The sequence below is a fragment of the Dermacentor andersoni genome, chromosome 8 (assembly GCF_023375885.2).
Source record: "Dermacentor andersoni chromosome 8, qqDerAnde1_hic_scaffold, whole genome shotgun sequence".
NCBI classification, from domain to species: Eukaryota; Metazoa; Arthropoda; class Arachnida; order Ixodida; family Ixodidae; genus Dermacentor; species Dermacentor andersoni.
Window position 1 is genome coordinate 83,569,427 of NC_092821.1, and position 72,089 is coordinate 83,641,515.

The window sequence follows — 72,089 nt, forward strand, 5'->3', positions numbered from 1 at the left end:
GTGACCCTGTATCACGCAGTAGCAGAGCTAGTGCCGCGTCTTAACTGCGTTAGGAAAGGCAAGCGTGTATGCAGCAGGCACGGCGGCATTGGCTCTTGTTTGGAAACTTCAAGAGACGCTCTTCCGCGCAGCGATGTCATTTGTATTATTAAAAGAATGCAGGTGATGATTAAATGAGCCGCAGCAAAGCTGTAAAAAAGCAGTAGTAATGCTGTTCTAAGATCCTCTCGCTCGAGCGAGATGGTCTTAGAAAAAAAGCGCGATGTAACGCGATCTGACGGAACAGCTCGTCATGCCAGTGTTTTCTTACGTCCTCGTTCTTTCGCGCATCCTCCCCTGAACCAGACTACTGAATGGTTCGGTGCACGCACTGACGATCCTGACGGAGGCAATACCACTCACATGAGCAGCTCCATATAAGATGCCACGGCCCATTCCACATGCCGGCTGCAATTTGACGCGGCCAGGAGGCAAAATATGCGCACAAGGTACCTAATGGTAACGCATCAAACTGCTCACAGCCCCAATCCTTTATTACACGCATATAGCGTGGAAAGATGAATTACTCACGCTCTAAGTGGGCATGGAATACGGACCGTTTCGCAGCGCAGCCGGCTCCGTAAGACGGCCGCCATGGAAATGAGCGGATGTGACATCATGGGTTATAGCGGACGTGACGTCATGGGTGAACGTAGACATTTCGGGCACCTTTCGTCTGCTGTGCCCCGGGCACAGCAGACACGGCCGTTCTTAAATGAACGTACGAGACCTGCAGGCTTGGAACATGAGAAGACGACAGTTCGGCGAGGCTCAAATAAATCACGTGCTTCTTGCAAGGCGAGTAACGAGAGCAGCCGCAGATACAGCGATTAGCGTTGATACTGTTGCGGCTGTTGCTGAATCTGAAGCTCTTTGAAGTCAATGGTTATAGCGGCTGCGCGCTGCGATCTCAAAGCGCGTTCATTCTTTGATATCTCTTACCACGGACATTGGACAAAAGACTATATTTGCTTTACGGACAGAGGGTACGTCGCAGAAAATTCGAAGACCTCACCGTGTATGTTTGTAGCGTGTGCGCGCTTGCATCCTACGGTTCCCACAGTGCGTCCGATGCTCGAAGGTAGCATCGTCGCCTGTCGGCACCTGTCTTATCGATGGCCGCGCTGCCGCCGTGTCTACTTTTGGGGAACTCCACATACGCGTAGTCACCGTGTTTGCAAGTGAATTTCGCATTCTTCTGCTCTCTGAAACGTGCTCATTTCGGATCGTACCAATGGTTATGTCATCTAGTGTAGTTAAAACGACGATGGCATTTGTACACCGGCGAAGAAATAAATCGTTATGAAATTGGGCGGTCATGAATCTAGTCTAACGTTGCAGTTTTTACGTAGCGAAAATGGCTACGAAAGTGGGGCGGTGCCGGAGATAGGCGCTTCAAAGCGCCAGCTGTAGCGACAGCACCAGGAAGTGGCACCTGGCGCACACGCCAAGCATTTCAGAGCTTACTAGCTTTCGAATGAGAGGATTATGCGCGCGCTCGTGGCTTATTGGTTAGAGTACCGGGCTCGACGGCCGACGTTCGATTCCACCCCATCAGTCACACATAATTTTCTATTAATGCGAGGCGAAAGAAGAACCTAGCTGCCGCACAGTGACAGGAATTAGGTTGGAACGCATCGAAAAACATGTTTGGAATGTCTTCATATGCGATTTCTAATTATTGTATACTGGACTCAACTGCTACACAACAAAAGAACAACTAGAAAAATCAACACGAATTACCTAATAAATTGTTTATTGAGAACACTCAATGGTAATATTGTTGTGCAAAGATTGAGTGAACTCAATTGCTCGTGAAAATTTGTTGGAAGTCCGTTGTTTCAACAATTCCCCAACAATATATCAATGTTTATCAACACTCATTTTTGTACGGGTTGGGACAACGCGAATCTGCACCAGCAGCTGCCTAGTGATTAACAGCACGTATACTGCATACCGCCGAAGCATCGAAAGGTGCTTAACGCTTTTCAAATAGCGCGAAAGATAACTTCTGCTGCTTAACTGTTTATTAAAGAGACAAAAAAAGAAAATCTTCTAACTACCGTCAAACGAAATGCCTTCAGTTTGAAACTTGTAAAGGTGTTTCCCGGAGCTACTAACTTATTGTTCTCTAATTTTATTGGCTAAGTTGCGAAGCAGTGAGTGAGTGAGCTTATCGCATGTTTTGTGCTCCAAAAGCGTTTCTGGTTGCATATATTTTGAACGGGTGAATGTAAACATTTCTTAAAACCTCGTGTTTTGTTTGCTGTAACTTCCCAAAATTATTTACATTTGTTGCCAGGAACCTTAAAAATACTGCTAGTTTTAAACTATACGTATACGGCAACGCACACTGCTGATGAGTGCCCCGCAAGCACGGCCTTTTATCTGAGTGCGCTAGCATTTATTCAACTATACATCTCTGTTTGAAAATTCTTCACGCTAACACAATTTCGAGATATATACGTAAAGCGTGTCACGAGAATTTTACTGCACATGCGGCACAGCATTCATCGCAGCCGGATCGAGCGCCAGGACATGAGATCTACCACACTGGCTGCTCGACACACAAAGTCCGCTTAGTGGCACCTCAGTATCAAGTTAAAACATGGTGTACCTCCTTTTTTACGCACATCAACTATGACGCTAAAATCAACAAGCGTGAGCGATCGCTTGCCGTAAAACATTCCGTATAGCAGAAGCGAGAACAAGAGCGCATTATGAAATCATGAAAACGACAAACCGATACTATGCCCGAGTCGCGTGCGCTACATGCAGCCGGTTCGCGCTACGAAATGCGTCCACCTAATAATAAGCTATTGACGCAAAGCATCTTTGCTAAAGCTTACCGTTCAGTGTATTTGACGTGTGATGCCACAAAAAAGACACGCATACGCAGACAACAATGTTCAGGCATTCACCGCACATCGCTACAGGCGTTTACATACCTGTGCACTCGTTGAGAATTCAAATTGACGCGACAGATGGCGCTCCGCCACTGCGCAGGCGCAGGAGCTGCGCGCGCCAGGGCGCGCGCGTTCCGAGAAGTCTGAGCGCACCGAGGAAGGAAACTCAGGAGAGGCCCTGACGTCACTCTTTGTGAAGCTAAAGTGAAGCTGGAAGTTGGCGTTGCTCATGGCGTTGCTCCGCCTATCGGGCCAGCTCTCCTCTCTTGTTTACATTTCTCACGAAACCACGCCGCGCTGCGCGCAACCGTGCTGCTCGGACGCGCGCACTCCGCAGCAATACTAAATAATCGTAAAGCACGTTAGCATGATTCCGCCAAAGAGGGCCAAATTTCCCGCAGATATTCCTTCGTCCGTTGCCATTGCCGTGGCGGGGTTCACTGCGTTCAGCGTTGCAGGCGCCGTTCATTTCACGAACTTTAGTTCCTCCTGTCCGACCTGGCTACAGCAACATCCGGTAGAGCACGGGCCAGATAACGCAGCGCAACAAAACACGAAGACCAACGCAAACCTGCTCACACGGTGCCTTTACCACGGTACGAAACCTACGGAGCAACACGTGTGAGCGCACTGAATAACAAAGCTGCCATTGTGGCCCGAAAGGCGTGGCCTCTACAGCAAGAACATAAAAAAACAGCAGAAAAGAGGACAAGCTACCACGTCACTTCCTCCACACTTTTCTCCTAGCGCGCGAAGGGGGTAGGGCACGGAGGAAGGAAACTAAGGAGAGGCCCTGACGTCACTCTTTGTGAAGCAAAAGTGAAGCCGGAATTTGGCGTTGCTCATGGCGATGCTCCGTCTTTTGGGCCAACCTCCTCTCTTGTTTACATCTTTCGCGAAACCACGCCGCGCTGCGCGTGGTGTCGAGCGCGGAGCGCGCGCGCTCGCGCAACATCTGGCAGAGCACGGTGCAGGTAACACAGCGCAACAAGACACGGTGACTAACGCAAACCCGCCCACTCAGCGCCTTTGCCACGGCCCGAAACCTACCAGAGCAACACGTGTGAGCGCTCAAAACCATAACAACGCCGCCATTGTGGCCCAAAAGGCGTGGCCATACAACAAAAAAAAAATTAAGAAGCCGCAAAAAAATGAGAACCTACTACGTCATTTCCGCCACACTTTCTCCTAGCGCGCGGAGGGGGTAGGGCCTCTCCTTAGTTTCCTTCCTTCGTGGGGTAGGGCCTCTCTTCAGTTTCCTTCCTCCATGTGTGAGCGTCTTTTGTTCCTCTCTTTCTCTCTCTCTCTTTCTGCGCGCCATGCGCACCGGAACGGGTTGCTTTTCTTTTCCATTCATCTTTGTTTCAGGAACGAAGGAAATGCGCTGGCAGGTTGTATTACAAATTCTGTGGCCTATCGTATGAGACTGGAACGCATACATGGGTGAATGCGCTGTTAGTAAAAGCCGTAACAGGGCCCTTCAGGCGCTTGCATTATCGCCAGTGACGATGAGTAATACAGCGCATTTGTAGCATATCTTTAAGCTACCGCCAAATATGATGCCCGCACGTATTTTAGTGCAAACTTTCCATTCCGATGATACGTCAAAGCAATCAGCACAGCAATGAGGTGCTCATATACGTGGCCGCGCAGGCATGCCGCCTGCGAAGTACTGGTGGGCTCAGAGTATTTGGTACACATTTGAAGTGAATGAGACACTGTGATGAGTTTATAATGCAGGATATCAGTCAATGAAAAACCGCCCGATGTTAGTGATGCAGCCGAAATATGAAGAGAATGTGAAAAGTATCTGAGAATCGGACGACACAACGCGCACACCACATGCGCGACGTCGGTTCATTGCACTCACAAAGACCGCGTTGTCAGCTACAAACAATGAAGAATCTCTGTGCTGTTAGCTCGATGCCTGTTTGGAATCCACTTGTAGCTAAAGTTCGCGTTCATAACATCTATTGTGCCAAGTGGATTGGCGATTTGCTTTTTTTGTTCTACTGCCGCAAAAGTCATGCTATGACAACTCTGAAGACTGTCTTGGGATTGCCGAGAGCGACTGCGTAGATCATATCATGTGGTCAACAAACGCGGAGGTATACACTATGTGTATACTAAAGTCTACAAATGGGCTCTTCAGCAATCTGAGCAGTATACAACTTCAGTGGCTTATATCAAACGCAGCTCCGTATTATCCACCGGTACCTGCTCTTAGTTACAGCGTACAGCCCAGACTAGCGATTTTCGTCTATTGCCAATCTATAGACGGCATGTAAACCTGAAGCAGTAAGAGGTTTGCAGTATCAACTGTTTCTATTTCATCTCACGCCTTACCGGAATCGGTATACGGGCTGTTCGCACAAATTACCATGACCGTTGGTGAGGACCCGCACTACGGCCTTCACCGGCAGTGATATAGGAAACCATGGAAAATAATTGGAAATCCAAAGAAATATACGGGATGTTTCACTTAATTTGAGCCAGACTTTAACATATGCAAGTGCTACGCAGCTGGAGAGAACCAAGGTCATGTTGTTTGTCATCGTTGGGAGATTCTCAGATTATGTTTTTGCATTCCCCTGATTAGATATTTCTATAGTGTTCATTTATTTCTCAATTATATTAATTAGACGATAAGTCTCAATGATAAAAATGTAGAAAAATAGTAGAAACTCCCGACAAAGCTGTCTGCTGCTCAACACGTGCTCCATAGAAGTGTTTTTCCGAGTGGGAATAGATAAGAAGAGATATACACCTTATCGACTCTCGTCTATACACAGTATAAAGACGAAGAATTAACAACAATAGAGACTATATCGACTTTTGTCTATAGGCAGTCTATAGATGGGAAGTAGACAAAAAGAAACAAACACCTTATTGACTTGTTCTATAGACCGTCTATAGACTGCAAATAGACAAAAAGAAATAGAAATCTCATCGACTTTTGTCTAATGAAAGTCTATAGACAAACAATAGACAAAAATAAATAGACTATCGACTTTCGTATATAGAAAGTTTATAGACAAATAATAGACAAAAATAAAGACTGTATCGACTTTAGTCTATACATAGTCTAAAGAGGGAAAGTAGACAAAAAGGAAAACACTTTATGGACTTTTTTCTGCAGACCGTCTTTGACTGCGAATGGACAAAAATAAATAGGAATTTTATCAACTTTCGTCTATAGAAAGTCTATAGGCACATATTAGAGAAAAATAAATAGAGCCTGTATCCACTTTCTCTTATTGGTAGTCCATAGAGAGGAAGTAGACAAAAAAGAAACAAACACTTTATCAACTTTTTTTCTATGGATTGTTTACACTGCGAATAGACAAAAAGAAATACAAGCCTTATTGAGTTTCGTATATAGAAAGTCTATAGATCTATATTAGACGAAATTAAATAGAGGCTGCATCGACTTTCCTTTATAGGTAGTCTATAGAGGGGAAGTAGACAAAAAGAAACGAACACCTTATCGACATTTTTTCTATAGGCAGCGAATAGACACAAAGAAATAGAAACTTTATCGACTTTCGTCTATAGACAGTATATAAACATTGTATCAACAAAAGTCAAAATCTATAGAAAGGCAAGGTCGTCTATAAAAATGCTATAGACTTTTTATAGACACCCTTAAGTCATTCTTGTAAGGCTTGATAGCAGAGACAAAGACAAAGCTTTTTTTATCTGCGGTTTGACTAGCCGCAATAGTCACCAGGGTGTGAAAACTAATCTGTCGTTTCAGTGTTTGGTGTGTCGTACGGTTGGGGAGGGGGGGGGGGGGAGTGTTTCTGGGCAATCCGCCTTTTGCGATGCATTGTGGCGTCGTCATGCGGTGGCCACGAGAAACAGTTTGGGAGGCGCCGCTGCGGGCCGCTATAGCCGCCCCACGCGAGACTCGCGACCAAACAAGCACCGTGGGAGACAAGACCGAAACAACGTGTACCCGCCGTCATATTTTCTCATCGTCAACTAGGCATCGAGCCCACTGGTGAATGCTTTGTACCCGGAGGTTCCTTCAGCGTGACGTATGGCTGGAAGAAGAGCTTCGGCAACGCTTTAAAAGCTCCTCCTTGGCTTTAAAACGCTGCACCTGTGGTGTAAAGTGAATAAGTAATAAAACCGTTTGAGTACGCACAAACACACATGATTCGAATAGGGCATGAGGTGTAGTTGTTAGGGCGAATATCAGGTTTCACTACTGCATGTCTTGCTTTATGGTGTGCCATAGTGTTAGGTGTACATACATACACGGGCAGCGGGAAGGCCAACGGAATGCCCAGTTGCATACAGTATTTACCGACATAAAAGGGGCGTGCATCTACAAAAGTGTCAAAAATAGTCAGAATGACCAAAATCGGTGATACCTTTTGTTTGTGGGGTGCCTGTCTTCCTCTTAGGACGCGCCGCGGTGCGAACATAGCGGTCGACCGCATCCTTTATTTTTTTGAACTGGTGCCTGTACACAAACAGCGTTGCTATTGTCACGTAGTAGTGACGGAAAAGAACAGAGTAGCAGTAATGTGAATGACGAAACTAGCATTTAGGCCCGGATACTGAAACACTCCTTTCATTACTAAGGATGTCTTACGCGCTGTAAGGCGACCTGGCGTCAATTCTGAAACGTACCTTACTAAGGGGCCCTAAGTTAGGGCCTCCTTGGTGCTTCCCCGCGCTTAGGGAGCCGGAATGCTACCTTCACGCTTCCTAACCGTGCTCCTCTAACTGAACGCATGCGTCTCCGCACGACTTTGTACGTGGTACGCTCGTCTAGAATAGGTGCCGTGCGCAGCCAAGGCCGCGGTAGCCGGCCGGGATGTACTGACGTCCAGTTTGGTTCCGCGGACCGCGTTTTGTGCCATATCTTTTTACATTGATTTTGTGAAAAGCGAGCGACGAGAATGACGGCCTTGCGATATTTATCCGAAGACGATTGCTTTGAAAGCTATGCACGGTTTCTTCGATGAGCAAATGAACTTCTTTACGGGACTGTGTACAAGCCTCCGCCTTTGACTCCAGCCCGGCGTCTGATTGACAGGCAGAATTCACTGGAATACGACGACGAAGTGGACTTTCGAGCCCGGTAACGTTTTTCCAAGCGAGCTGTTACAGGCATACTGGCAGAGCTGCAGCTGCATTGTAACACTGACAACAGAGGTGAGTCGCTGCTTGCTATCTTGAAGGTCCTCATCGCACTAAGTTTTTACGGAATGGGTGTCATGCAAACTGTTCTAGGAGACCTTGTGTGTGTATCCCAACCCTCTGTGTGCCGATGTATTTGGGAGGGGACACAGCTGATATGCCTACGTCTCTATCCCAAGTACGTTCTGCTGCCAAACGCCAGTGAAGCGAGGGTGGTCATGACCAGGTTCTATTCGATCGGAGGATTCCCTGGGGTTACTTGGTGCATCGATTCTACTCATATACCCAACAAACGTCCAGGTGGAGACGACGCTGAAGTCTTCCGAAACAGGAAAGGCGTATTCTCGGCAAATACACGCACACACAAAACAAAACGCACGCAAAAAAAAAAAAAAAAGAAAGCGACGCTTGACTAACCGAATTCATATGCTGCCATAGTTTCTAGACTGAGTTTTCTTTGCTGCCATATGCATCATTTTCAAAATTTTTTTCGTTATTAACCAAAGAAATGAAATTTATGCCCCGGTATAGAAGTAGAAATGCAATTTTAACATTCCCGGCACTTTACCTTGGCAATTCATCGCGAATATTTTGAATTTTTTGTAAGTAGTCTCGAAACCAGAAGCCGCCAACGTTACACTTCCTTTGGTGAGGCGCTCCTTCCGTAGGGAAGGCGAAAGGAAGCATTTATAATTCGCGGTGGCCTTCCGAGGGCCGCTAACGTTTAAGTAGCATGGAGTACTCCTTGCGAAAGGTAGGGAAACGGTCTAAGGTTAGGAGCATTTAAGAATCCGGCCCTTATTGGCCAAACATGTTGCCACAAGAGCAGGCTACGCTTAAACCACAATGAAAGCAGCAAACACAGTCGGCGATAGTCGAAACCTCATCTGCGGGTCAAGCCAACACCACCTACAGAACGAAAGGCGTTTTCACTCCTACCCATGAAGTCCTTACCTGGTCGGACCGCCTTAAGATCTAATGAGGATGCTCCAGATTAGGGAACAGTGATTTTGACATCACCGCTTTCCTCACGCCAACCTTGTCAATATAATTTTCAGTCCAGGTAGCGTGACGTCATAGATAGGGGTAAATGGGCCTTGTGCTATCTAGGTGGTGCTGGTCAAGCGCGTCAGCTTTTATGCATGAGCCATGGAACCTTCGAGAGTAATCGCTGGTGCCCGCGTGTCTTCCAGAAAGTTCTACACCATTCGCAGCGCGCATACATGCAATGAGATTACACAAGGTTCGGCGACAACAGACATCGGATAGGGCGAACGTCAACATTCGAGAAACTTCCAATACATGCAGGCGCGTCCCGCACTGAGCGATAACATTTGTTTGACGGTGAAAAGTGGTCACTCGAAAAATATAAACCAGTACACGTGTCAGCATGAAGTCGAGATGTCTGGGTGACAGCGAAATCACCCTCTCGGCTCCAGAACACGGCGCACAGGAAAATAAGCCTTAGTACATACCGTACTACATCCCGATTCGCTAAACGAGCATAAAAGACTTCTGCAAGTAAATATCACTTGGTGCTGACAAGAATGACGAAACGACAACGATTGCTAAGTAGTATTATCAGGTACTTCCACAGCGCACGCTGTTGCCCACGTCAGCCCGGCAGTGCAGGTGAGCTTGGCTCCGACAGATAACTACGCCAACATCACGAGCATTCGCTGAGCGTTTATAAAGCTGCAAGTGTGCACACTGTGAGGTTGCCAAAAAACGGCGCTCAAGCGAAGGACGCACACAGACGATAGAAAAAAAAAAGAAAACACTTCGCCTTTCGCTCAACCAGGTCGCAGGAGCTCAGAGACCGTTTGTTTCGCTAGCTCAAAGATATAAAAATATACATTTGTGTTTTCGTCGAGATTATTCGCATGAGTCAGTAATCACAAAAACAGAGAGGTGAACTGCATATGCCGGTACTTATCTGTCACAAAGTGAAGCCCTAATCCAGGCTTCACGGCGCAGTCGATCGCGTTTTACGGATGGAAATCGGAAAATCCGCATTGCCCTGCTGGGATGCTCACAGGAAGTGCAGGTGTTAACGAGACACGACATTGGCATCGCGCCAAATTTCGAATGCAATAATGTTGGAAAGGGGTACCATGGCGAGAATGAGAAGGCTGACAAGTGAATGAAATAACTTTATCGGAATTCCGGCGAGCACGCGAACTCATGGGGTACCCAGCAAGTCCTGCGTCGGGACTGGCAGGTCTAGCCCACAGACCAGGTTACGGACACGGCGGACCGCCAGGATTTGCTTGTCGAGAGCGGGACCATGCAAACGCGAGTCCCACTCCTCCTTGCTGAACTTGGAGTATCGCGACCAGCTTTGCCGCAGCATGTGCTATAAAGTCGAGGTCTGCCCGCTGGACGGGCAGGCGTCGTTGCGCTATACGTCGGTGTAAACCCTGTAGAACGGCAAGGCACGTATATGTGCCGGTCTGTAAGAGTCTAAGAGAAACGGCTGGCGTCCTATTCCACTCAAGTGCAGCCCTTGCCACGGCCGTACTACACTCGCACGGAGGAGGGAGTCGAGTGCGGCCATGCGCCTGCCATATTGCTTCGGTCATCAGCTGCTAGGGCGCTGCGCATGCGCCGTTTGGCGCCGCAGAAGGCGAATTGGCCGTTGCGGTTTCGTTGCCTAGTTTTCACCGCAACAGATTCTCTGATGGTGCGCGCTGAACGTGTGGATAATTGTCGCTGCAAGAGTACCAGGTGGTTGCGATGCGCTGATGGTTATTTCGGAAATTGTGCGACAGTAAGCTATACCGAGGAGCTACCTCGGTGCAAAAGTGAGCAAATAAGGGCTTCGCTTTGAATTGTTCCTTCGGCATGCGGATCCTCTTCACGAAGTGGTTTATACGAATAAGCTTGCGCGAGCACTAGTTAGAATGTGATACGATTCGATGTCGAATGTAGCTCGAATAGTTCTTACACATGCCCCTGTAAAGTATTTTCCACGCACGAGTCACGGCAGCCGCCTACCCGCAGCGCCTGAACAGAGGCGCAGCAGCTTAATGGGATCTGTCGTCGTACCACCTGTTGTTCTTTGAAAGAATGCATGAAGAGCAGTGAACAAGAAGTTCAGGCACACGCTTTTTCGGCACAGTGTCAACACCTCAATGATTTGTTTTTGCGCCCTGAAAAATTTCACACGGATAGGCTGACACGATGCGCTTTTCTGAGGATTTTGTAAACCCATTGCGCATTTTCTTTCTGGTAAGTTTCACAGAATTGTTTGAGCAATGTATTCACCTTGATTAGCTGTGAAGCGGCTTGACCATCAGACCATGCAGCTTTCATCAAAGAGTCTAAAAGTATGCGTGGCTTCGGCACCGCCTCATTATTTTGTATCCTAGTTCTGCGATTTGGCCAAGAAAGGCTACACCAGGGCACCGTACTACTTGAATTGCGACAAAGCCATGATTGCTTGGATAACAACACCGGAGAGGTACACAGTTGTCATCTTTGTCACTAAAGACACGCTTCGAGTAAAGGTGAGTCGTGCTGCGGAAATGAATTCGGCATAAGCCAAAGGCTTTCTGGCCGCATGCAGTTGCAGCTAAAGTATAGGTGTAGTATGTAGAGGTCATACATCCTTGTATTCTCTCATAAACTTCAACTTGATGCTGTATTTGAAATGACTCAGTTTCGTCATTCCATGAAGCTCAACTTACTTCCTTGGCGACTTTCCCGCGCAAGCTTCACACATCGGAAGCATATTTGCGCGTCTTTGGCTTATTGAAGCATAATAATGATCCCTCGGATGTAGCTATCTACAACTTTCAGATTTCGAAGTTCTGCAGATTATACAAGGCCTGCTGCTATGTAATATTACCCAAGATTTTTCGATAAAATGGAATAATCTTTACTATATTCGCCATACTACATTCCGTGACAGCATATGCAAGGTCAACCATCACGACATACCGTTGAATCTAAGCTCAAACCCTTGCATCAAACGACAGTCTTCTTTCCAAGTGCAAAAATATTTCAGCCCCTTTATCCTGCACAAGAAGTCACGTTGAAGGAATAAAAGCGGTGTACGACAAACTAAACACAACAAACGGCCTGTCTAGTGAAGATAATCTTCAAATAATAAGGAGTGTAAGGCGTTCCTGTAATGCCATCTGTAATATCGCTCACCTCACTTCACATGGATTAACGTTCAAGAGCCCAAGGAGGTCAACCATTGCACCGTACTCGTCAGTCATAAAGAACCAGTCAATGCATGTTTGTCGTTTTTCGTACATTCCATAAAGCAGGAAGTATTTGTTCCACACTTGAAAACACGAACTGAAAGCAGCAGCTATGTCCTTCAATTCTTCCAATTCGATGCACAGGCGCGAAGTGCTGTGTCTTAAAACTTGTCGATTACCTTTTTATTCCATTTTTGCCGAAGATGCGTGTGTCCTAGACTTATTAATTTTACTAAATTAGTATGGTGATGTTCTGATAAAAAAACAGCTTATTTAAATTTTGTATATTTGATATAGGAACAATTCGCACTCACTGCTGCACTGTTTCTCTTCAGGTGTGTCAAGCAAAGTACCAGGCACAGGATATCACCGTGAGCCTAGCTCCAGACGACGTGAATTACGATTTCGATACATTATTTTGCAACGGCGTCAGCAACTTTTCAAGGACTGTATACATAACGACGACTGTTTTAGACATTAATAAGAACGATTTCACTGACGTGACAAAAAAACGCCAGTGCAATGATCATGTAAAACTTATTATTGGCAGATAAATTCAACCATGCTTTGGTGTTGTGTGTAGCATGTCTTTTATTGCTGTTGTCTGGTACAGCATTGCAAATTCCAAGTGTAAGTGATGTGTCTTCATGATTGTTACCAAAATCCTGTTGTCGTCTTTGACTGTACGCATTATTACACCGGCACCGTACATCTCCACCAAAATCGTCCTCGCGCTAAAGACTGAGGGTGGAAAGATAGCACATATTATCTTTATGTTATAAAACTGAGATACGTCAGCATGACAAGGTAGCCATCCTTGTTTTCTGTCACTTCTTCCTCTTCTCCTCTCCCAGCCTCTCATATTCTTCTCCTTTACACTCCCCTAGTTCAAGTCTCACCCCTCCTGGCATGACACGGAAAGACGTTGCTCACAGCTGGAACCTCTAATTGTTCACTGTTCATATACCCTGCAGTCTTGGCAACGCCTTGGTGCACACATGTTTTAACGACCTGGAACAGACCAATAATTTTTACGTCGGTTCCTGGTAGTTCCTTTCGGACAAGAACAAAGTCGTTCAACTTGATATCAGGTATATGTCCAGCATGACTTTTGTGGAACTGGCGTTTCATCGCTTCACGATACCTGCTGTGCTCCTCGGTTGTTTTTGTTCTTCCAGTTAGCGGAAGTCTCTCAGAAATTCCAACCTCCTGTTTTCGGCACTTCTACCATGCGCGGCGAAACGGAACCTACATCCAAGGCTTGCGGTGTGTGTCCTGTTATGGTGTGCAACAGCTGCTTCTAGGCATCACTTCATCCTCGTCGGAAATTTGGATACATTGACATAAACTGTTTTATATCACTCGTAACTCCGTACACGAATCCATTTGATTGGGGTGATACGGACAGCAGCGCCGCAGCCCAACACCGCGAATGTCTGCCAATGGCTAAAACTTCTTGTTCATGAATCTGCGTCCATTGTCAGAGACTATGACCTTCAAAATTCGAAAACATCAATCGGTCAAGAAGCGCAAAAACAATATTTGTATCTTCTTTTCCAGGGCGTGCAGCTACCATTCTTGTGCATTGGTCGATGGGCACTAGAATATTCGGCGCATACCTTCGCGCTTCTTTTTCATCTCCGCAGAGTACACATGCACTACTTCGAATGGTGCGTCTCAGTGAAGCGGTGATACGAGACCATCCAGCCGTGGCTCGCACTTTGCCTTATTGACCTGGCACATTTGACATGACCACACGTAGTTGTCTACACCTCCCTTCATATTCTTCCACGTGAACCTGCCCAGAGCTAACTGGTGCTCTGGGCCTCTCGCTGTTATGCATTTTTTTACGTTCTTGCCATTTTCGTGAGAGTCATTTCATCAAGGATGAGCAAGAAGATGTTCCCACAACCACCTGAACAAGGTCAGTCATCTACTTCATAACTGATTTTTGCACGACGTGCCTTTCGTAGCTCGGACCAACTTGATTCCTGGGAGAGCTCAACGCCAGAAGCCATGGACTCTAACAGCGAGTACACCGTAGTCATGGCCGCCGTATGAAGAAGATGCGCCGTATGTCGACTGAAGCGACATCATCGCATGAGAGTGAGCAAGAATGCTTCATGGTTTCTTACGTGCCGCTCTCGACGTCACACAGCATGAACTCCCTCAGCAGGCAGTTTCTAATAAAATATTTTGAAAGTGTGGCCCTGGGCAAATTAACGAGATCAGGATTAACGCTCGCAAGAACATCCTGACAATAGATGTGAAAAATTCCGCAATACTCGAGAAGTTAAAGACCATTCCACAGTTAAGTGCAATCCCCGTCCGCTCCTTTATTACTTACGGGAAGGAGACAACTGGAATTATTTCCGACGTGGAGCTTCAAATTAAGCATGCGGACCTCAAGAGTCTTTTGAGGTCATTGGTGCGCTTTCTTGAGATTCACCGCTTGGGGCACTCACTACCAACGTCTGTCAAAGTGGCCTACGTTATACACCGAGTACGACCATTCATTCCGAGGCCTATTCATTGCCGGAAATGTCACAAGATGGGACACATCAGCACTGTTTGAAGAAGGAAAGCCACCTGCTCGCGTTACGGCGGAGAGCATGATACCACCGACTGTGAGGCGTCCTCATTTAAATGTCCCAACTGTACTGGCACTCATGAAACGACTTCGAAGGAACGTACGAAGATGAAACAAGAGGTTCGTATTCTTCCAAAAAGGGCAGGAGACCAATCTTCACATAAAGAGGCTGCTCAATCTGTTCCCCAAAGTGACCAACGGTCGCGACAGAAGCATCACAAAACCATTTCAGAACTACCTAGCGTGGCACAGGTACCACGACCACCTCTGCATGTGCATGCATCGAGGATGGTAACGGCGTCTACTGATAATTCAAGGTCGTTGAGAGCACGTGGAAAATATTCACCTCCACCAGCTGATACAGACACGCAATGGCCTTTGCTGCCCTCTAGGCCCACGGCCATGCCAGCGGGCACTAGTGATCCTCTGCGCCATGAAGCAAACAATTATAGGGCCAATGAAACCGGTGACCTTACAGGCAAGCAAGGAGATGAACACAATGAGAAGGAGAGTGTACAAAATATGCTGAAGCACCTAATAGAGTCAATGCGCGTGATTATCGGAGGTCTCTAGACTCCGGCCGCTAAAAGTGCCCTACGAGTGCTCGCTGTGCTAGAGCCGCTTATCGCAGCTCTTTTTATGCTATAAAGATTTTTTTGGCACTTGTGCTGTTCACGCAGGGGAGGCCCACACACCACCTTCGTCCTAGCGCCTCTATATTTGAGTTTACTTGAATTGGTGACTACAGACTTCATACGAAACCTGATAGTGGCTTCATGGATGACATTTGTGAATGTCTGTCATCAGAATGTTGAAGTTCCTTTCACCTTTGCGCATCCCGCTTGCTATGTCATCATCATCCTTCATCACGCCTTTAGGTCCCCGCTCCCGCTCCCCGTGTGCAGAGTAGCAGGCTAGAGCGCCTTAGCTCAGGCCGACCTCCCGGCCTTCTTTCAATTAAATTATCTCTCTCTGTAGAAACTTATTATACGTTCGCTAGAAACCATTGACTGGCAGAGGGGGGAGTGGTATGGCACTAGGGAAGCACTTTTGAAACGAGCCTCCGGCGCCGCGAACCTTCCATTGGCAGACTTTCGACTTTCATATCCTTCCCGTAGCTTCGTCGTTTTTAACACTTCATGTGTAACTTCGACAGCCAGTCTAGATAACGCATCTGCATCCGTCACTCCGCTGCCTGCCCGGTGGATAACCTCAGAATCATGCTGCTGCAATTCGTTAATCCAGCGCGCCAGCTTTCCGCTTGGCTCCGTCGACTCAGGAGATAGGTTAGAGCCTGATGGTCTGCATACAGTTCGAATTTTCTACCGCCTATGTACTATCTAAAGTATCGCACTGCAATGAGGACGGCAAGGGCCTCTTTCTCTGTCGTAGAGTAGTCGAGCTGAGGAGGGTTAAAGACGTAGGAATAGTACTTACGGCTTGTACTTCTTGATTGACTGAAAAACTGCAATCCCTCTGATAAAGCACTGCGCCTCTACCATAATTTGATGCATATGTGTTCATTTCGAACGGCAGGATAAATTGAGGTAGAGATAGTACTGGGCCAGACGAGATGCGGCGCACTAGTTCTTGAGAGGCTACTTTGAAGTCATAGAAGCAAACGAAAGGAACATCCTTTTTTATCAGTTTCGTCAGGCAGTTTCTCATCTTTACAAAATCCTTAATGAAAGCCCAGAAGTGGCCGGCTAGTCCAAGGAAAACTCGCAGCGAATGAAGGTCGTGCGGCTTTTTAAGTGTGGAAATCCTATGTACAGACTCTTGTTTGGTACTTTTGGTAGCACCATCGAACAGACTACCAAGAAAAAGGACCTTGGGCTGAAAGAAAGCACTCTTTTTTCATTTATCTTCAGGTTGGCATTGCTGAGTGCTTACAAGACATTCGCGTTTCTGCACAGACCCAAAGTACACAATGATGTCATCGACGTAAACATTGAAAACGATTCCGATATATGGCTTTAGAACATTGTGCATCATCTTCTGATGACCATTCGGTTGAGTCCTTCCAGGCAAAAGGTAGTCTGTTATATTCGTATATTTAAAAGGGTGTCACGAAAAACTTTTCAGCCTCGTCTGAGAGTGGCACTTGCCAGAAGCCCTTGCACAGGTCCAAGTGGGAAAATACTTTACAGCCCCCATTTTCATTTAAGGTTTTGTTGATAAGTGGCATCGGAAACGGAAATAAGTCAGTCTGTTTGTTAACCTGCGTGTAATCAGTACAGATTCGAAATGTGCCATCTTGTTTAGGAGCAATGGTGATCGGAGAAGCGAAGGCAGAGGTTGAAGGGTGGTTTACACCGGCGTCGAGGATCTTCCGTATTTCTTCCTTCAGCCAATCTTCCTTCTCTCGCGACATATTGTAGGCCTTGCGTTTCACTACAGTGTTGGTGCAAAGTATAAACAGTACTTAAAATTTTGATGTGGCCTTCGGATCATCCCATTGCATATTATGTCTGGACACAGCTTGAAAACGTCCGCCCCTGTAGTAGGCTTCTGTCGATGCGCAGCAAGTGAAACCGAAGACATTTGGCAGTCATCTCGAGTAGTGAGTTCCCCATCCCAGTAGAGGTTAAGTTGTAGCTATTGCATGACTGGGCGAGACAAGGGCAACTGATGTTTAACTACATCGAGTACGAGAGCCTTAGTTTAGGTGCTTTTCCTTTGCATGTGACGAACACTTCGGTCCACTCATTATACGTTGGTTTCTTGCCGTCGTAACCATACACCGTCACAGGACAATTTTCCACGATGCTTAGGTCCGGAATTTCACTCTTGTTTACAACTGTTACCGAAGCTCCACTATCTACTAAAGCCTTGAAATCCCTCCTATTTGTTTGCACAGAAATGTACACAAGCTTGGCATGATCGGGAAGTAAGACGGATTTTTGAAATGAGAAGGGGTGACCTCCCGATGTCAACTTGGTCGCGTTTTTACACTGCAGTGTGTGATCTTCATTGGATGAAGTACTGTAGTCGTGAGGAGCACTCTCTTGATGCTGCAGAATGAATAAATATTTCATATTTGTAAGAAAGTCATCAACAGTATGCGGTGTTCGTAGTTGGTGGTCGCGCTATATGCTCTTTGGCAATCCTAATATAATCAGAGGTACCGATAACGTGGAGTCAGCAACATGTAGAAGCCTTCTCTTCTCAAAAAAAGTATTCTACCAGAGGGCCGGAATTATATTTGAAGGCTATAGCGCTGTCCCAGCTCAGGAGCTTATTCTCGGAGAAAGATGTCAAAAAACTGTCTCTGAACTCAGCTCACTGCCGCTGCGCTCTTTGAGTGATGCTCAATTCATGTCAGGTTTTTGCTATGCGTTCTAGGTACAAATGCATACTCATATTTTTTTCAAGGTCTTGTCGCCGACTATTTTAGTCGCACGCCTACTCATAGAAACTCAACTAAGCTTGAGCGTTTGCAGATGACGAACACCCGGTTTTACTGGTTCCAGCGACGGCCTCCGAGAATGCTGGATGAGGTTTATCGTCACGAGCTCGAGTATTTGTTGCTGGTGCTCTCTATTTCTCTGCTCGAGTTCCATTATATGATGAAAAATCTCTTGCGCACTCTCATATATTCGGCCTTGTTCACTTATGCTGGGCGAACGCGGTTAGGGTGCACCACCGATAGCAAAAAGTCGTTCGTGATCGTTTTGAACAAGGGATGAGTGCTCTCGTGGAACAGCGAACCGTCCTCCGTGAAAAAGGCTTGCCACGCTCGCATGCCTGTTGCCGTCCACGGAGATTTCTATAACGTCCATGCACATGGTCCTCGGTGAAACAAAGCGGATGAGGTGCACAACGCAGGTTCGAATCCTACCCTTGACTGTGCCGAATTTGTAAAATAACTGCAATGCGCCAGCATGACAAGGTACTCATCCTTGTTTTTTGTCACTTCTTCCACTTTTCCTCCCTCAACCTTTCCTCTTCTTCTCTCTTACACTTTATACAATATTACGGTGGCGCTTTAACAGACCATTTGAAATCTGTGCTAAGTTTCGATGCGCAGTCTTAAGCGCGATCACGCTTTTGGAGCAGTTGTACGACGCAAACAGAGATTCCAGCTGTATGGAACGTGCAAATTTATTATGCCTACTTGAATATACATCAAAATTATGTGTTTACCAATATCAAAATACCGATTCGGCTAAATGGTGGGAGCTTCGCATCGCAAGACGCCGTATTTTGCGCCGCGCTGCATAGGATAAACAATTTTACTTCTGTAAAACACCGTTGTGTCACTATCAGCTGCAGCAAGTTGACGCGCCAAAAGCGTAGTGACACTATTGATTACGCATGAAATCTTCGCAGATATTTCTGCTAGCTTATCGATACGGACGTGTAGAGGATAGTGTGTATCATATGCGGCTATTATTTGTCGGAATACTATTTGTCTTGTGAATGTCCATGTAAACAAGCACCAAAAAAGAAGATAAGAACACCTTTGGGCACTGCACCTTGTACGCATCGCTGTAATGTAACACGCAGTCTTTCTGGCATTTCCAGGTGGCTTGCTTAACATAGAGACACGATTGTTAACTTGGACAGTCACGTTTCCTCGCCGTTGAATTCCCTAATTTGCAAACTACTGATTTACGACGGCTTCCTGCGAAGAACTTCAAACTGTTTAGACGGTGCAAAATTATTCAGCATACTTGCATACACTTTAAAAAATGTGATTTGACCACTCACAACATTGCAATTCGTGGACGCGGCGGGAAATTTTCTAACCACAATAAGGATAGCCATCAATCTGGGACTTGTTCGCACTACATAGGTTATACCATTTTATGTGCTTCAAAAATTTTGGTGTCACTCTGTTGTAAAGGATGTTGATGCACATGTTTTACCTCATGTTCACAAGAGGTGTGCGCACTACAAGGTGTAACACTGGAACGCCCAAACCTAATAATGAGAATTGCCTACATATAAAATTCTGCAAGAGATTAGGAATTGAGCAGCACATGTTTCAGCTGCGCAAGTTCTTCAGCTAGTGAAGAACTTATCAGGATACGCGCGACCTGCCTAAGCTTTTTGATTAGTTAACTCGAGGACCACTTACCTTATTCTCGGAATAGTTATTATTCGCATAGTTTTTTTCAAGTACTTAGGCTTTCGATCCAAAAGGTAGTGATTCCAATGCATTTTCTCGATCAATGCTGCGTGAAGGCAATTTTTCAAGGCACGCCGTTGCACCCTAACCACAATACTTTGACTTCACGTGACAATTACAGAAAGAAAAATCATTCCTATAACATCGCGCAACTTCCTCCCTCCTTGATTATGGGCACAACGTTTTCGAAGTCACGTTACAGTGTTTCGAAGGCTGATTAACATCGAAGACTCTACATGTTCGAATGATGTAGCTAGAAATTTGAAGAACTCGATGTTACTGTGGTCTATAAATCTGAAGAAAAATACGCCGACCGACTGTCCTGGGCCGCTACTTATCTGAAACCGTCACCACTTGTACGCATAGAACCATGTATCCTACCTGGGAATAAAAAATATAACGGCAAGGTAATATGCAAAATGGAAGCAGCTTGTATAAGAAAACAACACTGCTTTTACATGCCTGTATAAGCATAGGCTTCCTGTATTTACACAGCATAATGGCGTTCCCATCAGGAATTTTCGACACTTTCAAGAAAATTACCTTCGTAGTTACCCTTCGCGCTATGGCCAGATTTTAGCCACACGGTCAGGGCAATCCAATGGCTGCGTATCCTAGGTGGTCCAGTGCATGCCTGGGATAGTGGAAGCGCATTGGAGTTTATGTCTGATGGTAGACTTAAAGTCATGCATCGAGAAATGCTAAAACTATCTAGAATGCGAAGCACTGCTGGAAATGCCCAAGGGAGATTTGAAGCTTATCGCCGTCTATTGGCCAAAGTTACTGTTGACTGGAATGGCATTGTTCAGTGTCTTGAGACATCAACATTCTGTACCATCTTGGATATCGTTTATTATATCCATTTGTGCTAAAAAAGACTGCACAAAGTACAATACAGCCAAAATAGTACTGCTGCTTGTCATGAGCACACTACGACTATATCGATCCCACATATAAGCGGCAGAAATTTATCGGTTGAGTGCATACGTGGAGCATTAGAGCCACAGATGTCACGGACACGGAACAGTCACCATCTAAGGAATGACTCTATGGTAACCGCAAAGTCAAGGTGACGTGGTCGCGACATACCTTAAAATATAGCTAAAACAGTGCTACATACTGCATCGCATGGCGAGTTTCACACAAAATTGGCTAACAATATAAAGAATAAATACAATCCTGCTGACCATTGTCTATGGAGGAGACTTCATAACCATCCTCGTAGTCAAGCTGCCAAACATCACAGCCGATAGCAACATTCGCCTTGCTGCCAATGTCCGGGGCTCGTCAAACACCGTGCAACTTCGAGCTCGCCAACCGATGCATAGCAAAGCAAAACGAGATCGACGCAAGACGAAGGTCGGCAGAATACCAACCCTGTGATCTCGTTTCAGTATGGTCACCTATTCATCGGCGAGGTTAGTGAGAACATTTGGAAGCCCCTTTTAATCCCGTGGTGCTGTGTAAGCATGCTTTCAGATAACATTCTGTATAGGCTGGCTTCGCACGCACGTATTGTGTGTTTCACGCAACTAGAACGAGGCTAAACATTTAGCGATGCATTTGGACGAATTAGACCAACTTCATACTGCTCGCAGTCATGTAATTGCTCAGAACATTTCTTTTTACGCGAAAATATTGAGCCAAACAGCATATTTTGCAACGTTTAATACGTTTCTCTTATGGCATAGATTTCTTGCACGTTGTTTTAGAGTGTGCATAGGAACACATAATGTGGTCATTTCTGCTATGTTATATTTGACGTGATTTGTTTTCAGACTCTGAAAAAGGTTCGTTAAACATGGGATGATGAAATCACTGCGCTCCTGTGCGCTTGGATTGAAATGCTCTCAATTGTGTTTTGAAAAGACGAAATCAGCATGCCTCTTGAAAGCCGGCTATTGCGTTTGCATATGTGTTACACCATGGCTTATAGCTTATCACTTGGGAAAGGGCTGACTTTCGGTCTTCACAACGTAGTGCTGACAGCAGCGAGCGCGGTGAACTATTGCTTTTTGTTTCTTGCAATTAACGAGTTAATTTCGAAGTGCGTTTGAAAGCGCCCCAAGCTAGCTCCGCAAGCACGCAGTGATGATATTTTTTTACGGTTCGCGTGCTTTCGTCAGCGCCCGTCACATACCTGCCCGTCTGCATGGTGAACTGCTGCAGGTTTATTACTACCATGGTGCAGTTTGCATGAACAATAGTAGGGTAGTCGTGTGGCTCACACGACGGTCAATACATGTGGGGGAACTGTGAAACGTATGGTCTGCAGCAAAAATCGAACCATGGTAAAAACAAAACTTCGTTTCTGTTTAAGGATATGCTACAGAATGATAGAGAAGCATGAAACCGAGCTGTCAGTCATTATAAGAAGTAAATGTGGTTTCTCGATGGTTGTTAAAAATAAAGCAAAAGTCAGGACTTCTCGCATTCAGATTGGGCCTAATGTTGGGACCTGGGACATTTACTCAGAAGCGCGGGCTGCCCCATCAAATTCAGATGGTTTCCAAACCTGTATAAACAGAACTGTGCTTGGTGTTCCGATCACGTTCTAAAATATTTAGAAAGCGACTTCTGCCTTTAAAAATAATTGAGATTTCGCTAATGTAACCCCAAAACCCAGCTCCGTCAAACTATCGAAATATCGAAATATCGGAACAATGTGCGACATAGCTTTCATTTGTCAAATGGTTCCTCTGTGTTTTCGATGTTTTTATGTAGTAAATTCAAGCGCGTGGTATTGCAAACACATTTCAAAGCGTGGTTCCTGCAGTCTATAGCGCTTCTAAGGAGAAATCTGATGCAAATATTTGGACGGATAGTTTGCATGCGCCTTCTTGACTGCTACTATTCGTCACACTTGCACAGCGTGGACCTAGTAATGATGTCTGCGTTTGCAAAGCGTCACTTGATTTGGATACATCAGAGTTGCAGTTGCTGGAATGTTCGCTTTAAGCAAGAAGACCTCCATGCAAAGTCCACCGGTTTCCATGCAGTGCTTTGCAAATGAAAGATTGCATAGTTTACTAGGTAGCCCGGTATTCACTAACGAGTTCATCGCCGTGATTGCTCTAAGCAAAAGAATACAAAACCTCGAATAATCTCGAAATTGCTGTCGAGATGAGACTACCTGCTTCGCAGTAACCTAAACTTGAGTACCCAACCTCCTTAATTCATCGCGTTGCCCAATTAATGTAGGAGCAAGTATATGTACACACATAACAATCTCACTGAAAGTGGAATATTTCTAATAGTTGAGTCATCAATACCGCAACCTAAATGCAATAGCTTTGGAAGTTGTTAGTATGCTATATAGGATGCCTCTTTTTTGATACAAATTAATAGTGCGCCGCAACACTGTCGGGTCACTCGAGGGCAATGTAAGCACAGGTCACTCATGGTGGGGAATGATTAACTCACTTACAATGGTAACGTAAAACAATCTTGAAACCCTTGTAATTTACACTTTTCTCCTCATTGCAATAAAATACGTCATAGTGAGCAAGTATTGCGATATTTTCTGTTACTTCTCGATAATCTCAGCAGTTGTCGGCTTCATAATGGAACCAAAACATCCAATGACCTATGTAAGTTGACCTGGATGCCCAAAAGGCTAATTTGGCGCATCAAAAACACATTAAGGCAATGTAGCAAATATTTCGTATCACTGTTTCACAAGAACCTTACGACAATCTGGATCGGTATGATAGCGCATATAATTCTCTCTCGAGGCCAGACTGTGCAAGCTCCAGAAATTTTATGTGGTGTCTACTCCACGTTATCGAAAAAAAAAAAACATTTCAGCATGCAGAGTTGAGATGGTTCATCGAAACAATTCTAGCAAAATAGGCACCCTTCGTCTGATTTGGCATGAGAGAAGTGTGCTTGTTGTTGTTGCGTAATAGCCAGAGCATGTGGTTGCTGTGTTGACGGGTTCAGGTTCGATCCCACCATCGGCGACTGATTTTGTATAGAAGCTCCCTTAACATCACTCCCAAACTTGGGCGCCCGCGTTACTTAACCACTGTCGTCGGCTACACAGGCGTGCACGTGAGAACTCTGCGCTTCCGCAACTCATGAATATTGTATCACGTGCGTTAAATATCGGAAGAAATTACATTTCAGTCGATTGGTATCGAAACCGAACCACACAGTACTGAAGCTCACTGGTATAACAAATACTGCACGAACACATGCCTATAACAAGGAAGTTAAACAAAACATTCTTAATATTTCCCCTCGTGTGCGCAAGAACATTGAGACACGTGGTGCGCCGGTTGTATCACATAACAACAACTTTCATACAGAAAATTCCACTTTGTAGCAATTTTTTTTGCGAATTCTGAGAACCGCACCAATTTCGAAATAGTGATTTTCGTAGACTCCGATGGAAGACAATAGCGTTGCACTTACTTTTGTGGTTCAATGCATAAAACAGCGTTTTGTCCGAAAAAAAGTAAGTGGAACAACAGCGCATTTTACCTCAAATTTTGAAGCGCATATCACGAAACGAATGGCACCCTCACTGTAATTTCGAAGCCGATATGGTTTGCGTACTTACTAGCAACATTTCGTAGATTGAAATATGTGCCGTATTGTAACTATTTACAAGGTAATTACTGTAATTATCGTAAGTATTCAAATAGGCTTCTTTATTTCTCGCAGTAGTATTGGTTGCTTCATCCAGTAACTTAGCTCAAAAACTATAATCCAGGTTTCTGCTACAAGTAATTCAAAAATCGCGAGCCATTCCACTCTGTCAAGGTGGATGACCAGGGAAGCTGTTTAGCGTGGGACGCAGAGGTGACAAAGTTTTGAACATACACTCTTAGTCAATACCGGCTTGAAACAACGCACATAACGCCGAAAGTAGATCGAAATTTTGACGCTTATAAATGGCTCACTCCAAGCGGCCTGCTGCGTATGCAGCCTAGTTTATGGGGCTATTACATATGCGGTGCATATTTAAATGGCCCCATCCTTTGTAGAGAAGGTCCGCTTGGAAAACGGCACGCATAACGCCAAATACTTATGCAGTATTTATGACCAAATCTGTCCGGCACACTAATGGGGTCAAATTTATGCGGCTGAAGATCATGCGATCCAACGCGCATCTTTTGTGAAAAAAAATTATACACAGGTACCGCCTAGAGTCGCTTTGTGCACGCTTTCATTCATAGTGCTTATAACCACATTATAAAACATTCGTAACAGTCATCGCCACAAAGGTGGATACACACATTACAACGAACATGTATACACTCGGAATCGAACCCGGGTACATCACGTGGCAGCCAACCACCATAATCACTACACCACATGACTACGCTGACACATAGGACTTGCATAGCTATTAGTACACTCATCTGTGCTTCCGAGCCTGTCGTTTTATGTCGTCGGCTATTGTGTGTGGTAAATCTATAGTTTGCGTAACTGTTGCCAGTGCTTAAGTGGTTGGTGATGGTAAAGATGTATTTAAATGAGTAGCACTATACGACTGCCACTTTCAACAGCTGTAATGTGCGGCGGAAAGGCTAAAAGGGGTAAGCTTACGGAACATGGTAGCTGCGCGAAAAGAAAAGCTGCTTCGCCAAGCGAATGTTGTCTTTTAATTTATTTTTTTCTTTATTCGCTATGCTGAGGATTGCTCGCTGAAGTCACTGTTCAACCGGGAGCTTGGCTTTGTGTGAGAAAACTTCAACTTCATTGACAAGGTTCAGTCAAATATGATCCGCCGCCAACAAGGACACATGCATACATAGGCTACTTCACTTGCTTCAAAGATACGCTGCCCCGTAGTCGGTGGCTCCGAAGCAAAATGAACCTGGAATAAACGCAATTTGCCCATTATATATTGTGCTACATTTGTATGCTCAGAACTACCGCAATGAGCACTTCCTGCTATTTGGAATGCAATAAATTTTCCGCATAGGAGGCTTATAAACCAGAAGCCTACGAAACACTAGCAAGAAGGAGATTGGAGAGATTCCGCTCGTCATTTCAAGGTGTAGCGCACTCGTGGTCGCACAAGTGAACAGCAGAAAATAAGTGTTAGATGTACGCTCATCTGGCTTGTGTTTCTTTACATATACTGGGCCTGCAAACTCTAATCCCACCACTTCAAACGGCCATGATATGACAAGCCCATCTTCAAGCATTGACACATATTGTATGTTTACAGGTTTTAAGTTATATTTTTTTTTCAGAGATAGCAAACGTTAATGGTTCGTTTAACTTCTTGTCGAGCTGGTATAACCCAGTAGCTCTGTCGAATCAGCATCATTGTGCTTGCCACACCGACAAGTAAAAATATGCAGTGCGCCTCTATAACAACTAAGCTCGTGAAGTGATGCCTTTGCGGTAGAACAGCTGGATGGTTTTCGTCCTACGTAGCGTCCATTCTTTCAAGTCGGGCACCAAGTCGAAGTTGCCCATTTTGACCCAGGTACGCGTGGAGCTCGCGCAGTACGGAGTATTTCTTGACAGTGTCTCTAAGCCGAAAGTGTTCAACGTCATTCGCGAGTGCTCCGTACTGAACACAACAGATCCAGAACATTTTTGCCTTGTTTTGCTCCTCTGTCGAAATAGTTCCAGCGAGCAACGGTTAAGTACGACACCATCAATCTAGACATCGAAATACCCAGGCGGTGACGTTCAGGAGCTTCTACAGGTAGCTAAAATTCCTTACGTCATTCAGAGTTCCCACTTTACACGGTGTTTGAAGTGGAACATCTTGCGTGGCACACTCTGGCTCTTTTTTGAGGGGTGTGTTCACGTGTAACTTTGTAGGCCAAGTTGATATTGGCTGCGATAACCATTCATATCCACTAGACTAGTTGCGACATGTACGTAGAGCCTTTACCGCTACACCCTTGTCAATAAGTCTGACCGGTTGTCTTCTCCGGGGCAGTAGCGCCATAGCAGTGGATCAGTAAATTCTGCCATTTCAGGCACTCTGTGCTAAACAAACTTGCCCACCTTGTTACGGCCACCCGGGATCCAGCTCAGTGTGATGTTTGAGTCTTTCCACATTAGGCAGGGAAAATTTGTGAAATCCCTCAATGAACGGATGTATTTTAATAATCTGGCTCCAACTACCGCGGCCATAAGCTGTAGCTTCGGCAGTGTTAGTCGTTGTAGGGTCTACTCGAGATATCGCTATTATTAGTTATGTAGTTGAATTTGTGCCATCAACTGCTGCCCAAAAAGCACATGCTCCATAATTCGCCATTCATTGATAGCCTCTTTGGCAGATTGTGTAGACACGTGAGCGAGGTATGACGGTTGCTTCCAAGTAGCTGCTCTTCATCTTCCTTCTAAGGTAGCACCACAGTGCATCGGGCATTTTTCTTGCAAATTGTTCCTTGCGAACGTGCAATGGCTCTTTCGCGGGAAGTTCACTTGAATCTAAGATGCCCATTGCTTCTAGTTGCGAGAACGACTGGTGAATCTGCGAGATACCTTTATGGACCTCAATTGTTTCCACTCGGAGAACGCAGACCGTAAAGTGAGTGTCGCAGTCAACAAAGGCTTTTTGGTGACTCGGCCCTTGCAGTGTCTATCCAAACGCCGCGTTGATTGCGACCAATCCAGGAATTTGTATGCTTCTCACAATAAATTCTGTCATTATTTTTTAACGATAGCCTGCTCCAATCAGCAAGTTGAGGCCGTTCTCTGTTTATGCTTCAAGAAACTTCTTTTCATCAGCAAAAAATTTCCCTTGAAATCTCAAATTCTGAATGATGTTATCAGCTTTCGGTGTAGCAATGTCGCGAAAGATAACTGGAACCACTATTGCTTGAACGATATGGATGTCGGAACAGTGTTGGCTACGCAGTGGCACTTCATCAACATTTAGTACCTTAGTAGCATTTGGAAACGTGTTGAATGCAATTTGGGTTTCTCCCAGTACATGTAGCTGCCGTTTTACAGTAAAGTCTTCTGTGATGAATGATCTCTGACTGCCTTTATTCAGAATCCCTCTGATGTATCTTCACCTGTTATTTTTAACGACAGAGACTCGAAAAATCTGCGAGTACACTCACATGTATGTCTTGGAGCAAACGTTTGTGGAATCTCTATCGCATAGCATTACTGATTGCGATGAGACTATCCCTACTGTGCTACCAGAAGCCTCCGCTGGTGGGAAACCTTCCGCTGTAGCATATTTCTTTGTGTAGTTAGGGTCACACATATTAGGCGTGTGTCTTCCGTAACAAGCTGAGCACGTGAGTTTGGTGTGAGAAGACCGAGCCTGGTGACCTCTTGGTGTGCATCTATAACAGCGGTTGTCCTTACCTGGTTTCTCTTTTTTAGAAACAAGAGATACTGTCGTCGAGAGCGCGTATGCCATGCTTCTTCGATCGACACAAAAACGCTCGCTCCAGCAGCATGCCGCACTGTACAGTACAGAAGCAGTGCTGCTACCTCGAGTTCTGTCAACACGGTCATCGACAGATCGTCTTGATGATGAATTGCGCTGTTTCGGCCTTTCTCAATACGTGTGAACGGGAGCAACTCATTTAACTCTGCTTATGACGTTGCAGCTGCCAGTCCTCACTCCGAGACGTTCGTATTATACCCATGTTATCCCAAGGAGAGGCTTCTCGTTCCTCGCGTATATGCTTGAACGATGTCATATGGCAATACCTTGTGTAATTATAAATCAGCATTGCTGAAAAACCTATAGTAGGTATGTTCAATACCGTGAGACAGCGTATATTTAATTGTACGGCGTCATAAAGCTGTCTGAGGCTTCGTGCGTCGCTTACCGGCTTTACGTGAGGTAGATTGCGAAGCGCTGACAGGTGGTGCTGCTTTATCATTTACGATCGCGAAAACGTTCTTTGAGAAGTTCCATGGCATTTGTGTGGCAGGCTTCGGAAGTCGGTAAACCGGCAATGCCCGCTGCCGATTCCCCCGAAAGATAATGCCTGAAATGAAAAAAAAACGTCGTTGTCAACAAGACGTTGTTCAAATGAAGAGTCTCTACGAACTGCTCCCAGAAGGCTGCCCATTCGTATATGTCGCCTCGAAATGTTGGCGAATAAAAATTTAGAAGCCTTGGGTGAAATTTGGGCATAGCGTCAGGAACTGCCGTGGTTGCATTCTGAGGAGCAGACTTCATCGTACTGTCGACGCGTTCCAAAGCGGCGATCTTGCAGCGAATCTCGGCAAGCATGTTGATAGCTTGATCGTTATACTCTGCAGTAGTTACGTATTCTGCTTCGAGCTCATCATCGGCAATGTGCTCTTCGAGTGCATCTCTGTCATAATTAACAATTAATTAGTCTTTATTACCAATTATTTATTACTATTTATGACAGAGTGCAACTCTGATAATTAACACCACATGCTGTGCTGACGAGCATTTGCGTCAGCTTCACGCGTTCTTATAAATAAATTGATACCTAATTCGCCCTTTTTAGCACCAAATCTCGAGGGTTCGACTCCCAAAAACGGTTCTGGCTCTTAAATGCGCGTTAACACCACAGGTGGTGGGTTCGGCTTCCACCAAACATCGGGGGTACGACTACCTATAAATTTTGGTGCTATAGCACCAGACGGCGTAACGCTGGGCACCGTCTTTTTCGTCCTATGAGCCGTCTGAGGCTTTTGCCTTAACACAGTGCTGCAACGTATTGTCACCGCTGAAACGAGATAAACATACGGTGTATACTGCAGCGGGACTCCCCTTTCGCCTATCCTAAGAACTGTAGGCGTCATCTAGCGCCGCCGCAGTTAAGCATATACGTGTCCTCCGAAAAGGACGGCACGGTGGCGAGATCGAAAGCTTAGAAGCGCTTCATTCGCAAACCGGACTTCTATCTCGGTCTTCTTTCTGGACACGTTGCACATCTAGTGCGCTGCTAAGTACCTGCCTGGTCTCCAAAACAAGAAACGTGGCGCGCCAGCAAACGCCTAGAAATGTTCCTACGCTTGCCGGACGCTCAGATAACGACAATCGGTAAAAATCAAACTAGAGAAAAGGCGCTTCAAGCAAATGAAATTGGGCTTTCTTCCCGAAAATTATGCATTTCCTTAAATTCCAAAAATTGCCTTTTTAGAGACTAATTTATTACCCTTATAAGAACGACTATTGAAATGTTGTTGGCATATTGTGGCTGAATTGTAGAATCAATAGCTTTTCAACATTACCTCAACAATTATTGAAAGTGCACAGTAATAATTCAACAATAAAGTTGTTAGGTAGTTCATAACAAGAAGGTCGTTGACTAAATGCTGTTGCCACATTGTTTAATAGTATTGAGTATTGTAGAGCCAATGTTGAGTAGTTCACAACAATATAGTCGTTGACTAAATTTTATTGACATATTGTTGAATGATAATGGTATTATTGAGCCATTCTTGAGAATTACCAACAATTAAGTAGTTGACTAAATGCTGTGAACTTATTGTTGAATAATATTGAGTCTTAATGAGCAATATTAAGTTTCCAAATATAAATGAAAACACACGCACATGTGTATGTGTTCGTCTTGCACATATATACTCTTTTGATAACTTCATGGCCATTGCATATATAAAGTGTGTTTCAAGTTGCTCCAACCATAGACGTATCTACCGATGGGCAGGGGGACAATGGCCCCCTGCCCACCATGTAGTTATGCATATAGTTCAGGTGACGTGACTTGGCCCCTCCCTCACTTCTGAGAGTGGAGCAAGGGATGGGCCCCTTCACTTCACTGGTTGGGCGCCCCCTGTCGACCAATTGGATACATCTGTGGTTCAAGTTACATGAAAGTTACCCTGCACACACACACACACACACACACACACACACACACACACACACACACATATATATATATATATATATATATATATATATATATATATATATATATATATATATATGACTTGAGGATAGAAGCACGTATTGTTGCCACAAGGTATTATTTGAAAAGTTGCTGCATGTCATGAAAAATTACTTTCTTTTTTCACACACATTCTTTCTTATAGAGGGTGTTTCAGTTAAGTTTAGCCAGAGTTTAAAAATATGTCGATTCACTCTAAGACGACGCGACCAAATGCATGTTGCTCACTTTTGTATGCAGTGTGCCACGCTATTTTTGTATTTTTTAAATTAGAAAATAAGTCAATGTCAATACGCCAAGTTCTGAAGTAACAAAGTAAGGCAGGAAATTCGAATTAGAAAGTTGTAGAGCACTTTTCAAACGTCCGATTAGACAATTCCTAACTTTCTATGTATTAAGTATTAGTGTTTTTCAGCTTACTGCGGATGCACGCGAGATATAAGAAATACCTGTGATATACCCAGTGGCACGCCGTGACTGCAGTGCTCTCAAACTGTCCACGTACAAAAGGACATTTCGGCGGCGTCCCATCCGCGTCTATTGTAAGTGGCCAGTACCCTGGCTGTGTGTTAGCAAACGGCATTGCCTCCATGGTAAATATGGGCGCGATGGCAGAGAAAGTTAACAAAATTAAAGTCTGGGGGTTTCACATGCCAAAACCACGCTTTGATTATGGGGACTCCGGAATTATTATGAACACCTCTGGTTCTTTACCATGTACCGAACGCGTGTTACACGGGAGTTTTTGCATTTCACCGCCCATTGAAATGCAGCCGCCGTGGCCGTCATTGGACCCCGCGCCCTCGTGTTAGTAGCGCAACACCTCAGCCACTACACCACCACGGCGGATGTGGTGGACAAATCAGTGAACATCGTTTTTAAAGAGTGCGTTTCGCTGAGGTGTTACCCCTTAGCACACAGTAGAACGAAACAAAAATTTGGCCGATATCTACGACGTGATGCTCATATTTTACATGGATGCCAAAGTCTTTTCTGTGACATAGACGGGCTGCTGCCTAATGTGCTCGAAATCTGCTTGGCCACCAAGCATAATCTGCGCTGCTATAGTTCTCCTCTGACATATCGTATAGAGCAGAAGCACACGCATACACCCGCCGTGGTTGTTCAGTGGCTATGGTGTTGGGCTGCTGAGCACGAGGTCGCGGGATCGAATCCCGGCCACGGCGGCTGCATTTTGATGGGGGCGAAATGCGAAAACGCCCGTGTACTTAGATTTAGGTTCACGTTAAAGAAACCCAGGTGGTCTAAATTTGTAGAGCCCTCCCCTACGGCGTGCCTCATAATCAGAAAGTGGGTTTGGCATGTAAAACCCCATAATTCAATTTCAGAAGCACACGCACAAATGTTTATAGAGTTGCACGACAGGCCGTCTGCGGTTCTGTACTTTTCTGGTCAATAGTTCAGTTCGCGTGTTTGCTGCACGCATTAGTTTTTTTTTTAATCCAAACGATGAAACCTGTGCGCGCACACATGGCGCGGCGTTTGCGACGTTTGAATTTCACGCCAATTCCCGCGCACTCGATTAGCTCCGGCCAGTGCACTGCGTTGCAGCGATAAAGAAAGCAATTCATCAAGAAAGACAACCAGAAAACTTTCATGCACTTGGAAATCGCCGAAATTTTTAAGCACTAACAATATATTACAAAAATTGTTATTCAGTATTACAATTCAGAATGACATGAGCGTGTACTTGTAGGCGTGTATGATCTATGATTGCGCGTTGGCGCTATTCATGCTCCGGAACATTCTGGGAGTTTGTGCGCGCGGTTTGCTTGAGGGCTTTCTACATTTTCTGCATTCTTTGCGTGCTTCGCTGTGACTTCTTTGGAATACTCCTGCGTGTTGCTCGCTTGTTATGGGCTTGTTGCCTCGAAGATCACAATAATCGCCTCCGACTCAACGACATCAAAGGTGAGTGAGTGTTTGGAATTACTCTTGTTCCATCCATTGCAACGCGGGGAAAAAAAGCGTGGAAATGCGTACAGCGCTTGTTACCTGTACAGCACGCCACTTTTCTAGCTTTTATTCCTAGTAGTATCCTTCCGTTGCGAGAATTGGTTATACAGAAGTAGACATGTGGTATTGAACATGGACTTTCTTTTTCCAGGCTTAACTTCACAGTTCGCTAGTGTTGACGTAAGGAAGCGATGTGGTGCCAGCTAAAACGGGGCATGTTATACGCCACGATTTGTGGTATAGTGTTCGGGCACCGTTTGAGTTAGGCTTAATAATGTAATCAAGTACTGTAATCAAAGATATTTCGTTTGTGCCACGCTGTCTAGTACGTGGCGGGTGAGTGGACTTGTAGCAACGAGAGGCGGAGGGATCGGCGAAAATATGTTCTGTGTGCTGCTAGCTTCAGGATCGAGTGCGCCCGCGTTGCTACAAGGCCGCTGACACGCCATGCGGTTGACTTGCGCGCTAAGAGAAAACATATTTATTTATTTATTTATTCAAAATACCTTACAGGCCCCCAGAATGGCCATTGGGTAAGCGAAAAAAATTTTACACAGTATAAAGAGCAAACGATTATAGAAAGTTATACAAATATACAACGGTTTGTTATAATAATAATAAGATAATAGGATATAATAATTATAATAATATAGGAGGCTATGGTGCGATAGTAATAAACAATTTCATGGTTGCACTTGGTATTCTATGTGAAATTTTAGATAGAAGAGGGGTGTTGCCCCCGAGTGCTGCGAAATCTAGTTATGCGCCTTTGCCAACAGTGTGTGTGTCGTTTTCTATAGTTCTTGCGCATTAAACTTTCTTTTTTCATCTTCTCCGTTCGACGCCATCGAGTGCTTCTCGCAAACGGCTTCGCGTTGCGCATATTGCACTCACGGAAAGGCAGATTCCATGGCACTATAGGTCCTACTTTACTCGGACAGAATATTCAAAATAATGTAACAGCGCGAAATTTTACCTTTCCGCACTTCAGTAACTTATTGATTCACCAAAGTTTTAAAATCAGTAAAGGATCGAGATGCCTGTGCATATCTGTGGTGTCCCACTGTGTTTCCAGGTGGCATGTGTGCGTTATTGGCAACATAAACGTCAATAATTAGCAAAGTTTGTTGTGACCACAGAAGTGGCTAAGTTACGTCAAAAAGATATTTTTGCTTTGAATTCGAGCACTGTAAATAGAATAGATTGAAAAGGGAGCATATCCTTGTGAACTAAATGACGCTTTACCACAAGCTTGGAACAATGCTTTCTCGGTGGAGCGGTTCTGTGAAATACTTTGGTTGAGAGTAAGCAAAACTTCAGTAGCATCAGGGAAGCAAAAGAACTCAACACTGTGGTTTAATATAAAGAAGGTGCCTTTATATTGTTACGTTATAAAATATATTGTTGCGTTATATAAAGGAGAGCACTTAAGTAGATGAGCAGAAATAATTTTTAAAATAAGGAGAGGAGTTATAAATAAATTATCAGACCAGCTCACGCTGCGTTTGGCAAGAGCAGCCCCACTTTAGTGTTTTCAATGACTAGTCACTTATATCCGTCCATTCATCTCAGCCTAATGATCCACGTAGTTCTTCTGATCGTTGCTTTTTGTGCGTCGTGGCTTCACATTTTAATACTGACATCTTTTTTCAGATTCAGAATGAGCTTCGAGACACCCCAGCCGGGACGCAAAAGGTGAATTCTTCGGCCATTCATTCTGTAGCGTCACCATGATCAAATGCAGTGATGCCGTTAAGTGTATTGCAGGGAGCAGAAGAAAAACATTGCTGATGCAACTGCAAGCATTTCCTCGAGTGATTAATTGGTGCAGAATGCCTTCAGTAGGAGACACAGTGCCTTTAAGCACACAGCTGAAAGATTTTGAAACTGCACCGGGACTGGGAGTGAATTTAAGCGTCACTTGTGAACGTATTAAACGTAGAATGTGCCTTTATCAGTGTATATGCCTGATATAAGAGGGGCGTTCAGAAACTTAGTATGGAACTTAGTGGTCTACATGAGTGCACATGTTTCTAGTTTTACCAGAATGAAGGTATTATGACCTATGTCATACAGTAGAGCACTGCTAGCGGTATGAGAGGAGGGGGCAGCGATCCTTCTGGAGGAGCCAGTGCATGCCCTCTGCTGCACTGACAATCCTACCCTAATGAGATCCAGTGATTCATGATATCCTTTACGTAGCCTAGTGCATTCCTCGTTTTGCGTGAAGGGGACATTACTAACACCCTAAATCAATTTAAAATAAAAAAGCATCGTTTTAAATATCTATTTCTGATAACTTCCTGGCAGTTGGATAATTATTCGAGAAAATAACGCTTGGAGTTCAATTTTCTGAGTATCGCAACAAAATCTTGGTGCTTACACCTCATTGTCACATTCTGTATTTCAAGTATATTTACAAATTTCGGTCGTTTTGGTTCAGTAAAAGTTCCTGACGCTTTTCAATTTGGGTTTTGGCTTTTTTGCAATACAATGAAGAAAACATTTATTTGTAAAAAAATAGCTATAAGTGAACAGACACCATCAAATTCCATGACCTCACTAAGCTTGTGTGCCAACTTCAAGGCAGCAGTGCCACGAATCTTTCCTCTTACACGTTTTGCAGTTTACTCAGCCTCTTGTTACGGTATGAGTGAATCTCTTGAATTGTAGGACGTTCTTTTGAAGATTCATCTGAATTTTTTTTCTATTTAGTGCTTTCAAGCCGTGGTTGCTTATAAGCGTTAGCACAGCGCCGCATGATCGTCACATGATCAAACAACCGTAATTTAATCCGGGGTTTTGCACTATAGCGTGCTTCAATATCAGATTGGTATTTTGGCACGTGAAACCCCACAACTTAATTGAATTAATTTTTCTTTACTGCTCGTTTATGCTGGAGCATTCATTATCTCTGCAAAAACTCATGCTCGAAGTATTCTTCATAAAGATTTAATAAACAGTGGACATTAGGCCCTACTTATATTTTTTTAGTGGTGATATGTGATGACTATTCTTAGGACAATAGCCCTAGCAAGACAGAACTGTGATATAATGTATGAGGGCATGATGACGCACGTAGAGCAAATGACCGAGTCCCCCTCGAGGTGCCTCACTTGGACATCAACTGACTGTCCACAAACTTCTGACTACCCTCCATGACCTTGTGCAGCCTGTGCTTTTCGAGTTTATTAATTTAATTCTACATTTCGTACAGCAGAGTAGAATCTCGCATATTACTTCTGTAGCACAGCAAACAAACTCGATGTCTAGTGGTAATCTTAGTAGCGATCGACGCTCACGTCCCTCTTCGAACTCCTAATGCTGCTTGCCAACACAAGCAGCAGCAGTTGCCCAAGATGGCATGAAAGAGAGTCATTGAAGAGCGGCACATGACCATGATCACATAACAAGTGACCCAAGCTGGTCCGACGGTTGATTATGAACCCGCTTCCCTGAACATTGCAGCCCGATCTCTTCCCATTAGACCATGGACTACGCATTGACACAAATGGGTGGGAAAACAGAGACAAACACCCGAAAATATGAAGTATCCTAAGAATGCTGATCGCATTAAATAATAATATATGGTTCGGATACATTGGTTCACTTATTATTTTTCCTGTTGATACTGGATAAATCTTTGGTTTTCTGATACACGTGGCTTGCAGACACCATAAGAGCCTAGTAAGAAGTCAAGTAAGTTTAGCAATCTAGATCAGCGATAGGCACTGGTATTGTAATATATTTGCAGTAGGGCTGTCGTGTAAGTGTGCTCGGAAGGCTTAAAACTGCTTTGCTAACATTTACTTAAGCATTCGGGTTCACATAGGTTGGAGGAGTGCTCATTGAGGAGGTTATCCTGGTCCAGGTTACTATGGCCTGCAATGGGGGACCAGGAAAGATTTCAAGTGCCTTGCTTCACCGTATGTTCACAGAGGAGGAGCTACTGGGCCATTTATTCTTTGGAAATAAATCCAAGGGGCAAAAGAGGCTCTTGCACTGTTATAGGCAAGTCCTATACATGCTTTCCCGCTGCATTTTTACATTCACATTTTGTATCTTAAATTAGCAACTTGCCTTTGGCATAACTAATTACTTTCAAGTAGCCTGTGTGTGCAGTTGTGTGCTACAATTGCCTACCATTTGGAATGACTGTTCCAGTGATGTTAAGTGCCTAGTACCACCATACTCAAATGCTTCTAAAATTCAAGACCTCCCTGCAATGCCAGAGGTTTTTGGTGGCTCCACCAGATGAAATTAATTCCATTTGCGCATTAGTAGTGCTACTTGGCTGTCAATGTAGTGAAGAGTTCTCTCTGAATCACGCTCCAAATCTAGTTGCATGGAGGACATGTTTTAAGTACCCTGAAAGTGTTATTCTGAGACACGAATTGCGGAGAAGCTGTGCTCAAGTGTGCTTACTGCTCACTACGAGGAGCAGCACGTTCACCAAATTATCGGAATCAAAACGGCTTTACCTGAATGTGCACTTGTGTTTTTTCTTGTAGCCCCCCCCCCCCCCATGTAATACCCTCCTTCGAGGGCCCTTAGGGGTATTGTAAATAAATAAATTTAAAAAACGGCTCTCAAGGCTCTGTAATGCGAAACAGAGGTTTCACCAATTTTAACCAACCACATTGAATTAAAGTTGCTCCTATCTTGAAGGAGGACCATGTGATGCCAAAGGGAACATCTGCAGCAGAGGGAACATGCGTTGTGTGGCATTTTTCTTTGGTTGTTTCAGTCAACGAAACAACAGGGACAGGGTTGCCAGCATCAATATGAGCAGTACCATGTTTAGTGAATGCTTATACGATCTAAGCACCTAACGAATTTATTAACGTGTACTTTATCAATTTGTATTTTAAGATATGAAAAAATACATATTTATGTAATTTTTCCCCACATGTTTAAACAAATTGAGCAGCACTGAATAGGCCCTTGGCGACTACTGTCTATTTAAAAGAAGAACGAGCTTTCCCGTCGCTCTTGTTTAGCACATTGAGAATCACATTTCGGGGAAAAATATTTCTCTGCAACTTAGGAGATATGTATTTTTAGTGGTGTGCAAATACTCGAAACTTTCGAATAACGTATTATTTGAATATTGTCTGATTCGGTCTTTAAATGGTCACTGTGTGTAAATGAAATTGTCTTCGAATTATTCAAAACGCCAATTTGGTTGAAAGTAAGGTGAATTTTCACCTCCAAGAACATAGCATAGACATAAAACATGAAAACTTCTACAAATAGCTAGGCTACTTAAGTAGCTGTACTTTAGAGGTTGTAAGCATCATTCATGCTTACTGAAGGGTCCTGTGCATGGAAGAAACATTTTGCGGCTCCATTTGTGCTCGAAAAACATTTCTTTATTAGTTGTACTAGAGATTTGAAAATCCATCTACGTATGGAGCGTTTCAATCAAATTTCAAGTATGACATTAGTTTCTGTGTAGCTGCTATAGTTCTTGAGTTAAGTCCTACAAAATAGCAGAACCGTAGGATTTTGCAGGAACTTTGTAATGTGATAAATGTTTGCAAAACGCTTTGTGCTGTAGCTTCTTTAGGACTTTGTAGACCGCGAAGTGCCGATATCTATTCAAACAGCGTGTACAGTTGCTGGAACTACGAAAAAATTTGGACACATCAAGTAATTTTTTCACAATCACATGAAAATAACCTTGTACACTTACAATTGTCTTATAATAAGGAAATTTGGCATACCTACTTTTTGAGACAGGTAGAGTACCAATATCTACTTGAAATTGCAAAATCTCTAAGTATTAATTTGCGAAAGTACATGCTCATATTTCAGACAACTTAGAAAAAAATTTGTTGAAATGTTCTGACTTTTTCGCATAGTTTTAGAAATTGTACGCATTGTTTGGCTAGATATCGGCACTTTGCGATCTACAAAGAGCTAAACAAGCTACAGCACAATGCTTCCGTGAACATTTATTGCATAAAAAAGTGTCATAAAGATGACTATACTTTACCAATCTGTATCACATAAATCTAACAGAGGTGCTCAAGAAGTAGTGCCATTCTTGAAAGTTGCATAGAAAACTCTATATTTGAGTGGATTTTGAAACCTCTAATACGAGTAATAAAAAAAGTTGTTTCCAGGAGTGTCTTTCCTTAATAAAGAGCTCTTCATAATATAGTATGCAATGACTAAAACTTGCTAACTTTAAGAATACTAGGATGTGAACGCGATTTTACATTGTGATACCAGCTGTTCATTATTCTGAAGCTATCCAATATTCGATTCACTTACGGTATTATTCAGTTCTGTCTCAAAACTCACTATTAGCACATCCCTAATATTTTATTGCAGATAAAAGTTCTTCACCGTGACTTTTCCTGAAAAAAACGGTTAACTAATTTTATCCAAAACAGAATAAAGCAGCATAATTTTTTGTGTAATGAAACTTACAAAAACTTGTTTTATGGTAAACTAGGTAAAGTGGCAACAGTTCGAAAGTACTGCAATGACAGCCAACAAGGAGGTAAGTGAAATATCTGTTATGGAGAAACCCAAGGGACGACAGCACAATATCAATATTTTCAATACGTCCCAGAAGGTTGCAGGACCTCCATTGTGATGCCAGGCAACACTTTGTTTCGAAAAAGCGCATTTCTGCTTCAATCTACTGCACACTCTAATTATGAAAGTTACAAGAAATAATTTTAGTTGTCAGTAGTGCAGGTTTCTTCATGAATGACTTGAAGTTTTTTCGCCACATTGTTTCTAAGCAAGCAAAGTACATATATTCGACATTGACGATATTGGTAAAGTTTTCATGCTATTCTTTGCCCTTTTCTGTATTTGAAACTTAGTGTAGTCCTGTGCCACTTTAAATAAACATAAATGGTGATGCTGTGAAGCAGTACCCGCAGGAAGTTGGAATAAAACAAGACAAACGCATAAAGCAATTTCCTTACAATGAGAACGTACTGTATGCCACAGCCTTGCATGTGGAAGTTTCTTCTAAAAACTTGTTCTGGCTTTTTGTTTTTGCAGCCTTCACATGCAGCCTTCATAGTTTCTGTTGTTCTCAGACTACAGATGGTTGTACATTTACACAGATCTTTGGTTTCGAATAAACACTTCGGCTAGAAAAACGGTTTCTGTGTGCATCACTTCAGCAGTCTTGTTTTCGTGAAGGACCATTCACTTTGATAATTTAAAAACTGGCATAACAATACTGCTAGCAGCTTTACAATATGGTTTGTTACCAACGATCTTGAATTATGCTTTTGAGTCCAGGGTGGTGGAGGGCTGCAATACAGAAGCATCTGTATTTCAATTTCCTCTATCCTCTCACAACAAACATATCAACGTGACATCAAAAGATACTTATATGCAACACAACATAGCTCAGCAGTATTTTAAGAAAAGTGAAGTTTTTAACACTGGGAAATACACATTGGGGGCATAAAGGGATTTCAATATAATCTGAGTGTTGACGTCCAAAACAGCTGCAACCATATTTCGGTTGACTTTCAATGTTGAAACTCAACACGTCTTCAAAAATGCGTCAATGGACTTTCAGTATCGACAAACAACACATTTGACTAATAGTTCAACGCGCTTTCAGTTGTGAGACTGAACACATCTTCAACAATGCTTCTATCGGCTTGCAACCGTGAAATACATCATAGTTTCAACAATACACGAATGATCTTTCAAATTGAAAGGCCTCATTGAGGTTTCGACAAAATGTCGTTGGCCAGTTATCAACACGTGTCAAGAAATTCCACAATAATGTTTCAACAATTTCTCAGTGTGCTTTCAATAAGATTTGTTGAACAATAACATTTTAATAACATATCAACAATTTTTGTAAGGGTAGACTTCAAGCCACAGGGATATCTACATGGCCAGTTGCGATTATCTCTGTGACACAAGAAGAACACCACGTTAATTTCCTGAGTCTAATTCCATTGCTAAAAAAATATGTGCTCGCGTTTTGGAAATCATTTTAAGGCCGCTGTGTAGTTTAAATGTAACTATAAGTCATTTAATTCAAGCTCTGCCCCGCAAGTCTATTTCCTCATTACCAAAAAATTGTACGTCAACCCCTACGTAGTTTTTCATTTAGGCTTTCACGCCCTTTCAACTTTAACCACCGGCGCACTGGCTGATCCAACGTTGTAGGTAAGTGCCACGAGATAAGGACAAGCTAGCAACTTACCGCGCCCGAACGGCTACAACACCGGCGGTGTACAGTCTGCTGGCAGTCAACCGCTGTTAATAGCCTCTATATAATAAAGATCAACCTCTCTAACCAATCAGCCACCCACAATCTGCGCATCTGATTCGCCTTTTTCCTGACAATGCCGTGATGGCAGGTCAGTCGATTTCACCGTTCAACCCACCGCTTCCCCGTTACCATCACGAACACGTCGTCCGCTGGTTTGTCTGGGTCGAGCTTTGACATCCCTTTTGAGTATTCAACTCAACTGTTAGGCCCTGTAACTTTACGTGGCCGTGCACCTGCCCTTTCTTTCTCCGAGCATCATCATCATCAGCCTGGTTACGCCCACTGCAGGGCAAAGGCCTGTCCCATACTTCTTCAGCTACCCCGGTCATGTTGTATTCATATAGGAGGTTGTGGCGAAGTACTGCACCAGGGTGGCCAATCCTGCGCTGGTGAGGGACTGCGTTACCCGGTTCTGGTCACCGGGATCAGGCCGCCCTCCAGGCCTGTTTATGCAATTTTATCAACACGGGGATTTTTTTTAATCCGTTGGAAATTTGCGCGGCACCAAGATTCGAACCACGGTCCTTTTGCACGCGAGGCGCATGCTCTACTTCTACGCCACAGCTGTAGATCCCGAGTACCTACTCCTTTACTACGACCTGAGGTATTTCAGCGCGCCGGACACCCGACGCATCCGTTCACGGCTAGCTTATTTTGTTGAGCAGATTGGGTGAGGGAGAAAACGCGAGTTAATGATATCTTAGTTGAAATCAAGAAAAAGAAATGGGCATGGGCAGGACACGTAATGAGGAGGGAAGATAACCGATGGTCATTAAGAGTTACGGAATGGCTTCCAAGGGAAGGAAAGCATTTTGTTGAGCAGATTGGGTGAGGGAGAAAACGCGAGTTAATGATATCTTAGTTGAAATCAAGAAAAAGAAATGGGCATGGGCAGGACACGTAATGAGGAGGGAAGATAACCGATGGTCATTAAGAGTTACGGAATGGCTTCCAAGGGAAGGAAAGCATTTTGTTGAGCAGATTGGGTGAGGGAGAAAACGCGAGTTAATGATATCTTAGTTTAAATCAAGAAAACGAAATGGGCATGGGCAGGACACGTAATGAGGAGGGAAGATAACCGATGGTCATTAAGAGTTACGGAATGGCTTCCAAGGGAAGGAAAGCGTAGCAGAGGGCGGCAGAAAGTTAGGTGGGCGGATGAGATAAAGAACTTTGCAGGGACAACATGGCCACAATTAGTACATGACCGGGGTACGTGGAGAAGTATAGGAGAGGCCTTTGCACTGCAGTGGGCATAACCAGGCTGATGATGATGATGATGATGATGATGACTCGCTTCTCAAACAACGCAGCGTACGCCGTCCAATTTTGCGACTCCGGCTGTGCCGTTGGTGCACCACCATCTGAGAGCGTAGAAATCCCGGATCACCACGGCTTGGCGTCCTAGCGCCGTCAATCCTGAACAGCATCGCCTAGCTTCACCCAGAGCGCAGGCAGCCGCTGGACTGAATGGCCAACATCAGACGCAGCGCACACAACAAGCGAGGCTCTTCTCACAAAGGCAATGGCTTAAGATACCACGCCTTGTCTCACAGAAATGGCTCAGTCGGTATATGGGATGCCGACCGTGCAGGCAGACAACCCGTATGTCACTTCACACATCCACTTTCTTCTGCAGGTCACCAGAACTGGTTATACGACCACAGGCGCGTCATCACTTGATCCTGCAAGGTCGCGTACACCTTCTGTTGTCACCACATAGCGTAATCGTTAGCCCTCGCTCTCGCGACGAACAATCAGGCTGGCAACCAAACCGCAAGAGCGCCGGTCACCACGGTGCCAACAACAGGACGCGTGTGCCTTCTACAAATCCCCGCATGACATTCCGGCGCCGACATCACTGCACCCAGACCGTACCACCTCACACGCCTGTACGAAACTAAACTTCAACGTTCTTGAGTGTTGTAAAGTATAAAAAATTACATGATAATGGCTTGCAAGAACGACTGTATGATTAAAATTAAACTATGGGGCTTCGCGTGCCGAAACCACCTTCTGATTACGTGACACGCCGTAGTGGAGGACTCCGGAAATTTCGACCACCTGGGGTTCTTAGACGTGCACCTAAATCTAAGTACACGGGTGTTTTCGCATTTCGCGCCCAACGAAATGCGGCCACCGTGGCCGCGATTCCGTCCAGTGTTAGGAGATGGGCGACATCTTGAGCGAATACGGAGGCTTGCAGGCCTTTCACTTGCTTGGTCCAAACAAACGCACGTCACTACGAACAACGTAAAATGAAACACACAAATGAAACACGTTGGTGTTCCAGAAGGGCGCCTTCTGCCGTTTAGCTCTTTATTCTAGTCTCCCCGAGATCAGTGCGAAAAGATAAGTGGACATAGGTGATTCAGAAATTCAGAAAACAGAAATGCACAGTGGTGCCGTTTGAAGAGACATCGCCTTGCAAATTTCCCAAACACAGTTTACGGTGTCCAACTGTTTGTCGTGCATCATCGCAGTTGGAACCTGCTCTGGCAAGGGCGTTGAGTCGTCTAGCATTGTCGCGTTCTCCGTGAACGACTACTTCCGCAGGGTCAACGCACGATCACACCACCATCCTATTGACGTGAGCTCCACCATTGAATGATTCACTCGACAAATATTTTGGAGTTTTCACAATGAGCTACGTTTCATTTTCAGCGGTTCCGTGCTACCTCTTTAGCATGTAGTAAGGACGAATGCTCTCATTATTCCTACCCTCATCTGTTCGGCGTGTGTTTTGACGTGTATAACTGTCTCACTCTTTGCTTCTCGATGAGTGTTTGTCACTGTGAGGGCAGATAGACAGTAGCAAGCGCGAATTCAGATCAAATTAGGCAGTCTACGCTTCGTGGCAACTGCCATATTGAAACTTAATCACGGTTAGGGCGGCTATTACAGTTAACGGTGGTAAACGCCGCAGCAATACGCGATTTACGAAGTACACGCGCAATGTTCCTAACGTGTCACGTTTCGCTGTAACATATCTGCCAAACCACAACAAAAATACCTTATCTCGCCAAAAATAGGACAGTTACGCACATAAGCATATCCCGCTGAGCAAAAAATATTGCCTGTGTCTGCCTCGTATCTTCAACAGTGCTTCTTTTTCCTCACGCATCACCTTCAGTTCCACGCATCAACTTGTATACTAACCCCATTAATGTGTATCTTCCAATTTAATTATTGAAGCTATTTATTTCCGTAGGCACGTCATTTAAAAGAATTTCGGTGCGTGAAGATTATTGTTTCCAACTTTCAAGCGAAGTGCCATTGACTTCCCCCTAAATTTCCACGTCAGTGGCGACACAGCCGTTTTTACAAAGAAAACGGAATTACAAATTTGCTTCTTGGACAACTTTTGTTGATTTTCTCAAAGTGGGTGTGAGAGTATGATCGTGTTGGAAGTGGATGAGACGTAACTCGCCGTCTTCTTCCAATGTACTGCACTATGTTACCTAGTAAAAAATGTTTAACGCCTATGTAGTAAACATTCGTTACGTATACGTATTCACGTTTGCGTTTTGATTTTATCTGAAGGCATTGACCAAATATTTGAACAAATTAAATCAAGGTGTACTCAAGTGGGGTCTGCCACGAAGATTTTTTTAACTCTTGTTAACTTTTGATTTCAAAACTGTTAGATTTTCAAACACACCTTTAACGTGTGTTCAAGAAGCATCATTGGTGAAACTAATATTATCTAAGGATGGCGTTGATATGCTTCTTGGGAGAAATTTGTAAGTGGTACCTATCACTCTACTAAAATAAAGAAGTGATTTCTAGTTAAAAAGAAAACATATTTATTATGTACGCTGTAAAGTTTGTTAGAACAATATAGCTATTCAAGCCTATTCCAGCTGTATGCGGGCCGATGAAAGCATATTGCTCTATAACATAAGGCCATTTGCACAGCTTCCCTTTAAAGAAAGCACTGGAGTCATCTGTCTAGCACAAAAAAGTATGCTTCGTAGATGTCGCTTGAGTGAGATGCCTGTATTTGCTGTTGCCTTTTACAGCGAAATTAGAACGCACATGGTTTTTCGGTTTTTCATTCTGGTGCGGCTTTGTGAACGTGCGCGAAATGCTAATGGCAACAATAAGAAGTGCATTTATTATTTTTGCCACGGTACTTCTGACTAAAAACGTTACTGGCTGTGAGTATTCGCCACATCATTTTTGCGTGAGATGGTACGCCATAACTACGCGTTTTCTGAAGATAGCCACAGGGGTCCTGACTATCTCTTCTCATCAAAGCGAAAGCCTCGAGTGGCTCGTTGCAATGGCTCATACCCCAAAAAAGCAGCGTCTGGTCCAGTGATACAAAAAGTATACTAGAGGCACAAAAACTACCACCATCTGCAATGGTTCCTACATTGACCCATTAACGCCAAGCGTTCTTTTAAAAGTCAAGTGCCATTTTTATTTCTAATACTTAAAGACAAAACTCGCAGTGTTCCTTGGTACGCCAGTTTACTAAGAATGTTTCCCCGAAGACGCCCGCACTGAATTTTTTTGTCAGCTACATTATGTGTTTCATCTATTAATCGCCAAACTTGGAAAAGTGATGAGCACTGCAGTTGCCGCTCTACATGCATTTTGCTATATATGCTCTACACTTTTTTTCAAGCATAGCATACGCTTCTCGTAGCTAAAATTTTTAGGTAACTTTTAGAAAAGAAGGATGTATACGATGAACGCCTATGACAGTCCATATACATTACATATATATACCACCGCAAGAAAATGAATGGTGGTGTACTTTGTTAAGTACAATAGACTTATATGTGTGCTAGATGGGTGTGCTTGATCTTGAAGCAAACACAATGTTTTTTACCTGTGTTCCGTCAAAATATTTTTTTTGCAGGCCAAAGCAACTTTAGAGGCTGTAGCAGGAAAGAAATGTGTTTAGAATGCATCAATATTGCTATTATTCCGCCTGGTTCCTTTCTTGCTGCTGACAAAGATAATGATGCTCTTGTCCTTTCAGTCAAATAAAATCGCGACCAGTGTTGCAGTAGATTTAAATAAATAGAACCCGTTTCGCTATCACATGAGAAATATTTAAAAATAAAAATGATTCATCCCTCCTTTACTACAATTTAGAAAACAAGTGGGAGGGAACTGAAAACAGCCAAGCCTATGTATATTACTATGCCAATCGAGAAGAGTTATGCAATAAAAGTAGGGCAACCCAGATTGGTGAACCAGACGTAGATCGCCCCCCTCTTGAAGTAATAGAAAATTCTAACAAAAATGACACCTAGCAATCATGCAACGAGATTTTAATGCAAGAACCGACTGTCATTGGATGAGATGTCACCAGTATCTTGAATGTTTCAATTACCCCTGAGCCAAATGCTGAATGCATTAGTTATGAATGTCTGTATTCATCGACAATTATCGCAATTCGCTGCATCAAGAATATATTTGCGTTGCGCACAGCAACAGCACAGCACTTCCTTGTTAATTGATGAAGCCATGTTTGTAGAAAGTCGCAAATGACTGTCAAACATTCTTGCTCCCGTGGTTGGGGGCCCGACGAAGCAAGAGAGAGAGGGAGCCGGCGAAAGGACGAGGGGGGCACCACTGCACCACGACCCGGCCGGCACCTCTACCCAAGCTGATCCGTTCCACCGGCTTTTCGGCGAACCGCTTACTGAGTGCGAGACGCCAGCGCCCTCGACAGGGACGAAGGCGTCGGTGCGGCCAACAGAGAACGTGGACATTGTGTTTCTTCTCTTTCCTTTCTCCTTTCTTCGATCTATCTTTTGTAAGTAAACCAGTCTCGAAACGGATCCCAACGAGTGAAGTTCTTTCCTTCGAGGCTCCAGCGTGCACGACCGATGCCATCCAGCTTAGTTAACGCGCAGCAAAAGTTAGCGGAGTCGCCCAAGAGCGACAGCAATTAGAGTAAGCCCAGCGGCGCAAGCATTCATTCACACTTTTTGGTGCCGAAACCCGGGAGTACTTCGCCTACTGACATCGAAAGCGCCATGGAACGACTACAGAAGAAGCAAGCTGAACTGCGACAAGCAATCGAGAAAATCATCGCAGCGGCCAGCGACCTACTACATTCGCCAACCATCCAAGTCAGTGAGCTTGAGGAACACCTCGGCCTTGTACTTGAACATGCATATGAATTAAAATCTGTTAACGAGAGCATCGAAAAGAAGATATATCTTGAAGAATTAGATGCAAAATTAGAAGCTTGCGCTGCATACACCGAGAAGATCTGCTCCCTCAAAACAAAGATCAAGAGAGCTCTCAGGAGTCAGACAGCCAACGAGAGCCGGTTGACAACTCGGTCAGTGACAGGCAACACGCCAGAGCAGGAAGCATACCACATTGGTTCCGTCCCACCTGCGGCATTCCAGCCACTATCAGCAACAACCAAATTACCGAAGTTGGAAAATGCAAAATTCAGCGGGCACCTGCGTTCGTGGCAGAAATTTTGGAATCAATTTGAATCAACAATTCACAAGAACAACACCCGGCCTGCAATAGCCAAGTTTCAATACTTAACAAGTTACTTAACTGGAAAGGCCACCGCTGCCATAGAGGGGTTGCCGATGAGAGATCGAAATTGTGATATCGTGGTGGAGACCTTTATTGAGAAATTTGGGAAGGAGGACGTCATAATTGAGGACCACATGTCGCACTTGCTTGACGTCCGCCCAGTGCACAATCTGCAGGACATCGAAAGGCTGAGGACCCTCTACGAGAAAATCCGCTCCGGAGTCCGAAGTCTAGAGGCGCTGGGAGTATCTTCGAGCACCTACGGTGCGCTGCTTCTCACCGTTCTTCGTAAAAGCATCCCAAGCGAGCTTTGCTTGGAGTACTTCCGACGGAAGGTCGCCTCAACTGAAACCCCCATTGAAGAGCTTCTCGGTTTCCTCGATTTCATGAGGGAGGAGGCTGAGAGCAGAGAGAGAGCCCAGAGTGCATTACGCCATCTGTACCAGGACGCCGCTATCAGACAGAAAGCACCAATCAAAGAAGACGTTCGTCCTCAAAACCCATCGGCATCTCTTCTCGCCGTAACTGACGGCGAGGCGCAATGCGCATTTTGTGATGAAGAAGGACATCAACCAGCGAACTGTGTTGCCCCCGTACCCATAGACAAGAAGAAGGGAGTGATGTCAAGAGAGAGGCGCTGTTACAAGTGTGCGAAAAAGAAGCACCATGCCGCTGAGTGCAGAACTTCAAGGTGGCTAAAGTGTGCCAAATGCTCTGTACCACACGAAACTGGCCTCTGCGAGCTCAAAGACTGACACGCCCTCCTTCAATCGAAGATACTGCACCAACAGAGACAACAGTGCAATCGTCGCTTCAGGTCGGACCAGCACTGGGAAAGACCCGTGTGCTTCTACACACTGCACGAGCGCATGCGGAAGGCCAGCACAAGATTGCTCTGGTGAGAATGCTGCTTGATGATGGATGTCAGCGAACATTTATACGACTGGAGGTTTCCCGATGCCTCAGTCTTCGCGTTACAGGAGGGGAGAAGCTATTTACGCCTTCGGAAGCGAGAGACCGTCTGAGCAAAGAAGGTGTCATCGCGTGGAATGCTGGCTACGAAACTGGCGCAACGATACCAGAGTCCGCATTGAAGCATTAGAGGTGCCCGACATCTGCGGAGACGTCCTCCCACCACCTGACGACTGCACGGCCAGCATCGCTCATGAACAGGGCCCCCAGCTTGCTGACACCTTACCTGACGGCTACCATCCTGGTGTTGGAGTTGAGCTGCTGATCGGGGCCAATCGCTACGGGGATATAACAAGAGGAAATGTCAAGCGCCTCGGTGAGAACCTCGTGGCCATGGTTACTGCGTTTGGGTGGACGTTGCAGGGTACAGAGTCTACATCGTCCCTCGCAACCTTCCAAACGAGCACGGGAGTGATGCGGCTAGGTGTTACCACAGCACCCGACGAAATTTCTCGTGAACTGAGGTCATTCTACGAGCTGGAGCACATTGGGATCGTCGACGATGCACAGCTGACCGCCAAAGACGACAGCGTTCTTCGGGCCTTTGAAGAAACCGTCACCCAGAAGAACGGTACATACCAAGTAGCTCTCCCATGGAAAGAGAACGCATCAGACTTGGCAGACAACAAGAGCATAGCATCGCACAGACTTCACTCATTAAAGGCGAAGCTGCTGCGACATGAAGAAACTATTATAGACTACGATCAGGCAATCACGAGCTACCTGCAAGCCGGTCACACGGAGGAAGTGAACGAACTGGGTAAGTCCCCGCTGGGGCCCATTTACTACATGCCACACCGAGGTGTTGTCCGGCAGGTAGCAAAACAACCAAGTTGAGGGTCATATTCGATGCCTCGTCCAAAGCGGCGGGAAAGCTATCACTGAACGACGTCCTGTTCGCAGGACCTAATCTAAATCCGAACCTAGCGGACATCCTGATTCGATTCCGAGTGCATAATGTGGCCACAATATCCAATATAGAAAAGGCTTTTTTTCAAATTGAGCTTGCAGAGTGTGAGCGCGACGCTGTCCGCTTTCTGTGGTATGAAAGAACACCAAGGCAGGGCGGCGCGCTCCCTGCAGTCAAAGAGTACCGTATGACAAGGGTGCCATTCGGCGCTACGTATAGCCCGTTCCTCCTCGCAGCTACCTTACGTCATCATCTCAAAACGGTACAGGAGAAATTTCCTCGCAACGCTAAGATCCTGAGTGACAACCTGTATGTAGACGACTTTGTTACTGGTGCCGACAGTGTAGAATAGGCAGAGCGCACTGTTGGACAGACTCAACTGCCACACTCAGTTGGATCAAGAGTTCTGCGCAAAGGTGGAAACACTTCTTTGCAATCGGGTGCAGGAAATTCAAATGCTAACACAAGTCGAGGCTGCTGTAAATTCTCGCCCGTGGACTTGCGTCTCTTCGTACGCGGGCGAGCTTATGCCCTTGACTTCAGCCCATTTCCTCGTCAGTCGCAGGCTAACGAGCTTGCTTCCATTCCGAGAAATCTCCAAAGTCAGGTCGTCAGCAGAGACGCTAACGCGCCAGCGGAGGCAACGCGCCGGATTTGTTGACTAATCCTGGCAACGGTGGAGACGCGAATACATACTGCAGCTTTGCTCAGCGCATGTCACAAAGCCTAGCAGAGGGAGAGGCATCGGTGAGGGAGACATAGTTGTCCTCGGGGATGATCGGCCTCCTCGCCAGATGTGGAAAATGTGTCGTGTTGTGGAAACATTTCCTGGAAGAGACGGCCGCACACGCGCTTGCAAGATCCTTCTCCCGAACCAAAGGGAACTGCGACGACCCGTACAAGCCTTGAACCCACTCGAGCTCAGCAAGGTGCCAGCCTGTGCGAACAATGGTGGCGGGGAATGAGCCGGCGTTCATTGCGGGGGATGTTGTTAAAAGTCGCAAATGACCGTCAAACATTTTTGCACCCGTAGTTGGGGGCCCAACGATGCAAGAGAGAGGGAGCCGGCGAACGGACGAGGGGGGTCCCACTGCACCACGTCCCGACCGGCGCCTCTAACCAAGCTGATCCGTTCCACCGGCTTTTCGGCGAACCACCTACTGAGTTCTAGACGCCGGCGCCCTCGACAGGGACGAAGGCGTCGGTGTAGCCAACAGGGAACGTGGACATTGTGCTTCTTCTCTCTTTCCTTTTTCCTTTCTTCGATCTATCTTTTGTAAATAAACCAGTCTCGAAACGGATTCCAACGAGGGAAGTTCTTTCCTTCGAAGCTCCTGCGTGCACGGCCGACTCCGTCCAGCTTAGTTAACGCGCAGCAAAATTTAGCGGAGTCGTCCAAGAGCGACAGCAATTAGAGTCAGCCCAGCGGCGCGAGCATTCATTCACAATGTTACACACTTCATAAGTAAAAACAGCTCCATAACAAACATTATTTCCCACTAAAATGCCAATGTTGCTACCAGAAGGTTATGCGGGCTTGTGCAAAATTTCGTTTGACACTTCGCTGCAAGCTTCTTTTTTTGGGGGGGGGGGGGGCGAGGGCGGGGGGGAAAGCTCCAAGATATAGCATCTACATTTTTGACGTACCTCAGCTTTTGCGTCTATAAAGACCCAGCGTACTTTAAAAAGTACATGATCGTAGAGTTTCAAAAAATAAAGCGCCACTTACAAAACTTCCACAAAGTATATACAGTGTTAAAAGATCGCCTGGGATGAAAAACCAACATAATATACCGGGTAGATTTTCCTTGGACCTTAATATATGATATGTAAGAAAAATTATATTCAGGCCCTTCAGGTCGCGCTATTTGCTAGACCGAAGTGGGTCGCTCCCACGTCGGGATCAAAAGGCTTAGCCTCTCAGCCGTATCGCGGGCAAGATAGACTACCCACGTCCGTTCTTCTAGTTCGGGACTAAGCAGAGCCGCGTGCCAATGCTAGGCCTTAATGGGTTAAAAAAGTAACATTCTGGAATGGCTGATACCCCCGTAATTAAAGAAAGCTTCAATAGTTGAATATGAATGCAGGCACGAAAGAAAAAGAAAGAACGAAGCAAGCAAGAAAGAAAATATTGCTACGGAACAATATGTGCGAACACGAAAAGGCGAGCAGTGTGAAGACGACGACGACGATTAGAAGCTAGCGCGGGCTGTTGCCTCTTGGCCAAGCGCAGCGTATTTTCTTGTAAATATACTTGTACATAGCTTTTCGTCTGCGTCTTCCTACGTAACATATCTGGTGGTGGTGTACGTTCCCTGTACCTCGTCACGGAGCTTCGCAGTGGACGGTACGTCGAGCCTTCCTTCATGGCTCCCGGCGACGACAACCCGACTCCGCCGGCTCGGACACCTGCTGCCACTTCGACGACCTACATCACTCTCCCCGCTCCCCGTGATCCTGGCGTATTCTCGGGCAAAGATGGGGAAGACGTCGATGACTGGATCAGCCTGTATGAACACGTCAGTCGCAATAACCGGTGGGACCCTACTATTATGCTCGCCAACGTAGTCTTTTACCTCGGTGGCACACCTCGAGTTCGGTATCGCACGCACGAAGATGAGCTCACCACTTGGGATTCACTTAAGACACAGCTTCGAGACTTGTTCGGCAACCCCTACGGTCACCAACTTGCCGCGCAGAAGGCTCTTTCCGGCCGTGTGCAGACGTCAACAGAACCATATGTCACGTACATTCAGGACGTCTTGGCTCTGTGCCTCAAAGTTGACACCCACATGACTGAGTCAGACAAGGTTGCCCACATCCTCAAAGGCATTACCGATGACGCCTTCAACTTGCTCGTTTGCAACAACGTAGCGACGGTGGATGCTGTTACAAAAGAGTGCCGCCGCCTGGAACTCGCTAAAGGCCGACGTATTGACCAGCAGTTTGCCCGTCTGCCAACACCCCAGCGACATATTCCTGTGCCGACACTCCTCGTCCCAACAACACTGCCGATGTTACCAGGATCGTCCGGCGTGAGATCGAGGCCGCCTATCCGGCTGCTTTCGACTCCAGTCCCACCAACACATCTGCAGTCATGGTCTCACTAATCCAGGCAGTTGTCCGCCAAGAGTTCGAAAACATGGGTCTTCACACCATCCGCTCGGCCCATCGTCCTGATAGCCGCCCGGCTTCTTCGATTCCGCTCCGTCCCGCATCTTCTTACCCACCACGTTTCTGCAACCCATCTGAATGGCGCCCTGCTGACGACAAGCCCATTTGTTTCCACTGCCATCGAATCGGGCACATTTCTCGCCACCGTCACAGTCGCTGGAGTTCCCCGACCCGGTCTACTTATACTGCCTACTCTCGCCCCCCAGGTGGCCCTTCTCGTCCCTATGCCGCACGCTCCGATAACGCCGCCGCTGATTCTCCTGCACCGAACCGCTCCTATTCTCGTTCGCCTTCGCCCCAACGACGACAATCTCGCTCTCCCCAGCCCCGTCGCTCCTATTCGCCGACTCCCTTCGGACGCCGCTCCCAGCCGGAAAACTAGACGATGCAGCGCCTCGAGGTGACGCTGCATTGCTCCCTACGCCGCCAAATCCTCTACTGACGTTGCCCACTCATCTGAACCTTCTTAACGTGCAAGTCGACGGTGTTTCTGTGTCTGCAATCATAGACACTGGGGCGCATTTGTCCGTAATGAGCGCTGACTTTCGTAACCGGCTCAATATCAACATCTCAACATCAATATCAACATCGTAACAATATCAACATCTGCAATGGCACATACCACCTAACCAAGCAAAGACGCAAAGGCTGAATATGAAAGAAAAAACGAAAAAAAAAGAAAGCACCAATGAAAGAACGACGAAAGAGAGAACAAAAAGAAAAGGAAATAAATTTCAGAATATCCATTAGGTTCTCTCACGTGTAGTTGAGGAGATCGACCTACAACACAGTACCTTTACTTCACACTGCAGCTTGTTATGTCTCCCAAGAAGTCTGACCCCTCTGATGGGATAACTTAATGCATTAGCACATGTGTAGCAGGCTTTCGCTGTCATGTGTTAGAGAAGTGTAACATGCTGCCGATTTGTCGCTCTCAATATTCGGATATAAGATAGCTTGGAGCGAACATATAAGATAGCGGATGCAAGATAGCGGAGGAGGAGTGAAGAGAGCAAGCCTCGCGCCATGCGTGAGAGATGGCGCCAGGAGCGCGTGCAACTAGACTAGCACGCTGGACCCGGCTACGGAGCTGGTTACGGCGAGGGACGACGGCGATGCGACACGCAGGAACGGGGGCCAAAGATCTGCTCTCTAAAGCAGGACGTTCTCCATAACGCTAGTAAACTGAGGCGTTCGGCTACCATTGTGTCGGAAGATATTTCTTAGCTAGTACGTCAGAAATGGAAAATACAGAGGGATTACACGAAATCTCTTTAAAAGGACGGTGAAGAGACGATACTGAAGTATAATACACCGACATTAAATCGTAAAAGCACAATTATGACGCAGAAAAACAGCAAGTTGTTCCACTGCAATAGCCTCGTCTGTCTAGAAGCGTGAGCTTTCCTTCCTAGTAATTAAGTGTAAAAATATCAAAAACGAGGTCGCTTAATTTTGCAAATTTCTGCAGATGGCTAAGCCGTCTGTTGTACTTGAAACGAAATTATGGCTGAGTGATGAGATGCCAGATAACGAGGTGTTTCCAGTATGCTATACGCCTTACCGTAAAGGTAGTAATGCTCACTATGGCGGTGTACGTATTTTAGTGAAAGTGAAATTGTAGTTGCTAAGCTTGATGTTGACGCCGAGATATGTCAGACTGTCTGGTGTTTGCTCGAACTGGAAAACGAGTGGCTATATTGACTGTATGTAGCTGTCATCGTGCACCTGATTTTCCCGTCGGTGTGATGCCACAGCTAGCAAGTACCATTGATACGATGCAATCGGACTTCTTGATTATTGGAAGGGATTAATTATCGGATATATATAAGTCTAATGTTGGAAAATAGCGTCAACTAGTCGCTGGATCATTACTTGGCAGTTTTTGAAACTTATGGAATAAGAGAGCATTGACGGATTGTGGATTCTTCAGAAAATACAAAATGACTAAGTTGCGACATGCATTTGTTCCACCTTGGCAGCTAACGGCAAGGACAACCAAAAGTAAGCAGTGGTTTACAAAAGAAACGCGCAGACTTACAGAAAAACGGCTCAAGAACCATCGTGATTTTTGCGTTAATCCGACCGACGTTAATAAGAGATGAGCAAGAAAGCTATCACAAGAAGTTTAACATGTACCCGAAAAGCAAGAAATGGTTACACAGGTTTTTCGCAATCCTGTCTCACAGATAAACCACAAGAGTTAGAAACACGTTGAAGGAAACGGTAAAGAAAGCGTGTCTATCCGATCGCTTGTTTTAGGTAATGACGTATTTCATAACGGCATCCATGAAGCCGAGTGTCTTAACCGGTATTTCAGTTGCTTTTACGCCATTGATAGCACCGGAGACGCTCGCACTCGTTGGACCAGATAGGACCTAACAGCACCGAAAATATTAGTATCAGCACGCGGCGCTTTCAGGTGTTCTTGCAAAGGTGAGATAACTCACTACCTACTCACTCACTGCCTAACTCACTACCTGATAGCTCACTACCTGATAACTCACAATTATGATGCGGTCCTGACGGTTTCACCAATGCGCTTCTGAAGCTTCGCTCACCAACACTGGCACAGTACTTAAAAGTATTTTGGATAATCAATTTATGATGCAACCCTTCCCTCTGACCGGAAAGAATCAACGATAGTTCCAATTCATAAATCTTGCCCACGGAGCTGTGGTTCTGATTACCCACCAATATCTTTCACTTGTGTAGCACGCGAAAGTCTTCAACATGTATTACATACCAGTATAATTAAACAAATGACTAGGCATTCATTATTCACGCCACAGCAACATGGGTTTTGCAAGCAATTTTCGTGCACTACACCCTTGTCCGAATTGGCTCATTGTGTAGCATGCGCTATAGTGAAAATAAAAACGATACATTATATTTTTTATTTATTTCAAGAAGGCGTTTGACACTTTACCACGCTGCTTACTTCTTAAAAAAATGACCGCGCATGGCATTAATTCTCAATTCACTTGATGGGTCGCCGATTACTTGACATTGTGCCAGCAGTTCATTATTGCTAATGGTGGTATTTCCTATTCAGCGCCGGTAACGTCGGGCCTCTATTCCTAATATGCATAAATTACATACCTAAACGTGCATAATCTGACATATGGCTATTTGAGGACGATTGCGTTTTGTACAGGCAAGTTTTTGCACAGGACACACTTTTTGTTCAAAGTGACTTGGCTAAAATTAGCGAGTTCTACTTCCGTCCTAACATACCGTTGAACCTAAACAAGGTAATTTACTTGCAATACACTCGTAAAATGCTACACTCTCAAACTTCATGCACGATTAACAATGCCAATATACCTAGGGTCACCGAATACAAATATTTAGAAGTTTATTTTACGCCTAATTTAAATCGGCAGCGATGTGTTCACGATATAACAGGAAGGAAGGGCAAACACGAGGGTTTCTTTGCCGGAATGCCAAGGAGTTTAGTAGCATCGATTAAAGGATTGCTTTATGATTTTAAAATATTGCGTTATGATAGAAACTTCAGTGATACGTGCATACGTCCATGGGAGAATTATTGCCATGGGACACACTATTTTCAACGATGCATGGTTCGAATAAACTTTTTCCACTACACTTCTCAAGCAAAAGTTTATATTGGCAGGCATATTTACATAAAGAAACCTAACTCTCATTCCGATAAAGTAGACCACGAGTACAAGGTATCGCATGTCACGTGCAGAATATAATTATTCCGCACGTCTTTCTTTTCTGAAATCAGAGCGTGAAAGAAATCCAAAACTTTTTGGAACCTGGCAAATAATTCTTTCTGAATTTGAGTCATTCAGCATTCGGGGTTTTCCCTGTGGTCCCTACTGGCGCTTTCTTGTGATTAATTTGTGTTTATACCTGATGGTATACTGTAAGCTTTTTCTGAGTATTAATTTACATTTCCCGATTATATTAGTGAGTTCCTCAACGTTTACTCCACCATACATTTTCACTAAAACACTAGAGCATGTTCCCCTGTCTTGATCGATTGTGAAGATGTTCTTTGCCGCTCTTATATGTACACTTCTTTTGCTACTCGTGCTTGCTACCCCCCTTATATGCATAGCAATTTTTTTCTCCCTCGCCCTTGATGTAATGCCATGAGGCGCTTTGGGTATAACGTAAAAAAAAATCAATAAAATGGTAGGCAAGTCCGAGAAGCAGAACGGCCACCCAGGAGGTTCTTCGCACCGCTAACAAGGACAAGCAGCTTCAGTAGCTGAAGAGTCACGCGGGCTGGACGACGCAGCATGAAAGAGGGTTGTCGGGACCAGAAAACGTGTATTTGGCGCCCTGAGAATTCTCGATAATATATACGTTTATTATTATGTTTCCCCTTAAAAGCTTTCTTCTTTGGATTATCGATAATTAGAAAGTCGTCTCTGTAGCTCTGAGAACCCCTCTAACCGTTTGTAAAAGCTGACGATGTTTCATAAAACAATATACAGTACCATTTATAAAAAACTACATGTCACACGGAACAAATCACGACTGACAATAGAAACAAATTGCTGCTAAATAATTCATATATTAAGGGTAACTTGAAAAATGCACTGAAGTTTTTTTTTTTTTCTGATAACAATGTTTCAAAATGGTAGCTATATAGCAATGTTACAACAGCTATGAAACATTGCATGATATTTCGTGGACCTCTCCTGCCAAAATTAAACAAACAGGGAAGGGCAGTGTAAATTCTTATGGGTAGCGTTTTCTGAAGCTATCTGTATTTTCTTGTATGAAAATCTTTGCTTGGCGTAGGCTAAACTGTAGAAATCCGAAGAATAGTTCATGCGATTATGTAGAGCGCCGAGTGTGGAACAGGGTGTCTTAATGAAGTCAATACACTAAAAAAAAAATTGGAGGACGCTTAAGAGGAAGCTTTAGCTCGGGCCCAACTCCGACGCCGCCTATTAAAATGCATGTAAAACCAAAAACGTTTTTCTGAGGTAACTTCTGGACCGATTTTAATGAAATTTGTTGCATTTGAGAGAGAAATTTAAGTTTTAGTGACTGTTGGAAGCAGAATTTCGATTTAGGCCCTGCATATTCTTAAAAGGATTTTCAAAATTCGTAGGTTTGAAGAAAGTAGAAGCACGAAGTTTACGAATTACTAGCTCTGCATCAAGAACCGGTATCGTGGTTCTGTAAATTGCATCCGTTATATCGTTGAAAGCATACAAATTCGTTATGTCGATTTATATTTTACATGAAATTGTTACATTGTTTACAAGGGTAATACAAAAAGCTGCATTTCCGTATTACTAAACTTTTAAATATTTCTCTGTAACATATCAATTTTGTCAGCTTTAGATGTACTGTTAGATGCAATTCACAGAACTGTAGTATCAGTTTTCGTTGCTGAGTTAGAGTTGCAAACTTTATATCTGAAAATTTTTGATTTTTGTGAATTGTTAGTAACCTATTGACGACCAAAATTATAAATATCAAACAAACAGTCACTAGATTTTACCTTTTTCTTTTAAATGCCACAAACCTCGTCAAATTTGGTGCAGTGGTTGCTGAGAAAAACAAATTCTCCTGTTACATGCATTTGGATAGGAGCACCGGAGCTAAAGTTTCCTCTTAAGCTTCCCTTTAGGAATGGTACGCGTGAGCATTCAAAGATCCCTGACGGCTTCTCACGCTTCCCGGCTATTGCAGCTTATGTGAGCTAACGTTTACCAGGAAACGCTCGCGGCAAACGCTATACACGAAGGCAGGCTTTCTGTTAGGAACGCGGCCTCTTACGTGGGCCACGATGCGGCGGAGACGAGCGCCGTCTGGAAGTTTTTCTAGAAAACGGGTGCTCCGTTCCGTGGACTCCGAGATATTCACGCGCAGGCGCACGCAAATGCCGCACGCCGCGACCGGTCTATGTATTGCAGAAACCCTGGGAAAGGGGTTTGAGCTTTCGCGTAACAGAATTATGTTTTCTCGTATGTTCAAATTACAACCCGACCCCAGCATGTCTGTAGATTGTGTGTAAGTCGTACATTAGGATTGTGCTATGTATTTTAGCTTGAGAAATACAATTAGCTCAGTAACTTCCTTCCGCCACATGCAAGGCCAGGGAATGGGTGTTTCGAAAATCTTTCTGCCACCACGACATCCGACGCTTCAAGCGGCTCGCTTCAAGCGGCAGTATTGCCGTCTGCGTGTGGAGCGACATGACCAAACAGGGACTCGGACCGCTCGTCAGAATGGAAGGAAAATTGACGGCCAAAGAGTACGAGGAAGTCACTGAGAAAGGTGCCCTTCCTCATGCAGAAAACGGTGCTTCGCAGCCGCTTGACTTCCTGGTGCAGCACAACAACTGCTCTGTGTACATCACATGGAAGTATTTATTACTTCCGCAGCATCACTAAGCGGAATTTCTGAGCTGGCCACTGCAGTCTCACGACTTGAACCCCATCTACAACGTTTAGGGGACCATGACGACAGCCCTAGCACGTCAATGCCTCCACGGAGTTTTCACGGACAGTCCTTGGAACACCATTATTACCGAATAGGAGCACTTGAGACAATACACGTGAATCTGTGAATCATTGTGCACATCCCTCCTTTCTAGAATGACGACATTACGGGAAGCAAATGGCGACGTGACCGGATGTTTAGAGACCTACATGGATCAGGTTATTGTTTTTGTAAAGACCGGGAAGTCAACGGGCGTTCTTAGAGCATATTGTCACGTGGTGGTGACGTTGAAGAACACAGTAGCAACACTGTGAACGACAAAACTAAATTTTATTGGGCGAACCTGTGCCCACAAAACAGGCTACACTTATAGCACAACGATAGCGGCGAACACAGTCGGCGATCGTCGAAAATCTGATCAGCGGGCCAAGCGCGTCGGCTTTTATACAGCAATCGTCGAATGTTCCAGACTAATGGTTGAGACATGCGTGCTTTACACAAAGTTCTACACACTGATCTCCACTAGGGGGCTCTGGATGGCGCATCGCCGCTTTCGGGGCCGCGCGCTCACACGGCAACCGGAGGTGACCGAAAGTGTGCGTGCTTGTCCCGGAAGTCGGCGTCTGCTGTGGTTTTCAACGGCGGAGTTGGCGTTTTTGCTTGCGCTTTGTTGCAATTAGAACTGCACAGTTCAAATTGGCTATTGGAAGAACACGTAGTGAATGTTTAAAGGCGTAAAATATAACGTTTTCTGCTTGTATATCGTAGCAGTGCTCCCTAGAAATAGTAGCAGCAGCTCGAACGAAATATGAATAACACGATCTGGCGGGCTTGTTGGACCCAGTGGTTGGACCGTCCTGTCCGCCTTCTGTCCTTTTTCCTAACCGTGCTCGCGCTGCTGAAATCGTGTTGATAGTTCCGCGCTCTGTCCTGTCCGCCTCCTGTCTTTTTTCCTAACCGTGTTCGCGCTGCTGAAATCGTATGGATTCCCACCAACTAGCCTGCCAGATCGTGTTATTCAATCGTATGAAATCGTATGAAATCGTATGTCAGTGCTCTGTCCTGTGCGCCTTCTTTTTCCTAACCGTGTTCGCGCTGCTGAAACAGTATGGAACGAAATATGGGCGGTCCTGTCGCTAAGCGGCTGATCAAGGCAGCCAGTTCAACAGAATTGACTTTCAGTCGGAACTAGTTGGTCGATTGTAAACGGAAATTCATCGCTTTTGCAGCGCGTTTAAGATAAAAATAACCTCAAACTTGCTCTGATGCTTGTTTCTAGGCGGTAACTTAGTACTAAATGGCATTTCAAAAAGGGACAAGAAACCTACGCTTGAGCTAGCACAGCCGGGCATTATTGCTGTATTCAGAGTACACAGCACACATGCAGTATTTACCTTTCTTTTAAGGGTGGAGGGGTCTTCCAGAGAAGTCTGGTTGAAATGTTGGATAGCAGACTGAGGCTCCTCCCTCAAATCATTTGTGAGTTGTTCAACTTCCCAACCTCTATGTGCACTGTTAGCTCTTTTGGAGGCTTCATAACTTAAACCAACCTGCCATAGTGCCGTATCAAGATTTTAATATGCGTTGCACAGCAGGTGGTCAAACACTTTCTGCAGCTCTTAGCTACAACATGCTGTGCTGTTGGATCCACCTTGGAAATGGTAACCTGTAACGAGCTCCAAAACCTGATGGGTAATGGCTGCAGCCTATGAACGTATGTTATGGTTTTCTAGGGACCAACAACTATCTACAAATGGTCATCTCTTTACCAGTCATCATTCAGGTCTTGAAAAACAACTAGAAGAAAACATCAACGCACTTAACTTACATGTGTTTGAGGCCTTGACTAGGAACTAAATAAGTACACAAATAAAACATGGTTTATTTCACTCGAAAATTGGCAGTTTTCTCACATCACATATTACATTACCTTATTGGTGGTTGAAAAGTACCAAATTCGTCAAGCGCTTGCGGATGTTTGGGCCGTTGATCTTTGCTGTTGCTTGCTTTGCAGCGTGGTGCATTCTAAACTTGATGTAGCATCCAATGACACATTTACCCAGACGCACAACATGATTTGAGTCAGCAGCTGACTCAAACATGTGCTCGTGCAGTTCTGGATACAGCTGGCCGAGCCGAGTTTCCGAGAGCTCACCCATGACCTTGGCTGTCAAGGCGCTATCCACATTTTGTCTCTTTGAAAGGCTACCGCCATTAACTTTTTCCTGCAGACGAATGACCTTCTCGGTCGTCTCGCAGATATACGAGGTGGATAATACAACGAATACAAAGGCACAGCTTTATTCTAGTTTGATATGTTTTAGGGAACATCAACTCAGAATCGTCCTACCTTCTGCAGATGTTTTGGGAAAGAAAACAGCGTGGGAACTGCGTCACGTAGAAGACGTATCCTTGCGCCCGTTCGATCAAAGCAACCCTCCTCGAAGTGGTCACTACAGAGTCTGCTGCCAGGAGATGGTGTCCATTTGTCCCTCTTTAGGTTCGCGACCCACCGCTGATACAGCTGAGGGTTTGAACGTGGAAACCTGCATAAGACGAGAAACACAACCTCTATACATGACAAGCGGTCGCGTTTTCGCTGTGTGTCGCATAAAGTCAACATGAATGCGTAATACTTACGCGTGAAATGTCTTCCCAGATGTCTTCTCCGGCCTGCTTGTGCAGTTTATAGCGCAGCAAGCAGGCATTTTCTCGAACAAAAAAGAACAAATACCGGCGAAACGGCGCAACGGCAGCTACTACCATGTAAACACGGCGGCCATTTGCCAGACTTCCGGGACATGACCTAGAACTTCCGGTAGCCGTGCGAAGGCACGCTCAAAGCGCCATCCAGAACCCTAGTGGAGATCAGTGGTTCTACACCATTCGCGTCACGCGATGAAATCTGATAACACAAGGTTCGGCGACAACAGACAGCCGGATAGAAGCATCGATCACTTTCCGGAATCTTCGGATGCATGCAGGCGCGTCCCGCGCTGTGCGATAACATTTGTTGGGCGGCGAAACGTGGTCGCCCGATAAAGATAAGTACACGTGTCATTACCCCCCTCTTAAAGAGCATCGACCCGATGCTGCATACAAACGAAAGTTATAAAGAAAACACCCGTAGCAAAAAAATAACAAAATAAGGACGTGCGTCAGCGTGCGTAAAAGGGTTTCAGACGCACCACGTGGACCACTTCAGGTCGTGCGCGGCGCCGCTGTGAATGCGAAATTCCGTCTGGCACGACCTCATAGTCCAGTGCGCCAATACGTCGAATGACCTTGTAGGGTCCGAAATAGCGGCGCAATAGTTTCTCACTCAGTCCTCGTCGGCGTATCGGGGTCAAAACCCAAACACGGTCGCCGGGCTGGTACTCGACGAAGCATCTTCGGAGGTTGTAGTGTCGGCTGTCGGTCCTATGTTGGTTCTTGATCCGTAGGCGGGCGAGCTGTCGGGCTTCTTCGGCGCGCTGGAAATAGCTAGCGACGTCAACATTCTCTTCGTCAGTGACGTGGAGCAGCATGGCGTCGAGCGTCGTCGTCGGGTTCCTGCCGTAAACCAGCTTAAACGACGTGATCTGTGTTGTTTCTTGCACTGCCGTGTTGTAAGCGAAGGTTACATACGGCAGCACTGCGTCCCACGCCTTGTGCTCGACGTCGACGTATATTGCTAGCATGTCGGCGAGGGTCTTGTTCAGGCGTTCCGTGAGACCATTCGTCTGCGGATGGTAGGCAGTTGTCCTCCTGTGGCTTGTCTGGCTGTACTGCAGAATGGCTTGGACGAGCTCTGCTGTAAAAGCCGTACCTCTGTCGGTGATGAGGACTTCTGGGGCACCATGTCGCAGCAGGATGTTCTCGACGAAAAATTTCGCCACTTCGGCTGCGCTGCCTTTTGGTAGAGCTTTAGTTTCAGCAAAGCGGGTGAGATAGTCCGTCGCCACGACGATCCACTTATTCCCGGATGTTGAAATCGGAAACGGCCACAACAAATCCATCCCAATCTGCTGGAATGGTCGGCGAGGAGGTTCGATCGGCTGTAGTAATCTTGCTGGCCTTGTCGGTGGTGTCTTGCGTCGCTGACACTCTCGGCATGTCTTGACGTAATGGGCGACGTCGGCGGTCAGACGCGGCCAGTAATACATTTCCTGTATTCTCGACAGCGTCCGGGAGAATCCGAGGTGCCCAGCGGTTGGATCGTCGTGTAGGGCGTGCAGTATTTCTGGACGCAGCGCTGACGGTACAACAAGAAGGTAGCTGGCGCGGACTGGTGAGAAGTTCTTCCCGAGCAGGTTGTTTTGTAGCGTGAACGAAGACAATCCACGCTTAAATGCCTTAGGCACAATGTCAGTGTGCCCTTCCAAATACTCGACGAGGCCTTTTAGCTCAGGGTCCCCTCGTTGCTGTTTGGCGAAGTCTTCCGCGCTTATTATTCCAAGGAAGGCGTCGTCATCCTCGTCATCTTGCGGCGGCGGGTCAATGGGGGCGCGTGATAGGCAATCAGCATCTGAGTGTTTTCGTCCAGACTTGTATGTTACAGTGATGTCGTATTCTTGTAGGCTGAGGCTCCACCGTGCCAGCCTTCCTGAAGGGTCCTTTAAGTTAGCTAGCCAACACAACGCGTGATGGTCGCTGAGCACTTTGAATGGCCTGCCATATAGGTAAGGGCGAAATTTGGCTGTAGCCCAAATGATGGCGAGGCATTCCTTTTGGGTTGTAGAATAATTGCCTTCCGCTTTTCACAACGACCGGCTAGCGTAAACTATCACGTGTTCATGTCCATCTTTTCCCTGGACTAGGACGGCACAGAGGCCTAGGCTACTGGCGTCAGTGTGGATTTCGGTATCGGCGTGCTCGTCGAAGTGCTCAAGTACGGGCGGCGACTGCATGCGTCGTTTTACTTGTTGAAATGCGTCGGCCTGCGGCGTTTCCCACTTGAACTCGACGTCACATTTAGTTAGCTGTGTCAGCGGCTCAGCGATGCGTGAAAAGTCTGACAAATCGCCTGTAGTAGGCACACATGCCAAGAAATCTACGCACTGCCTTCTTGTCGGTGGGCTGCGGGAACTTTGCGATGGCAGCTGTCTTCTGCGGATCAGGGCGGACTCCATACTCGCCGATGACGTGGCCTAGGAACAGAAGCTCATCGTAAGCGAAGCGGCACTTTTCTGGCTTCAGAGTGAGCCCTGATGACTTGATGGCTTCTAGTACTGTGGCAAGCCGCCTAAGGTGATCGTCGAAATTTCCGGCGAATACAACGACGTCATCCAAGTAAACCAGACAGGTCTGCCACTTCAATCCTGCTAAAACCATGTCCATCACATGCTGGAACGTTGCAGGCGCCGAGCACAGTCCAAATGGCATAACCTTGAACTCGTAGAGGCCGTCTGGGGTGATGAAGGCGGTCTTTTCGCGATCTCTTTCGTCAACTTCCATTTGCCAATAGCCAGACTTGAGGTCCATCGAGGAGAAGTATTTAGCGTTGCAGAGCCGATCCAATGCGTCGTCTATCCGTGGGAGGGGGTATACGTCCTTCTTCGTGATCTTGTTCAGACAACGATAATCGACGTAGAAACGTAGGGTTCCGTCCTTTTTCTTCACTAGGACAACAGGGGATGCCCACGGGCTTTTCGACGGCTGGATGATGTCGTCGCGCAGCATTTCGTTGACTTGTTCTCTTATAGCTTCGCGTTCTCGCGGCCAAACTGGGTAAGGGCTCTGGCGGAGTGGTCGAGCGTACTCCTCGGTGATTATGCGATGCTTGGCGACTGGTGTTTGTCGAATCCTCGATGACGTCGAAAAGCAGCCTTTGTATCGTCGGAGCAGACTTCTGAGCTGCTGTTGCTTAATCATGGGGAGACTTGGAATAATGTCGTAGTCTGGTTCGAGAACCATGGTCGTCGGGGTAGATGCGGCGGAATCCGAGAGGGCAAACGCATTACTGGTTTCAAGAATTTCCTCGATGTACGCGATCGTCGTGCCCTTGTTGATGTGCTTGAATTCCTGGCTGAAGTTTGTCAGCAACACTTCAGTTTTCCCTCCATGCAGTCGAGCGATCCCTCTTGCGACGCAAATTTCACGGTCTAGCAGTAGACGTTGGTCGCCTTCGATGACACCTTTCACGTCAGCGGGTATTTCGGTGCCGACCGAAATAACAATGCTGGGGCGAGGCGGAATACTTACTTGATCTTCGAGCACACTCAAGGCGTGGTCACTACGAGGGCTTTCGGAGGTATCGCTTTATCTTCCGACAGCGTTATTGACTTCGACTTCAGGTCGATGATTGCGCCGTGTTGGTTCAGGAAGTCCATACCGAGAATGCCGTCTCGTGAACACTGTTGGAGGATAACGAAGGTGGCAGGGTAAGTCCGGTCATGAATGGTTATTCTTGCCGTGCAGATTCCAGTCGGCGTAATCAGGTGCCCTCCAGCGGTGCGAATTTGAGGGCCTTCCCATGCAGTCTTAACCTTCTTCAACTGGGCGGCGATGTGTGCACTCATGACGGAGTAATCAGCACCTGTGTCCACTAAGGCGGCAACTGCGTGGCCGTCGAGAAGCACGTCGAGGTCGGTGGTTCTTTGTCTGGCGTTGCAGTTAGGTCTTGGCGTCGGATGACGGCTGCGTCGTGTTGAACTGAAGCTGGAACGTCGCGTCGTCAAGTCGTCTTTCGTCGGTGTAGTCTTGGCTTCCTGATTTCGTCGGGACGGCGGCGGGTCGTTATTATATCGTCGAGATGGTCTCTTCGTCGTCTTCGTCGGCGGCGGAGGATCTTCGTCAGTTCGACGAACAGCAACCGCACCTCCATCGGTTGCTGCTTTTAGTTTTCCGGATATGGGCTCGTAGAGCGGCCCCGGGCTGGGCCGGTGTATGGTCGGCGCTGCGGCGACAGGTAGCGGCCTCGTGACGGCAAACGGGATGGCCTCCGAGGGCTCCACTGAGTAGCGGCGAGGTAATCGGCGATGTCACGTGGGCGCTCGCAAAGCTGTGGACGCGGCGCGTTGACGGCGAACCCTCTCAGTCCCAAGTCGCGGTATGTGCATCGGCGGTACACATGGCCGGCTTCTCCGCAGTGATAGCAGAGCGGGCGGTGGTCGGGGGCTCGCCAAATGTCCGTCTTCCTCGCGTAGGTGCGGTGGGCGACGGGTGGGCGTGCTGGCGGCGGCGGCAGTGGACGACGGAATTGCGGCGTTACAGGGCCCTGACGCGGTCGGGGAGGGGTGACTTGACGGCGTGCGACGGCGGCGTAGGTCATCGCTTGCGGTTGGGGCTGTGGTGATTCTGGTTGCACCTCAGGAACTCCAAGCGATCGGTGCACCTCTTCTTTCACGATGTCGGCGATCGAGGCCACTTGAGGCTGCGACGAAGGCAAGACCTTGCGCAGTTCTTCGCGGACAATGGCCCTGATGGTCTCGCGCAGATCGTCCGTGGCCAGTGATTGAATTCCTGCGTAGTGGGTAGAGCTTGTACGGTGGTTGAATTGCCGGTTCCGCATTTCGAGTGTCTTCTCGATGCTGGTGGCCTCGCGAAGGAACTCTTCTACGGTCTTCGGTGGGCTTCGTATCATTGCGCCGAAAAGTTGTTCCTTCACACCACGCATGAGAAGGCGGACTTTCTTCTCCTCGGGCATATCCGGGTTGGCGTGGCGGAATAGACGGTTCATTTCTTCCGTGAAGATGGCAACGTTCTCGTTAGGTAGCTGCACTCGGGCGTCCAGCATGGCTTCGGCCCTTTCCTTGCGCACGACGCTCGTAAAGGTGCACAACAAGCCGCTACGGAAGAGGTCCCATGTCGTCAAGGTCGACTCGCGGTTCTCAAACCACGTTCTGGCGCATCTTCTAAGGCAAAGTATACATGCCGCAGCTTGTCGTCGGAGTCCCAGTTGTTAAAAGTCGCGATTCGCTCGTAGGTCTCAAGCCAGGATTCTGGGTCTTCAGTCGCTGCTCCATGGAAGGTCGGTGGGTGCCGATGTTGTTGTAGGATAACGGGGGACGCTGGGGCAGCCATTGTCAGTCCTTGCAGTCTGCGGCTAGCACGCTGGTCTTGGGCGATGTAGGTTTTGTCCTCGGGCTTCGGGCTTGGATCGCGACTTTGCGGGGGCGTTCGGTACATGAACGCACTAGCACCTACAGCAGATGTCACGTGGTGGTGACGTTGAAGAACACAGTAGCGACACTGTGAACAACAAAATTAAATTTTATTGGGCGTACCTATGCCCACAAAACAGGCTACACTCATAGCACAACGATAGCGGCGCACACAGTCGGCGATCGTCGAAAATCTGATCAGCGGGCCAAGCGCGTCGGCTTTTATACAGCAGTCGTCGAATGTTCCAGACTAAAGGTTGGGACCCGCGTGCCTTCCACAAAGTTCTACACCATTCGCGTCACGCGATGAAATCTGGTAACACAAAGTTCGGCGACAACAGACAGCCGGATAGAAGCATCGATCACTTTCCAGAATCTTCGGACGCATGCAGGCGCGTCCCGCGCTGTGCGATAACATTTGTTAGGCGGCGAAACGTGGTCGCCCGAAAAGATAAGTATACGTGTCAATATTTCATTCCAGGTGATAACAAAAAGGTTATTGCAACCAGCATTTTGTGTACGTACACTAAAATGGCTATCGTTACCACAATGGCGGCATTTGCTAACGTTTAAAAACTAAATCTTTAGAACACCTCTTGAACGCTGCGAAATTTCAGCTTCCAGACGCGACAAATCATCTGTACAAATGCGGCGGCTCAGCATGTTACACAGGCCAATACGTTCCCCCATCGAGCTTGCCTCTGTGAATTCCACTGAATGCAAGCCATCCTACGCACGGCAGCGACTCGAACATGCATTGGCGCACATGAGATGTGCATTCCACACTGAGAAGTATTTTTAATGCAGATGAGCAATAAAGAGACGTCGGTAAAAAAATTACCATGTTTGCCTTGTCCGTGAAAGCGGCCAAAATATATGCGAGCCAATATTTTGCGCCGTACAATTCTCCTTAAGCGATATGCAATAGCTGGCTAAGAGAGCGTGATCACCCAGTCTCAGGCCAACATTAAAAACACGCGAGCAATTTGCTCAGCGATGATCTGACGCAGCCGCACACGATGAAAGAGCACCAAACACAGCGATCACTGCGCCTTGGCATCCGTACCGCCTGCTCTGTCTGCCGACGTAATTCGGCACCCATTTCCATGACCACAAAGTGTAATGACCAGTATTTCGCTCCCAGACTAGGCAATCCTGCTGAATGGCGAATCGCAGACGACAAACCGATCTGCTTCTGCTGCCACCGCGTTGGTCATGTATCTCGCCACTGCCTCACCACCTGGATGCGGCCGTACTGGAGCTGATTCCCTGCTCCTCGCACATACTCCGACGCTCGCCGCTATTCACCTCGCTGTCTGTACCCTACTTCTGACGCCCCTGACAGCCGCACCTGTGTGCGAGTGCCGTCGCCTCAACGCCGTCGCTCCCCGTCACCCCAACCTCGTCGCTTTGCATCGCCAAACCGACGGGTCGAAAACTAGGCCATGCAGCTCTTCGATGTAGTGCTGCATCACGTTCGCCCTGTCCAAATCCTCCATTGATGCTCCTCACCAACACGAACCTAATTTAAGTAGACGTAGATGGTGTTCTGTTGACGTCATCATTTGATACTGGAGCCCAAGTCTCCATCTATAATGAGCGCTAATCTATGTCGTCACCTCAAAAAAGATCTTACGCCTGCGAACACTCAAGCCGTACGCGTCGCCAATGGCGCCATTGTTGCCGTCAGGGGTATGGCAACTGCTCGAATAGGAATTGCTGGCCGCCAAGTTCCAGTCCCGGTCACCGTGTTGACCAGTTGCCCTCATGACCTAATCTTCTGGCTCGACTTCCTGACGACTCATTCTGCGCCCCTCGACTGTTCCACCTGTACGCTGTGCCTCGAGGTTCCTCTTCTTTCACACGTTCACCCCGAACAGCTGAACACCCTCTGCACTACAGCATTTGTTCGCTTACCTCCAAAAGCCCTAACCTTCGTCGAATTGTCATCAACGGCAACCGTGCCTGATGGCGACTATGTCGTCGCACCTATTCGTGATGTCCTCCTGGCGCGCGACATCTTTGTGCCACACTCCGTCGTAACCCTTGCCGCTAATCGGATGCTCCGCGTTATCACTTTTGGCTTGACGAAGCAAGTGTTACCTGAAGGGATAGCGGTGGTTGCGCTTTGGTCAGTGGCAGACGACCACGTCACTGCTTTTGCAGCCGACACGTCTCCAGATCCTCCTGATTACCCGCAGGATGCCTTGAACCTCGACGGTCCAATACGTCCCATGGTCGCTCCGGACCTCGCACCTGACGAAGCAGCCGCCCTATATCGCCTTTTGCTATTCCTACCGCGACATATTTGACACAGACAATCGACCACTTGGTCAGACGTCCCTTGCTAGGCATCGGATAAACACTGGTGATGATGTTCCCATTCACCGCCGACCGTATCGTTTGGTCACGGCAGAGCGGCAAATTATTCAGCAGGAAGTAAACACGATGCTCGCCAGAGGCATTGTTGAGCCCTCGTCGACTCCTTGGCCGTCGCGGTCGTGCTCCTCAAAAATGAAGATGAAGCGTAGCGTTTCTGCGTTTATTACCGCCACATAAATTAAGTTAGTAAAAAGAATTTTAACGCTTTACCACGAATCGACGACACTCTTGTCTTCACGATGCCAAATACTTTTCGTCCATCTACATTTGATCAGGTCATTGGTAGATTCCTGTCGATGAGCAATACCAAGAAAAGACCGGTTTCGTCACTCCAGATGACCTCTACCAATTTAAGGTTATGCCGTTCGGTTCATGCAATGCTCCCGCCACGTTCGACTCTGCTTCATAGTTTCAAATGGTCAACTTGCCTTTGTTACCTCAATGACGTCATTGTGTTTTCTCCTACATTTGAGACGCCCCTTGAACGCGTCGCAGCTATCCTTGACGTCTTCCGCAAGGCTGGACTACAATTAAACTCATCCATGTGCCACTGGGCACCGACAGATTACAGTGCTAGGCCATATCGCCGATGCTTCCGGAGTACAACCCGACCTGGAAAAGATTCGAGCAGTAACGGCTTTTCCTGTACCTCAGTCTGTCACAGACGTCCCGAGTTTTGTGGCGCTCTGTTCTTGTTTCCGAAAGTTTCTTAAGAGATTTCGCAACAATCGCTCGACCACTCACTGAACTTGTGAAGAAAGACGGGCCTTTTACGAGGGGTTCCCCTCAGGCTGCCGCATTTTCACGCATTATCACGATTCTCACCAATCCACCGGTCTTGGCCCACTTTGACCAGTCCACACCTACAGAGGTCCGACCCGATGCCACTGGTTATAGGATTGGCGCCGTCTTATCGCTACGCCAACGTGGACATGAGCGCGTTATAGCATAAGCTAGCCGGCTCCTGACAGCTGCAGAGCGTAACTATTTGATTACCGTGCGCGAATGTCTTGCTGTCGTCTGGGTAGTTTTAAAGTTCCGCCCATATTTATAAGGCAAGCCCTTCTCAGTAATCACAGACCATCATGCGCTCTGTTGGCTTTCGTCGCTCAAAGATCCTGCTGGCCGGCTCGGTTGTTGGGCGCTCCGACTACAAGAATATCCCTACACAGTGACTTACAAGTTGGGACGCCAACACAATGACGCAGATTGCCTCTCTCGCTACCCTGTCGAAGGCGCGACCTCTATGTCTAATACTGACACCGACGCCTGTGTTTTGTTTTTTCACTGCTCCATGTCGCCGTCGAGCAGCGCCGTGACCCGTCCTTGCGTATAATCATTGACCGCCTGGAAACGTCACTTACCGACAGTTCCCTTCGCTCATTCACACTTCAAGATGGCGTACTCTAGCGCCACAACGTTCACCCCAACGGACCTGCATTACTCCTTTTGATCCCTAAACACCTTGGCTTGGCTGTTCTCCACAATCTTCACGACCTCCCCACTGCCGGTCACCTGGGTGTGTCACGTACCTACGACCGGATCCGCCGACGCTTCTTTTGGGTAGTGCTTGCTCGCTCCGTTCGAAGATACGTAGCTGCGTGTGAGAAATGCCAGCGACGCAAGGAACCATCGACGCTCCCTTCTGGGTACCTTCAACCACTCGACATTCCCCCGCACCAGTACTTTGGGTTGGTTTGGACGTACTTGGCCCTTTTCCTTTTTCTACCTCTGGGAACAGGTGGATCGCTCTGGCGACGGATTACGCAACGCGCTGCGCCATCACCCGAGCGCTTCCTAGAAGCTGCGCCACAGATGTCGCCGATTTTCTTCTACGCGACGTGATTTTATAACATGGAGCTCCGCGACAACTTCTCATAGACCGTGGGCGGACATTCCTATCAAATGTTATCGCGGAGAACCTGCAGTCCTGTGCCACGAGGCACAAATGGCCTCACGGAGCGTCTCAATCGCACTCTCATAGACATGCCCATGAAATATGTCTCTTCAGACCACACTGACTCGGATCTCACTCTACCGTTTGTCACATTTGCTCATAATTCCTCGCGCCACGGCACAGCCGGTGATTCCCTATTTTCCTTCTATTCGGCCGAGAATCAGCACTGCCCCTCGACACAACCCTCCCTGTTCACGCGGCACCGACCAGTGAATATGCATTTGACGTCATCGCCCGCTGTGCCCACGCAAGGGAAATTGCCCGGGATCGCCTTCTGAAATCCCAACAGAGTCAAAGGCGTTTGTACGACCGGCGACACCGAAACGTGCCCTTCCCGCCTGGTTATTTGGTGCTTCTGTGGTCTCCATCGCATCAGGTCGGCCCGTCAGCAAAACTGCTGTCTCGTTACACAGGCACATACCGAGTACTTCGTGCCGTGACTCCCGTGCCCTACGACATCGCCCCTGACGCAAAATCTGCTTCTTAGTCCAGTGATATCGTGCACGTCACACGACTGAAGCACTATCAC

The 72,089-nt window shown here is 46.2% G+C and overlaps 1 long non-coding RNA gene across 1 annotated transcript in view; it reads right to left on the reverse strand.

Moving 5' to 3' along the window:
- LOC140219833 (uncharacterized) overlaps nucleotides 1–736 on the reverse strand; it is a 3,331-nt gene extending 2,595 nt beyond the window's left edge. The window contains exon 1 of the long non-coding RNA XR_011896070.1: nucleotides 571–736. This is a non-coding gene — a long non-coding RNA (uncharacterized lncRNA). The remainder of the gene's footprint in view (nucleotides 1–570) is intronic.
- Between the last annotated feature and the right edge of the window lie 71,353 nt (nucleotides 737–72,089).